This window comes from Coffea eugenioides, chromosome 7 (genome assembly GCF_003713205.1).
Source record: "Coffea eugenioides isolate CCC68of chromosome 7, Ceug_1.0, whole genome shotgun sequence".
Lineage (NCBI taxonomy): Eukaryota > Viridiplantae > Streptophyta > Magnoliopsida > Gentianales > Rubiaceae > Coffea > Coffea eugenioides.
Window position 1 is genome coordinate 960,636 of NC_040041.1, and position 60,346 is coordinate 1,020,981.

Here is a 60,346-nt window from a genome sequence, read left to right on the forward strand (position 1 = left end):
GAGTTGTAGTATTTTTTCAAAATATTATTCTAAATAATCTCGGATCCAAACACACGGATTGGTTATTCCATTAATAGGACTTCACTTAACGGAAATGAAAAACTGATGCTTTAGTGCGTTACATTTGTAATTCTCCTACCATCGTGGAGTAATTTAATTTATCTTTGGTTTGCAAGTCCAATTTTGCTTTATCTAAATCTTGATTATCGCACGTAACTCCATGGTGAAGTTGAGGGATCCCCACCAACTTTCTTCTACCTGTCCATTCTTTGGACAAAATACTAGTACTGGTTTCTTCTAATTATAACCATCGAGATGTGAAGTGTCAATCCGCTAAGCATTTCACCGTTCTCCAATGCATTTTGCATCCTCAATTTTGCAGTTTAAGATACGTATGCTGTCTTCTCCCAGCTGAAGATTTCAAGCAGCTTCGGGCTGGAAATTGCGTTTGAGCATTTTTTTACTTTTTTTTCCAACACGATAGATTGTATATTACAATTATTCCTACTCTACACTAGAGGAAAATGGGATCTAAACAGGTCAAGGAGAACCCGGTGAACCATCACTGGACACGATAGATTTTATATTACAACTACTCATACTCTACATTAGAGGAAGGGCTATCTATGCTACAACTATTCCTACTCTACATTAGGGGAAGGGAAACCTAAACAGGTCCAGACGGGTGCCTATGTACCGTTGGCGAAATATTTCCACAAAAGTCTAGATATTAGAATATAAGTCAAGAGATTTAATTTCTTGATTTACACTCAAGTAGAGTTTTAAAACTCTATCGACGGCCAATTACTCTGGAAGTGGGAGTAGTTGGTTGTTTGAGCATTTCCTACTTGTTCATCTGAAGTTTGAAGCCCCCGAAAGAAAGTTTCAGTAACATATATCATGTTGCTATTCAAACATAATACTAGATACGCAATAGCCGCATTTTTTCATCAAAAATGTGCCGTGTATACCTCTTATTTCTTTTCTCCCTTCAACGTACGTACGCATCAAGTTTGAAGACAAATTTTCCAAAAAAATTTCCGAATTGTAATATACTTCTCATGAAGTCTCGTGCTGAGATGATAAATTTCCACAAAGAGCTAAAGTCATAGACAAGTAATTTGGAATTGAATTCCCCTGCTCAATTTGCAGGTTGATGTGGACACCCGGACAGGTTTTCAACGATCATGTCTGACAAGCAATATTGACGAATAATACTGGTGTCGAAAGGAGGAAGTATGCAGGATTATCTATATAACTTTCCACAACCCAATTATATATTTCACATAATTCATCAAATGTGTTTTGTAAATCCAAAGCCTTTTTTCCCCCCTTGACAATATCAAAACAAGAACCCGATTGGTTTGCTATTTTGAGAGTTTTTATAAAAAATGTACTGCAACGATTTGATGTATGTAAGTTTAAAAAAAAAGTGATTGAAAAATGCGTTCATAAAAAACGTAAAAAATTTTCTAAAAAAAAATTATAATCCAAACAAGTTATCAACACCGGAAAAGGAACGGATGATGTACCTTACCTATTGACATAATTAGATAAATCTTGAGTAAGGTGTAAAGTTTTGAAGGCATTTTACGTTTATAATTGAGCTAGTGTTGACAACTTAATTAACATTCCATTCCGAAACAATCTTTGAGTTTCGTTTATGACTGGAGGACAAGAGACGAGAGAAGCAGTCTCAGTCTCGCATGTTTCTTTCAGACCAGTTAATCTTTTGTCGACACTCTCACTTAGTGGGCCGTCTGAAGTAACAATCACGCATGTAGTGTAGCACATTCACACGTCAAAGGATGTTAAGAGCTGGAGATGATGCCATTAAATGCCAACATATAATAACAATCAGATTTTATCGCTTTCTCTTAAGTAAGTCTCAGGACTCACAACGGCGCGCGCCCATGCTCGATGGTTTTCGGTCATTACCTTAATGCTTTAAATATTGATGGATGGGACTCCTCCAGCCAATCTTGAAAGTGTTGGCATATTAAATCAAGTCCAAAAAAATAGAAATCTTTATATTATTATTATTTAGTAGTATTTTAGTCAAGTTAAAATTTTAGTAATTCTATTATAATCAAATTATACTAGTTTTATTGTTTGAAAAATAGTATTTTATTGTGATTATATGACTTATTTACCAAGTCATCTAGTTTATAAATAAGAAATATTATTATTGTACATGGTTGGGAAGATTGAAACTTTGAGAACTCTGTTATTATGTGTGATTAATAATATATTATTGATTTATTCCTCTTCTTCTATATATATATATATATATATACATTTATTTATGTGTGTAAATTGTCTCCATATATGCATGAATTTTATGAAATATATCTCCTATAAGTTTTTGATTAATTTTTGAGTTCTACACCTAGCCCTAGATCCAAAAAATTAATCTTGGAGTGCTTGTGAACATTGAAGAATTGGCTAGATTACGAGATTAATCCTAGACGTTTCTGCTGTCAAAGTTAATCTGTAGAAATTGATGTGAAGAAATCTGTTGATTGAATTAGATCAAAAAGTTGGTCATGTAGTATCCAATTGGTGAGGATCGAACCATAAAATTGGTTCAAAAATTGTCAGATTGCGGCCGGTGTTATAATAGTGATCAGAGAAGAATCCTGTTAGTTAAGGTGTGATTATCAAAATCACAAAGTGATTTGTCAATAAATTGACATCAAATTGCACAACAAAAACATTCTACCCAAGTGTGTGGATTATTGCATCAAGAGAAGTGGTTAATGATAAAGAAATGGTACAAAATGAAATTGATATAATTTGCAAAAGGGATTATTGTTTGTGATAGCGGTGAATCAAATCTAAGAGAGAACTTGATTTAAAGAAAGTAATGTTGGCATATTAAATCAAATAAAAAAAAAGAAATTTCTATATTAGTATTTAATAGTGTTGTAGTCAAGTTAAGGTTTTAGTAATTCTATTAGAATTAAGTTATAGTAGTTTTATTATTTGAAAATTAATATTTTTTTAGAAAATTTCTTGTGAGTGTTTACCAAATCATCTAGTTTATAAATGGGGAATTTTATTATTGTATACAGCTGAAAAAAGTGAAATTTTGAGAGTCTTGTTATTATGTGTGTGTAATTAATGATATATTGTTGATTTATTCCCTTTCTCCCACATATATTTTTATATATGTTAATTGCCTCCCCATATGCATATGCATGAATTTTATAAAATATATATTCTTTGAGTTTTTTGGTTAATTTCTGAGTTCTACAGAAAGTGATAATTTCGCAGACTCTATTCAAATAATACTCCACCTCAATGCCTCTTTATGTACTGTAGTCCACCCATTCTTATATTCAATGCCACGTTTAAGAGCTTCGAGTCAAACTATTTTGTTCAGAAGATGGCTCATTATTGTCAGTGTGAAATTGTTGAATCATTAATTTCGCAGTCACTTCTCCGATGCAACGTCATTGGGTACCAAACAGCTGGACCTGCTACTTTGGAAAATGAGTTGCGGTCTCCTCAGGCAGAGGACATTGGCACCAGCATCAGCATCACCAATTGATTGACCTCAAGTTTACTGCAAAAGCCGCCAGCCATATTGCTAGTTAGTGGAGAAAAAATTTGTAGCGCGAAATAAGCATACTCAGAAGAATATTATTGCGATATCTGACAAACTTTGTTCTCATATGTTTTCTCCCCCCCCCCCCCCCACACCCCATATATATATATATATATCATTATGGAGTACTGAATAAATGCAATGACCATTGTCACCGGATTACTCATTCGTGCCATAGATGATCTGATTTTTTTTTTTTTTTTGGGGGGAGGGTAAGCAATAGGTGCAACGAAATTAGGACACCCTATAAGCATATGTTTCTTTGTGCTGGCGCTGGGGAAGCATGTTGCTGTTTCCCCAGTGAAAGCTAGCAGAGCCGAAAAAGATCCAATTGGGCTAGCATGTTGTAGCTAAAAGCCAAATTGCCACCTAAATCCTGCTTTAAAACCGCTTCGCGTTAAGATTTTCAGGCCCAGCGTTCATCTGGGACTAATTAAACTTGTCATCAACCTGAAGCCTGAGATGCACTGATTAAGCAAATGATGAATTGTTCCCCCCCAACCCATGTTCACATGCCTCCCCACAGAGCAAGTGTGAGCCACCAAACCAGCCTCCCTAGTCGTCCCCTTTTGGTTTCCCAATATAACACTTGCACCTTGCTTTTATTTCTAATTTCTATAATAATAATAATAGATCTGATACTCAAATAGACGACAGACATATTATATTAGTGCCTGTTTGATAACATAAAAAAGTGCTGAAACTGAATTCATTCAGACATTCAGATGTTGTGGGTGTTTGATAAATAAAAATTCACCTGCTGAACTTATTAAGTGGTGCTGAATTTGTATGTATTTTTTTCAGCACAAGAATCGTAGCTGAATGCTTAATTTGATAAGAATCAAGAGATTTACTTCAACTACTTTATCTTATCTACCAAATATATCCCTGTTTGTTAATTACATTCAAAATCCTTATCTAATTAAACAACCTAATATTTCCTTATTCAAAATCCTTATCTAATTAAACAAAACAACCTGATATTCTCTATTCAAAATTTTTTTTTAACAATAGTATTTTTTTGCAGTAATTTTCATCCACAAACATTTATATTTTGATATATTTTTTTTTTGTACAGATAAATATTATTTATGTGATGCAGCTTATCCACACACACGTGGCTTTATGACACTATATCGAAATATTAGATATTGGTTGTCTGATTTTCGAAATGCTTCTCGTCCAAGATCAAAAGAAGAACGCTTTAACCAAGCACATGCAAGATTGAGAAATGTAATTGAACGTGCTTTTAGAGTATTAAAAGCTCGTTTTCCCATTCTCAAAACGATGAAACCATACCCTTTTCCCACACAAAGAAACATTGTCATTGTATGCATTGCTCTTCACAATCATTGTCATTTTCATACCTAACAATTTTAAGTTAATTAAATCATAGGTTTTATTTCCTTTTTGGATTAAAAGATAGAAGGGCAAAATTGTACAATCTAGCTTATTAAGCATTAAATTATGAATATTTATCAAACAATATAAATAGATTCAGCATTAAGATTCAGACATTCATATATCTCTTTTCAGTGCTTAAAATTCAGCAAATTAATTATTTCAGTATTCAGAATTCAGAATTCAGAATTCAGTGTTATCAAACGGAGCCTTAGTAGAGTACTGTGACGACAGCGTATCAAGCACCACCAAGCACCGAGTCTCTGCATACATTTATATAATCAGGCGAAGCGGAGATCATAAATTCCCAATTTCGTGGAGGCAAGCTTGTAAACATATGCTCGCTACAAAACCCAAATTGGAATTGAGATCTCTTAAGCCCGGCAAGGTGGAATTAGTTCTTGGGTTATGGGCAATCAGAATATCCCATGTTCCCAGAGTTCAAAAGAGGGACTTGGTCGTTAGTTTTGGGCCTGTTCTAAGACTATTCTATTCTTCGCCTAAGTCCTTGTTAAGCTAAAAGGTCCCATTTTTCGTCAGAGCATTTTTGGGTCATAGATCGCACAAAGACCTTTCTACATGTACAATTTTTCCTGTCCTGTGATTAATCCAGTTAGGGTCTTACTCATGGTTCAAAGTCGCGGTCGCGGTCGCGGCTTGGATCGTTTCACATCGGTCTCGGCATATCGGTCGCGGTCTCGACGAGACGTGAAATTTTGAAATATTTAATATTCTAAAAATTGTCAAAAATATGATAAATAAAAATAATTAAAAATTAGTAAAAATAATAAAAATTCAAGTTGACTCGGGATGATTCAGAGTGACTCGGCCGTTTCAACCCTTCACGGTGACGTCTCGGCCTGTCACGTATCTCGGAGACGTTTCGTCGCGGTCTAGTCTCGAGCTAAGCCGAGACGTCTCGGTCTCGGCCGAGTCTTCGAACCATGGTCTTACTCACGCCCAAAAGAAAGAAGAAATATGTCTCCAAAACCCCGCTTAAATTAGTGACTGGATTTTCAAGTATTATTCTCCTTCTTCTTTGCAAGACTTAAACAGTCTCCCGTTAAAATTATTAGAAGAGAGAGAGAGAAGATATTTTTTCCCCCCTTTATCTCTATGACAAAAACAGAATACTTAATAAAAAAGAAGAACCATCATCATAATGTCACAAACAAACAAAGTGCTACAATGCTAGTGTTGGCTTCTTAGATGAACCAAACGTCATGGAGCCTAGTTCAACAGTTCCGCCAACTTTTGAAGACATGCATAATTCAAAGAGACCTCTTAACGGGAAAGTCTCTCCACGCTCTTTTCATCAAGTCCCTTATACCACCTTCGACCTACCTATCCAATCACTTCATCACCCTCTACTCCAAATGCGGCCTACTCTCCGACGCCCGCAAGGCTTTCGACACCACCGCCAACCCAAATGTTTTCTCCTTCAACGCCATTATAGCTGCTTATGCCAAAGAGTCTCTGGCCCACTTCGCTCACCAACTGTTCGACCAGATTCCCCAGCCTGATCTGGTTTCCTATAATACTCTCATCTCTGCCTATGCTGACCGCGGGGATACCCTGCCTGCCCTTCAACTCTTTAGGCGTATTAGGCTTATGGGTTTGGATATGGATGGCTTCACATTCTCTGCGGCAGTCAATGCTGCTTCTGATAACAACAGTTTGATTCAGCAGCTGCACTGCTTGGCTGTTTTGGGTGGGTTTGATTCATATGCTTCTGTAAACAATACTTTAATTACGTGGTACGGTAAAAATGGCTTCATAGATGAGGCCAAGAAGGTATTTTATGGGATGGAAGAAATTAAAGATGAGGTGTCTTGGAATTCAATGATTGTGGCTTACGGGCAGCACAAAGAGGGATCAAAGGCGCTCTCTTTGTATCAAGAAATGGTTCGCAGGGATTTTAGCGTTGACATGTTTACTTTGGCAAGCGTATTGACTGCCTTTACAAGCATGGAGGATTTGTTTGGTGGGCTTCAGTTTCACGCTCAATTGATCAGAATGGGGTTCCACCAGAACCCTCATGTGGCAAGTAGTTTGGTAGATTTGTATGCAAAATGCAGAGGTAGTATCTTGGACTGCAGAAAAGTATTTGAGGAAATTCCTGACCCCGACTTGGTCCTGTGGAATACAATGATTTCTGCGTGTTCCCAGAATGAGGAGTTCTATGAAGAGGCAGTCGCTTGCTTCAAAGAGATGCAAATGTCTGGTCACCGTCCTGATGATTGCAGCTTTGTTTGTGTGCTTAGTGCTTGTTCTAACTTGGCATCACCTTCACAAGGGAGGCAAATTCACGCTTTGGTAGTTAAAGCTGATATACCATCAAACCTAGTTGCGGTAGATAATGCCCTGATAGCTATGTATTCCAAATCTGGAAATCTTCAAGATGCAAGGAAGGTATTCAATCAGATGCCGGAGCATAACAGTGTCACTTTCAATTCAATTATTGCTGGATACGCTCAGCATGGTTTAGGAAAGGAATCGTTGTTACTTTTCGAACAGATGCTTGAAAGTGATACGGCTGCTTCTAGCATAACTTTCATATCTGTTCTTTGTGCATGCGCGCATACAGGAGAAGTTGAAGAAGGGCAGAAATATTTCAAAATGATGACTCAGAAATTTAGGATAGAACCAGAGCCAGAACATTATTCATGCATGATTGACCTTTTGGGTCGAGCAGGCCAGCTCAAGGAAGCAGAGAAACTGATTGAGACCATGCCACATGATCCTGGCAGCATTGGTTGGGGATCATTGCTCAGAGCCTGTAGAACACATGGTGACATGGAGCTAGCAGAAAAAGCAGCTAAAAAGTGTCTTCAGCTGGACTCTTCAAATGCAGTTCCATATGTCATGCTTGCGCACATGTATGCCAGTGCTGGCAGATGGGAAGAAGTTGCCAAAGCTAGAAAACTAATGCGAGATAAGCAACTAAAGAAGAAACCAGGGTGTAGTTGGATTGAGTTGGACAAGAGGATCCATGTGTTTCTAGCAGACGATAGTTCGCATCCAATGATAAATGAGATATATGATTTTTGGGAAGAGATGTCAAAGAAGATGAGGCAAGCAGGTTATTGGCCGACTGTGAGGTGGAAAGGTGAAGAAACAGCTAGGCAGGGGTATCACAGTGAGAAGCTAGCAGTTGGATTTGCTTTATTAACAACTAAAGAAGGTGATCCAATACTTGTTGTGAAAAACTTGAGGATATGCGAGGACTGTCACAATGCAATTAAAGTTATCTCTACCATAACTGGGAGAGAGATTACTGTTAGGGATTGTTACAGGTTTCACTTCTTCAAGGATGGGCAATGTTCATGTGCCGACTTTTGGTGATTACTTTTCTGTCAAGGATGGAAGAGCTAGTGTTGTGAGGAGTTCAAGGAGATTAAATCTGCTACTATTCTACTAAGCAAACATTTACTTGGTGGATTCCATGTATACAGTACACTGCAAATCTTGCTAAAATGACCCTATGACATGTTTTCCAATGTCACCTCTCCATTGAGTTCACATTGGTGCTGGATACTTCCGTAAGTTTAGAAGGCTCAATTCTGGCAGTCCATCCCCGATGGTGAAGTTGCTAAAACTTTGTAAATTCAGAAAGACTCTTTTCATCTATTGTAACTTGTTATTGGCATGCTAACATTGGAAGTGAAGCGAATTTGATTGTATTCTGCTGATGTACCATGGAATAATCTTGTATATGTTTTCTCCCTCTGCTGCCTCGTCGCTTTGGAATGTTTTTAGCATACTTAAATTCATAGACAGTAATTAAAATCCAATGGTAGCAAGAACAAGGACTTGCAATATTAGACACAGCAACTGATAATTAGCCAAATTCCAAAAACTCGTGCCTATTGCCTTTTGAACTGTTCAAAAAATTGTTCTCTAATGCAAGGAAACTGTATAAGCACTAAATAAATAACTCCTATCCTACCAATTATCTAATCAATAATTATTGATTCAGTGGCTTAATAAAGTGAAAATTTAAAGACAGTCCTAGTATTGAAGCAAGTCAGCGAAAAGACTTGAGATGGAAAACTTGGCACCTTGGGATGTATGTGCTCTCGGTTGCAACCTGTTCAAACTTTTTTACTGCAGCTTCATTCTCCATTAAACTAGTCTGGACAAAAAAACGACCCCACCAAGAAGAGCTGCGCATTTTTGCCTGGACATGAAATTTGGAGTAGTTATTTTTCAGGCAAAACAAGCCCTCTGCATTCAGCAAATATAAGCAGCAAATATCCCACAACAGAGCATCTCAACCAGTAATGTCTCATTTTGCGTACTCTAAGTTCTTCATGCTAAAAGTATAAAAGAAGCTTTGATAATTGAACCAGATGTAAATGATTGGCCTTTGCTCTTTGATTGTGGAAGTTTTTGTATATTTTGTTGTCTGTTTTTGGCGGACTAAAAGCAGAGAACTAAAATCGAGAGGCAAACAGGCTGGTACAGATTCAAAAAAATACATGCAACCATAGGTAACAAATTTGTAGCCTATGATCAGCTACTGTAATAATGGTCAATGCTTTAGACACTAAAACAATCCAAAAAAGAAAATAGGAAAAAAAAAGGCTTAGGCCCCAAATTAAATGACTATTGACAGAAAGCATCAAAACTACAGCATCTGAGACAGGATTCCTCCTGGAAAAAGGCTAGAGAAAGAGCACATTGACCTTCCACATAAGCTACAACTTTTCTCTGACATACTATTTCAGCAAAAGAAACCCCCATATTTATCCTGTTGGTATGCCAATTAGCTGACTCTTCCTACATCATTTTTCGATTGCTAGCTATAAAAACATCTAAAAAGCAGTAAGACTACTTGAAGCCAAACTAGTTAATAGCTTACCGGGCGCCCAAACTTGGATAGCTCAGCAACATTAGCTCTAGAATGACCTGGAAAACCTAAATAGGAAAAGATATAGACCAAATAACAGGGAATTCAATCTCCATCTTGTTAATAAACTAGATATAAAATGAGGAGTTTACAAACTAATCACTGTTTTTGGGTCGGACTAGTTAAATGAATACTGAATAGCTTAGGTTGAGAACCAGTACCAGTAATGGTTGGTGGGTTCCAAAATCAGCATGCATTCAAAGGAAAACAGACCAAATTGTTCAAGTAAAAGAATACATGCAAAGTACATGGAACTGCACATGTAAGTGGATCACTCAAGTAAAAGAATACATGCAAAGTAGATGGACCAGTATATCAGCACAAGTGGATGGGAGCATGGCTCTGAGGATGTGCCAATGTGTGTACAAGTGAGAGAGAGATAGAGAGAGAGTTTGTGTGCATGTGCATGCACAATTATGTTTGTGTTTGTGTGTGTGTGTGTGTGTGTGTGAGAGAGAGAGAGAGAGAACTCTATTTTAGGAGACAAATATTTGGCTGCTCTATGGTTTGCTAATTTATTGCAAAAGAAGGTAAATGACTTCTAGTTCTACATGATGTGTTGCTGGGCAAGGATGAAAGCGTCTTGCAGGTTTGAAATTCTTTCACTTAGATACACAACTAAATATTACCAGACAGCAGTATGCATATTGTTTTGAGCTTACCTGTAAATATGACGAGACCATCAGATGACACCCTCGCCAAATCAGAAAGAGTCTTGTTCAGGTATTTTGGGGACAAATAATCCACAGCATCTGACACAATAACAAGAGAAAATGAGTTTTCCCTGTATGGAAGAGAAAACTTGATATCTGCCACGCGTACTATGCCCCTGTGCACAAGGCTTTTGCAGCTCCCACTGGGATCCTCCAAATCGTAGGGCTCCACACCCCAGGCTTCAGTATCATCGTCTTTCAACAAATTGGAGACCACCGAACAAGTATCAAGTCCTACATGCAAAACTTTTTGCATGCTTGCACCATATGCCTTCTTTAGGATAGGTATTGCTCTCAAAAGTTCCAATGTACATGTGTTGCCTATAGATGCTGAAAACTCAAACTATCAGCCCTTGGCATACCAAGTCCTCGTAAAAATTAGATCACAGTGATGTTCAACTAACATATTCAATGCTTTCTAGACAATTCTATAGCTACATATTAATCACGATTTAACATAAAAAACTTTTGAAAAAATAAAACAAAAAGATGAAAAGGGAATCAATTGCAACTTTTGGGCAACGTTTATACATCTAAAACTTAAATATCTGAAGTTGTACCATCAATTCCAGCAACCGCTTCCCTGCTAGTCCCTGATAAACCTACAAACAAAAATCTCTTTCAGGGTGAGAAGGGAGAAACATTCGATCTCAGATCCTATTAGAAATCAAAAAAAAGATTTAAAACATGAAACTTCTAAAAAATACGATGCGAAATTTTATTAACCTATTGTTTCTCATTTTGAAGTCATACATGAAATGATTAGTAGCCAACAGACAACCTATATCTCAGCAAACAAAGAGTTACCTGAGCCCCGAAACAAATAGCCAACAACGAGGATGACACCCTGAAAGTTTAAGAATGACGAGAAAGTTTCAGCATATGAACACTCAAGTTGCAACATGGAACTTGGAATTTAGAGCAATAAAAGGAAGGAAATGCATCACACAGCTAGCTGCATATTTCATTCACAAACAACAAAAAAGAGTTGTAGTCTAACGTACCAGGGCACCAAGGACCACGGATAACAAAGAAGAAGGGCGTGATTTAGGACGAAAACTTGCCCCAGAAATTCCAGTGGCCGTAGAGCGCCTTGCGGGATTTGAAGGCCTTCTTGACATGACTGTTCTAGTAGTGATCCACACTGGACCAAAACAAAGACGAAAATTTAACCATCATGACAGCCAAAGCACGATAAAATATGACCCTACTAATTCTACGCACAAATTGCAGACAGTGTTAAAGTAAGGAAACAAATTAAGCCCATACAAACCCGTTGTCTATGTCAAGGGCATCATACTATAATCATGATCTTCAATTGCTTTGCTTACAATAATAATCACGAGAAATGCAGCGACGGCCTAAGTTAAGACCGTGATCTATTTTTACGTGCCATTCTTCAAAGAAATACCAGAGTCCAACAGTTGTGCCAGCATATTCAGATCCAAATATAACCTTATTTCTCATGCCCCCCGTTCTCCTTCCTGTCCATATCCTTCCCCTTCTGAGATTATTTTCTTTTCTTTTTCTTAAACAACCATTTATGCTGAAAAATCAAGGCTAGTATTTGCAAAAGGACACATAAAGGTCGAGAAAGATTTAAACCTTGCAGGCAGATGATCATATCGATCAAAATACAATCGCAGCAATAAATAATTACATAATGTGCATGCATGAACTCCAGAGGATGAGAAAATAATTCGACATCAAAACGAAAAATGATAATAATTAAGAGAAGTTTAAGGGATAAGGAGGAGCGTAACCTGAAGGAATCAATTTGAGAAGAAGAAAAGAGGTTACGGTGGAGGTGCGGCGGGGCGATGGGGTGGGGTTGCCTGCATTGTGGATCTAAAGATTTTAGTTATTTGGCGCGCCATCGGATCAACCGCGTTTAAATAGCGCTGCTGCTCCTACTACTTGATTAGATTTTGGATACTACGGGTGGCCTGCCAGCCTATAACAATAATAATAGGGAAAATCGTTTACATCACCTCTCACATTTTGTAAAATAATTTTTCATTTTTTATTTTTAAAAGTGTAATTTTATGTCATTTATAAATTTCATATTAATCAAATTTAGTCTATTCTTAAATTTTTGACTAGTTTTTGTGCGAAATTTACCATGTGCCTTGCACGTGATTATTTTTGAAGGGCAAAATTATCAAATCAAATTTTACATAATTTGATCCACAATCCCTCATATTTCACAAAATAAATTATTTTATCTCTCACATTTTACAAAATGAATTTTTCCATCAATCGTATTTTATAAAATAAATTTTTTCATCTCTCAATGATCATATATACGAATGATTTTTTTTTAAACCCATATATATATATATCTATTTCATTTCACTTGAACAATACAAATAGTATATAATATATCTCTATTTGATTTTGCTTGACAAATAGAGATATCTTAGATGCTATTTGTACTGCTCAAGTAAAATCAAATAGATATATACATGAGTTTAAAAAAAAATTGTTAGTTTTTCACTCAAATTCATTTCTTTTTACTCGAAAATTGAAAACAAAAAAATTTAATTCTAAACATTATCGAGTGTTTATATCGAATTAAATTTAGACAAAAAATAAATAAAGGAAAAGTATGACAAAAATAAATAAGTGATTGGCACTTTTAAATTTTAAAACAATCACAAGGCAAATAATTCAACTATTAGTCTTAAAGATGATGAGTAGAAATTTCAAATTTAAATTATAATTTGTTAGCATGACTATAGAATTTGAATTATGACCCATTAGTTTGATGGCTTTATTATAAACTCAATAAATGAACTATTACCAAAAGAGAAAAGGTCACATTGAATAAGTTTACATTGTGAGAGCATATAGATATATACATGGATTTAAAACAAATAATTTTGTTTTTAATCTATGTATATATCTATTGAATAGCATATATATGACTACAATTAGCCTGTTTAGGTGAAATCAAATAGAGATATATTATATACTATTTCTACAACTCAAGTGATATCAAATAGATATATACATGGGTTTTTTTTAAAAAAAACTATTCATATGCATGGTCAATGAGGGATGAAAATTTTCATTTTGTAAAATGTGAAAGATAAAACAAATTTCATTTTGTAAAATGTGAGGGAAGAAACAATTTATTTTGTGAAATTTAAGAGACTATGGATCGGATTATGTAAATTTTGATTTGATAATTTTGCCCTTAAAAAATGATTACATGCAAGACACATGATAGATTCCTATCAAAAACCAGTTGAAAATCTAGGTAGAGATCAAATTTGACTAATGTAAATTTGTAAGGAATGTAAAATTATACTTTTAAAAGTAAATGATGAAAATGCTATTTTACAAAATATGAAAGACGTTTTGAACTATTTTTCCATAATAATAATAATTGAACTTACGCCGTTCCAGCTCAAGTTGTTTAAAGGAATAAACCATGTGATTCGCCCTCCTACATTTTTTAAGCCCAATGTGAAAATATCTAACCAGGTCATTCTCTATTTGGTAAATAGAGAAAGACAAATATTTGCTTTTCAAGACATACAACTCATGGCATATTTTTCACTTGAGATTTGATTTGAGAATTGAGAGAAAGAAAAAGAAAATTATAATTCAAGACTTTAAAAGAAACTTAAAAAAAAAAAGAAGGTTAAACCTAAGAATGCCAAATTAGTCAAACAAGTCAACTCATATTTATTCCTACAATTGTTTGATAATTCAATTTAAAACTTAAATTTAACGAATTCAAATTTTAACATATTCAGACATGTTTGACGACAAAACATAAAAACATCTTAATTAATTGATTAAGTGACTCTGAATTATTTAGGCAAAACTTACTCCAAAAAATAAATAATAAACCGTTCACAACTTAATAAAAAATATGCTCAAATGTTGGGATTTTAATTCAATAAATTAATGACTTTAAATTTCAGATTTCAGTTTTATTAATATTTACCATATAACAAAGTAGAGTATATACTACTTCGTCCTGGTATCTGTTAATGAATTGGCACATCATCATCTGTGAAGAGAGGAACAACACAAGTATAATAATCTTCACAATGAGAGTTTCTATGGCTGCCGCGATAGCTACTATCCAAAATTGATGTTGGATCCTGATTTGATGGCCAAAACAAAGTAGAAAGAAATCCAGCAGGCTAAGCGTCATTGATTTGGTGCCCCTCCTCCAAGTCATTCTTCTTTAGCATGCATATATATATATATATATATATATATATATATATATATCTTCCAGAACTGGATCACATGAATTAAGATTTAAGCTTGCAGCTTCCCAGCTTTCTTTGATCTGGCCGAACTCATCATAGTAGCATTAATCCAATGGCAACACAGCTACGGCTGCAGGAAGACAAAATGAAGCTATCCTGCCTGGCCAACTGGCTATTGCTCAGCTGCTATAGGATCTTCTGAGCGAGGGGGCCTCCATTTGCGATCAAAGATGCTCCTTTCCACGACTTTCTCGTTCTGGATCTTTAACCTCTCATCAATCAGCTCCAGCAACTCTTGCAAGCCAACTCCCATAATGGCAGATGTTTTCACATATGCAGTGGGTCCCAAATCAAATTGAGGATCTTTTCTGCTATTCCTCCAGCTCCTGTAGGTGAAACTTCGTAAATTATCCGGAGTGTCTTGTCCCACAGAACAGCCTTCGTAGTCCACCAGTGATTCTTGTTCTTCTCCTGATAACAGCCAACCATCAGAATAATCACCTTGTTGATCATCCAGGCCCTCCTCACAATTCCCTGACAATTCAGCCTTTGCATCTACATCATCAGCTTCAGAAACATCCAGTCCGGACAACTGGTCAGAAACATTTTCACCGTCCTTTGCATCTGATAAATCGCCAACTTCTTCATCCTCACCATATTCATCGCGCCGGAATTCCTCATCTTGAAGATCAATCTGAAAATGTTTTGCCAACAAAAAAAAAAAAAGCATCTCCTTCTCAGATACTCAAATTTTTTGCCTGTAGTCCACAACTTAAGGAAGGAACTGGCCATAATACCTTATTCCAAACTTCAATCATATTCGCAAGCTTCTCCTCAGATACTCCTATTTGCCGAAGAACTTGAAGTACAGTCTTCCGTTGCTCATCGAGAAATGGCGAACTCGAGTCTAGGACATGCTGCAAAAGAAATTGCCAGTTATCTTGTGTAGCAATTAAAACAATCAAAGCACTCCATCCATTTGTCGAAGGCAGGAATGAGACATCTCGAAATAATGCCCCAACTTCACAAGATTTTTATGCACTCCTTTGCTCCCTCTGGGAAGGAGAATTGATTCCCCAGGTATCAGGTGCTTTTACAGAGCATAGATCAAAGTTCAAGATCGAAGTCAACAGACAACAATCAAATAGTACTACATCATACCACAAGGAGGTCGGCCTCAACAACCTCTTCCAAGGTTGCATGAAATGCTTCCACCAACTGCAAGGTGCAAAATATGAGAAGTAAGAACCATGCAAATAAAGCCCAATGGAAAAACACAGCTTCCTGGTTACCTGCACGGGCAAATCTGATATGAAACCAACTGTATCACTAAGAAGCACCTTCCTCCTGAAAATAAGGGAGAAATAACGATCATCTCCATGACATAAAGCTTAGCAGATAATAAAAATCTTCCTACTTTATATCATCATAAAAGTTGACAAAAATTATTAGCGTTTCAATAACAAAATTCAGAAGTTGTTGCTTACTACAGAAAACTAAAAATTAAAATCTGAAGTGGTTTATATTACCCAGAAGGAAGAACTACACTTCTTAATTTAGGGTCAACTGTTGCAAATAATCTGCATAATTACAAAATTCCGATGAGCCACGCAAACCTTAACCAAAAGAACACAAGAAATGGATACCAGATCCATGAGACCTCCATATCATGTGAATGACGTTATCAAGATATACAAAGAAGACAATTGACTGCATAAACAATTTGCTATACCGGTCATCACAGTAAAGATAACTCTCTGAAAGCTCACCAACTAGGGTAGATTTTCCCTACAGAGAAAAGCCAAACAGCATTAGGCTAATTAAACAATAGGGAACTGTAAAAGGAATTAGAGGTGTTCTAACCACCTACAGCATTTGTGTACCCAACTACAGCAACAGTAGCAATGACATCATCATCTGATCCTCCATGCCTCTTACGAGCAGCACGTTGCACAGCTCGTGTCCGTCGCACCTCCTTAATTTCAGACAACAATTGACTCCGCCGCTCCAGTATTCTGAAATTGAAGAGTCACAAGACATATATACTTCTATTGAAGGCATGTAACAAGTGGTGGTCGTGGTGGTGAAGAGGGAGGGGGGGAGAGAGAGAGAGAGAGAGAGAGAGAACTTGATAAACACAGAAGTGTAAACTGTAATAGAAATCCAAAACACAGAAGGTAAAATGGTTCACACACAAAGCATCCTGTCAAGAGAAGTTTCATTTGAACTGATCCTGTTAACAAAATGTTTTCACTAGTGAAAAAAGGTCCCCGCTCAACATTCAACTCTTCGCTTCTTTTTACACCACATTCCAGGACAAAGTCAAAAAAGGACACAGAACTCTCAACTAACTTGCCATGATAAAGTTAGAAGTCAAACTAGAACTTTCTGGATACCATGCTTTTAAGTCAGTTACCCCATACCACCCTTCGTTTAATAGGAGTGTACTTCAATACAAATAAAGTAGAGAACCAACCATCATATCCATTTCTATCTCAATCCCCTTGACTTACATATTTCTTTTGCATATACAGACATTTAGAAGATACCTGTATAATGGCAATCTAAGAATCAGTTGAGTGCAAGGTTTAAAGTCAATGATCAAACCTCCGTCTTTGGAGTTGAAGTTCAGTTTCTCCTGCACCACTAATGAAACCACGCCCCCCACTTCCTCTCCTGCAAGTCACAAGGAAGTGCATAAGATTGGAACAAAAACCACAAAGGCTACAAAATAAGCAAAAGGCTCTATCTGACATCAATTGGTTTTAAACAATAGACGTCTATCATAAGAATGAATATTCCCATACTAGGTAATTTTTCTCTCTTGTTCCTTTTGAGGACTTTTACTAAAGATGTATCACATGGCTGAGCAGTAACTGAGGAACTTCAAACAATGTACTTACCCTCTGGCACTGACTACTTCTGCTTCACCAGCTCCGCCAAATGTATAGCGCCCACCAGGACCACGAACACGGACAAGCCTTGATCTCTTGTACATAAGAGCTGCTAACTCAGCCTGTGGGTCAATGATGGATCAAAGATGAAATATTTGAAACTTGTACGAATAATGGTAACAACAATAGTAACAATGGTAGAAGGCAGAATATTCGCTCAATACTTGTAGCTTTGCTTCCTTTGTCTGTGCATGAGCATTAAAGATCTCTATGATCAGACCCACGCGATCTAAAACAGGTTTGCCCCAAATACGCTGTCATTTGAATAAAAAGACAAACAAATGGGTAAAAATGATCAAATGATATTCATACAATATATAGAGTAGATAAGTAGGTGGATTTGTCTAAACAGACCGCAGACCGCAGAAGGCAATTAAAATTAAAACTTACCTCCAAATTCCTCTGTTGAATGCCCGAAAGACTTGCATTCACAAATATAGCATCCACCTCGTCCTATTAAGACAGAAATATGTTAACAACTTCTGCGTACTAAAAGAATTCAGCTGAGTAATCAAGACAAAGAAATAGCAAGCCAACCTAGTATCCCAAAAGCATACCTTCGAGTCCAAGGCATATAGATGGCATTTAACTGTGTCCACTGTTCCTTTCCTAAAATAAGTATCTGCAATAAAGCACAATCTGATAAAGCTACTTCCAACTTTTGGTTCAGCTCAACATCTTACTGTGTACTGTTGTTTTAAAAAGGATAAAAAAGATATAAAATTTAGCTAATAATCAAACACTAGTTTATCAGAAAGTTCATCACTTTACTGCTGTATTCCACAAAGGGATACTAGTAAATAAATCCGGAAAACTGACCAGCACGAGGTGATCGGTCAATCGGATTCTGCACCACAACATGAGGGGGCAACTCTTTCTCCGAAAACTCGGTGTCGTAGTAACCATCTCTCTGTTCTTCCAGCGAATTCGCGAGGTTCAAAGCCTCTTCAAGCTTCCATTGCAAAACGGGTTCAGGCCGAAACCGCGGCTGAACCACGAAGAGCTTGGGAGGGCGGCTAACAAGCTCATTGTTTTCAATAGACTCTCCATCTTGATGGCGTCGCTGAAGAATCTGAGAACTTGAAAATGGAAAAGAAAGGGTTGAGAGAAAAGAATGCAACTTTGGGCTTTCGAAAAAGGAATTTGAAGGGCTGAGTAGACTGGGATGGGTGTCATAGCCTGGGATATGGTTGGTTAATGTAGTATAAACGAGGGATTTGGGGCTGAGCAATGATTGTATATGGCGAATACGAGAGATGGTTCTAAACATATTTTTGGCAGATGGCTTTGCCTGCCTCTGGTTACTGCATAGGGAGTAAGCAGCTTAGGAAGGAGAAGGTTCGGTCTTTTTTGTCTTCTTTATTTTCCTCTCTTTTTTTCTTGTATTTCCTCTTCGCGATTTTGTTGACCGCCGAAACAAAGGAGCGCTCTGGCTCAACTCAACTCAAATTTTGGTTAGGCTTGAGCAGCTGTTCAAATAGTGTAGTTGAATTGAATTTGAGTTTTCATGTTTTTGTAAGTTGTTCTTTTATACGTGAACCATAAACGATAAGGGAAATTTGCCAAATTGGTCCATAATATTTTTATAAAAAACTTTTTTAATCTCCAATATTTAAAATCAGCCAGAATCGTGCCTAACATATAAATTATGATCCATTTTTATCCTAATGCTCGTATTTGCTCATTTTTTCGACTGAAAATAGCACGTCTCTTTCACGTGGATATATTTTTAAGAGCAAAATTGAAAAACATACTTCCTTACTTACCTTTCCCCTCCTCCCCAACCCCAATCATCACCACTACCATTATCAACACCGCCCACTTTCCCTTCCTTACCTTCTCCGTCCCTTCCTCCCCTTCCATCTGTGTCACCATCGCCACTCCCTACTGCCCCTCCTCCATCTGTAAACTTATCACCCCTTCCTCCCCCACAACCATCACCTTCCCCTTCTTTTCGCACAACACCTCCTTCTCCAGCTCTTTGACTCTCTCCTCCTCGGCCAATTGCAGTCCCAGCATCACCTACCTCAGTTTTTCCACCACCTCCCGCTATAAAGGCCTAAGGTGAGTTTTTTGAGTGTTTGTCTAAAATTTTACTGTAGATTATTGTAGAAGTTGTAAGAAAAATTTTTAGGTTGAAAAACTTTTTTCTTTTCTTTTCTTTCTTCTTCTTCTCCCTTCCCCCTCCCCCGGCACCTTTGCCCTCTTCCCTTCCCTTTCCCTCTCATCTCCCCTCCCCCTCCCCCTCCGACACCAGAGTTGTTGCAACCATGGATTTTTTTTTTTTTAGCTTTGTCTCTTCCTCTCTCCTCCCCTCTCCCGCCATCCTCCCCCTCCCCTAGCTACGATCTGGTCGCGTGACCATATCGTAGCTAGCAGGAAGGGGATGGTGGCAGGGGAGACAGAAGGGAGGGGGAGGGAGAAAGAAAAAAAAGGAAAAAATAGGCATACACCAACAGATCAGTCAAATGGGGAGGGGAAAAGAGGTGAGGGAGAGGGAGAGAAAAAAAAAAAAAAGACCGGCAATAACAACTGGAATAGTGACCGGCGCCGGAAGTGGTGGTGGAGGTGGTGGCCAGCGACGGAAGACGTTGTGAGGTGGGTGGGGGGGAAAAAGAAGAAAAGTTGAAGGGAAAGTTTTTTGTGTATTATTTTGAAGTGTGTATGTTAAAAACTTTGATCAGTTTTTTGGGATTCCTGTAGCAAAAGTTGTTAAAAAACTAGAATTATACAAACTTGCTAAAAACTTGAGATTCCAAACAAGCCCAAAGTCACCGCTCACAACCCTCCCTCTCCTGTATTACCTCCTCTACCATTACCTGCTTCTTCCCAAGCTCTATCCTTGTTAAATCCCCTTCTACTTTCGGTGGTGTCTCCTCCTTCCATCACCACATCTCTTATTCTACCTTCTCCCCCTGCCTCTCAAAATAATGCATCCCAAACTGATGCTCCAACTAGCTCAGCCTTATCAGCAATTGCCCCTAAGAAACCCACTACAAGATTAACTATACCTGCTCTAAATATTATTGCAATCACAATATCTAGAAATGGTGGGGGCATGAAAGGCGGAGTTGTCATGACAATTGGATTCGTGGGCTTTCTGGCAATTGGTCTTGTGGTGCTTAGTGTCTGGTTGGCACAAAAGCAAAAGAAAAAGGGAGCCCTATTCAACATTAGGTACACAATGCCTTCTTCATATGCTTCATCCCAAAATTCAGGGGGAAAATTAGGGTTTTTTGTGACTGTAATGTTAGGGGGAAAAATGAAAAGGGATACTTTTGCTTTCAACCGAGAATGAAGTGTGTTTTTCAGTTTTGCCCTTAAAAATATGCCCACGTGAGAGAGGCGTGCTATTTTTAGTCGGAAAAATGAGCAAATACGAGCATTAGGACCAAAATGGATCATAATTTATATGTTAGAGACAATTCTGGGTGATTTTAAATGTTGGAGACTAAAAAAGTTTTTTGTAAAAATATTAGGGACCAATTTGACAAATTTTCCAACAGTTAATTGACACTTCAATAATCAAGTTTGTGTTGATTTTAAAAAGAAAAAAGGTTGTTGATTTTTTAGAAAAAAAAAAGAGGTTGAGTCGATCTTAAATTGGACATTTTTCCTAAAATAGTAAAAAATAAAAGATCACATGATTTTTTTTTGGAAAGGTATTTAAAGGTATTATATATATATGTATAAAGGAATTTATACATGACTGTTGGAAAGGTAATGATGTTTTTGCTTATCTATTACAATTCTATTTCTTTTACTTATAAATTTGTTTTTCTTTATAAGTTTGTTGATTTGACCAATTTATTTATAATTTCATGCACTTCAACTGTTTCAATTAAACCAATTACCATACAGTTATAATACTACTATCTTTTTTTTAAAATTTATTTGAATAAATATTTTATCACATAGGTTAAAACTCCCGCGTTTAGCGCAAGCTTCTCCCTAATATATATACATATATAGGACTTTTTTTATTTAATAACGATAAATCTTTTATGCATTAATAATACCATATACTAATAGATATAAATAAAAATCTAGATGAATATCACATATACAAAATTTCGTCGTTTCACATATATAAAATTTGACGTTTAAATTCAATTGATATGACTAGGCCTGCAGGCGACTCGAGCTGCTCGCGAGCAGCTCGAGTCAAAGCTCGGCTCGAGCTCGTGTTGACCGAGCTCGAGCCGAGCTCGAGCCGTTCGTTAAGACAAACGAGGCGAGCTCGAGCCTTCGTTTCTTTGGCTCGATAGCTCGACGAGCCGCTCGTTAGGCTCGAGTCAGTGTGAAATTACAAATATACCCCTGAATCAATTAAAATTTACAATTTCCTCTATTAGGTTAGGTTACCCAATTTTCTTTCTTCACTTCCTTGGATCAATCTTCTTCCTCTGGCTCCGCCGACCGACTGTCCCACTGCCAAACTCCTAATTCGTACTTCCGCTACCGCCATCTCTGCTAGCTCCACCTCCACCACTTCCGCTAGCTCCTCAGCAACCTCCAAGTTTTCTCTGCTGACTGTCCTCAGTCCTAACTCTGTCGCAAGTGCAGCTCCAATGAGCGGGGGCACTCGGGTCCCTTACCTGAGAATCGAAAACACCAGATTCATCCCAGTATGCACGGAGCCAGAAAGGCAACCCTCTTGAAACCATGGGAAGTCCCAAACTCCCAATTCCCCGTTACTGCCATATCTGCTTCTACTAGCTCCATCTCCAGTTTCTCCACCGCTTCCACCAGCTCCACATAGGCAACCCAACCAGCTTTCGGAACCCAACCACTTCAACGAGGCTGACTGACGAACCCAACCAGCTTCTCAGTGAATTCCTATCTCCGGATTTTTTCTAAGCTTTTCCAGCGAGCAAGTGCGCAACCCACCGAGCTTTTCCTAGATTTTTGCAGGTATGTACTTAGCTTCTTTTTCTTTCTACTTAATGCGCCGTTTAATTCAACAATTTGTATAATGAAAATTCTATTAATCTGGAATGGTGATCAAGAAACATAATTAAAAGGGACAATTAATATTCTATCCCACTCACTGGACAATGATATGCACTATAATGGTACCTCAGCAGGTTTTTGACTGATTTGCCTTTCTTTCGGAGTATTTGGTGTCATAATTACACCTTAATTGCTCTCATCATCTTTGATGATTTGGAGGAGCTAACTGAGAAAATGAATGATGGTCTACTTTTAGTTGGTTATTTCCGTAATCAATTTGCCAAGTCATCAGTTTCAATTTTGGTTGAATGCACATTGCTGTAATAAATCTGAATTTTACATTTTATTGAAATGCATGACACACTTCCGAGTTCAATAATTTCTATTGTTATTGAACTTTTTCAGTTTTTTGAGACCTGAAAACTTTGGAACTTACAAACTTGAAATGGTTGGTGGAGTTTTGCTTAGACGTCAAAGGAGAAACTAATTGCATTTGGTAAGGTGAAGAAAGTACCATATTTTACCTCTGCAGGATTTGACTATAGAAAAATTCTTTAGGGGTTGAAATGAGGTTTCAGTTAGTATTTTAACAAGAAATACACACACACACACACACACACATATATATATGTTACTGGATTATAGATTTGTTGAATTAAGTATCTATATATAATAATAGAGCTACTAAGTGTAGATTTCCTTTTATCTCTTATAAATTGGTTCACTATCTTGTTTGAAGCTTTTGAGTTGAATAATTAAAAAGAATGCAACACTTACACAGTGAAACATTGATAAAAAGGTCCTTGTGGTTCACACATAATATTTAAATTCGGCCTTACTATTTCTTAATTTCTTTTATTTTATTTTTTTGTTTTTCCAGAAATTGAAGGATAGACAAGAGATTGTGTTGCCTATTTCTTGACTTCGGAGATGTTTGAGGTAATTTACCTTTAATTTTCTATTTAGAGTTTTGTCCAATTCTAACTCATGGTATTAAGATCACAGAGGTTAGTGCAGAATTGCAGATGGTTATAGAACGCTGGTGGAGTGCAATCATATATGCGATGGTTATGTGTTGTGTTGAGTTTGTTCCAGTAGGAAATTAAGGCAGTAGGGGACATCTTGCGCCTAATGCAAGGAGCAATATATTGTTTTCTATTGCTGTTTTTTGTCTTTTTTTTAACAGCTTGTGCAATTGCATGGGAAATTGGTGCCCTTTCGATTACATGGAAGAAACTTTGCTATTCTATTGATCTGTTTTACCATTCTTGCGCAATGCAGCAGGCTAACAATGACTACGATCATGTAGATGAACAAACATCTTATGATGTAGGCACCCTTGTGCTCCTGTTAACTTATGGTTTCTTTAAGGATTCGAAGATTTGATATTCTTTTCATATAGATGAATAATGTCAATAATGATAGTTGCGTGATTTGCTTGTACTAATAAGTTGATTTCTTTCACATGTTTATGAAATTTAATGATGCAAATGGTTTATATCATCTTGGAAATTGTTATACTTTTTGCATCTCACATTTGATCTTCTTTTGTCATGTATTTCATTTGCGTCATCTATAACTCATTGGGTATGAGTTTTCTGTTATTAGTATATCTCCATTTAGTTATCACGCATGAGTTCTCTGTGTATTGCTGGTTATCACGCATTTCATTTCTTTGATTGATGGTTTCATTCTTATTTGGCATTTGCATTTTTGCCAAATCGTTTTTCTTATGATTCTTTTAACCTTTAGGAATTTTCTGGAGTTGGAGTTGGTGGACTAATTCTCGCTTCATGTCATGCCTTGGTTCTTGTGGACAACAAGCTGCTTTTAATTTGTATTAGTGGATATTTGTGGAAATTTGGATAATTTGTATTAGTGGGCATCTGGATATTTTTGGATGATTTGTATTAGTGGATATTTGGACATTTATGATTGTATTAGTGCATAATTTGTAGGCCTCAAGATCAAGAATATGTGAAAAATTGTTATTATCATGCTAAATTTTGTCAAAAATATGCGGACAAAATTGCTGTTTTCTTGCTTAAATTTCCAGAAATTTTCGAGCTATTTTCGAGTTCGAACTCGAGCTCCTAACGAGCTAGAAATCGAGCTGATTTCGAGCTATTCGTGAGCCAGAAAATCGAGCGGAACTCGAGCTATTCGCGAGCCAGAATTCGAGCTAGGCTCGCGAGCTATAAACGAGTCGATCTCGAGTTTTCTTTTTCCTACATCGAGCCGAGCTCGAGCTTTATTTTTCGAGCTCGACGAGCTCGAGCTCGCGTATAAATAAGTGTAGCTCGACTCGATAAATTCAAAACTCGATTCGACTCGGCTCGTTTGCACCCCTAGATATGACATACATCAACCTTACACTGATGGTATATAGGAAAGATTAAGCCTACGTTGTGTGTACAAAATATGCTAAAAGTCACTTGTGTTTCATAATTTCAGCAATCCAAGTGGGAAGATGAACGTCAGATGTTACGGGGAGTAGGCTTCTTGACTACCACCATAAGTGGGAATTGCGCCAAGAAACTAATCAAACTCAACCGCCAGCTTATAAAACTCACTCGTTCCGAGCAATATGCTGGCGCCCTCCTACTATTCAGCCAAATTAATTCGTCCCCACATCTCAGACCTGACCATTACACCCTCTCCGCCGCCCTCACAGCCTGCTCCAACCTCCGGGACAGGAGCACTGGCAACCAGCTCCATGCTAATGCCATTCGGGCTGGGCTCATTTTCTTTCCTCACGTTTCAAATACTCTTCTTTTGGTTTATGCAAAATCACAAGACTTGAGTTCAGTGAAAAGGGTTTTTAATGAAATTGAAAGCCCAGATGATTATTCATGGACAACATTGTTATCTGCGTGTGCAAAGCTCGGGGACGTTGAATATGCTTGTCAGATGTTTGATAAAATGCCACAACGAAATGTTGCTGTTTGGAATGCGATGATCACAGGGTGTGCAGAAAATGGGTCTGATGAGATTGCATTCAGATTGTTCCAGAAGATGCATTCTTTGGGTGTTGGACGTGATAATTATAGTTTGGCTAGTGTTTTGAGTCTTTGTTCTTTGGAGTTGTTGGACTTTGGATTGCAAGTGCATTCTTTGGTTATCAAGTCTGGACTTCTAGCTAAAACTTCGGTGATTAATGCTTTGCTTACAATGTATTTTGCATGCGGAAGGATTGGTGATGCTCATGGAGTTTTTGAAGAAGAAAAAGGTATTGTGCATGATCAGATAACTTATAATGCAATGATAGCTGGTCTAGTCAGCATGGAAAGAAAGGAGGATGCATTTCTAATGTTTAAGAATATGCAAAGTGCTGGTCTATGGCCTACAGAGTTGAGTTTTGTTAGTATAATGAGTTCCTCTTATTGTTTAAGGGATGCTATTCAAGTGCATGCACAAGCGATAAAGATGAGTTTTGAAGATTGTACTTCTGTGAGTAATGCAGCAATAACAATGTATAGTAACTGTGGGAACTTAAATGCAGCTCGTGTGGTTTTTGAGAGACTAATAGAGAAAGATAATGTGTCGTGGAACACCATGATAACAAGCTATGCTAATGAGAATTTGGGCAGAGAGGCTATCTTAGTCTATTCTCATATGCAGAGAGAAGGGGCGAAACCAGATGAGTTCACAATTGGAAGCTTACTAGTAAGCTCAGAGTCAGTAGTGAATGTTGAGATGATTCATGCTGCTGTTGTGAAAAACGCTCTACTTTTGAAAGTCGAAGTTTCCAATGCGTTGCTGTCAGCATTTTCCAGGCATGGTTACATTAACCAGGCCTACAGATTATTCTATACAATGAACACCAAAAATTTGATATCCTGGAATACTTTAATATCCGGGTATCAATTGAATGGATTTCCTGTCCAGGGTTTGGAGCAATTTTCAGTGCTTGTGTTGTCAGGATTTATTCCTAACATTTTTACTCTCAGCATTGTTCTGAACATCTGTGCCAGCATTTCAGCTCTGCGGCATGGAAAACAGGTGCACGCCTACACACTCAAAGTTCATTATTCTTTGGAGACATCTTTGAATAATGCTTTCATTACTCTTTATGCAAAGTGTGGTGATTTGTGTTCTTCTTTGAGGATCTTCCATAAAATGACTTCAAAAGACACAGTTTCATGGAATTCCATGATATCTGCATATGCACAAAATGGAGAAGGTAGGGAAGGTGTCCGTTGCTTTGAGCTGATGCAAGATTCTGACACTAAACCTGATGAGGCTACCTTTACTGCAGTTCTTTCAGCTTGTAGCCATTCAGGTTTAGTCAATGATGGCTGCCGAATTTTTAACTCCATGGTCAGTACTTATGGTATTGAACCAGATGTAGACCACTTCTCTTGCCTCATTGACATTCTAGGTCGAGCAGGTTACCTTGATGAGACCGAAAGATTAATAAGCAGCAAGCATGTTGACATAAATTCAGGTGTCTGGTGGACATTATTTAGTTCCTGTGCAGCTCATGGTAACTTGAGATTAGGAAGAGTAGTTGCTGGCTTCTTGCTTCAAACTGAAAAGCATGATCCTGCAGTTTATGTGCTTCTATCAAAAATCTATGCAGATGCAGGAAAATGGACAGAGTCTGCTGATGTGCGGGAATTGATTAAGAAATTGGGAGTGATGAAGCAACCTGGAAGAAGTTGGATCAGATCATAGGACTAAAAGATTGGTCACGTTGGCATGATTGCCATGATATATTTGAAAGCAAGTATGAGACGTGCAGTAAATGTGAAGCACTTAAAACTTTGGACATCATGGCCTCGTAGCTCGAAGAAGTCCGTGCCAAATCCATGTGCTTGAAACGCAGACGCTAGCTTGAAAACTCGAGAGGCAACCTTTGACTAGTTTTCGAGTTACCTCATTCTCCTATGTCTTGACTAATCATAATTAACCTGAGGAAAGCTCTGTTTTCGCTGTTTGTGTAGTGCATTCCTATAAAAGGCTACAAAGGAAATCAATGGCCAAGGCAGAACAAATTGGAATCATAACTTCTATTTTTTACTATTTTAACTCTTCCTATATTACAAGTCTCTTAGACAGGAGTTTGCATTGACATTCCTTGTTGAAGTTAAGAAAACTACCATAAAAGAAGTACCATATCCTTATCAGCTAATTACTACGAACCCATTAAACTAGTTTACATGTGTACCTTATTTTTAATACGCGGCCTCGCATATTTTTTAGATAAGGAAATATAATGTGCTGCCTAAATTGTACTTGAGAACCAGAACAATTTATTGTAGTGGCAAATTACCATTTTCGCTGAAGAGCACCCAAAAGCCATGAAAGTAAGAAGGTTCAATGTTGATGTTGGCGACGGTACGAGAAGTTTAGAAGTAAGATGGTTTTTCTATTAAAATATGAGCCAATGTAATATGGGAGATTCATGCTTTACAGTTTTATCAGATGCCTAAACTTCAAATTTTTAGTTTTGTTCACAGTTTTAGTCTACTCTACAGCTTCTGTCTCCTGGCAGATCAAAAATTCACATAACGTCCCTTGCTTTTTAGTAAGAGGAGACGGGTGAAAGTCGCTAAATTGTGTTCAGGCCTGATAAACTCGGTATTTTCATGCTTGAGGAGGGTCTCTATAATATGCAGGAACACTTGCAGGGAAAAACATTTGCCTCGCTCCTTCAGCCTTGATGATAGGAAAAATGATACTTGATGCACCCTGGAGACAGGAAGTTTGCCAAGTCATGAAAATGACCAATGCTCAAAGACATTCCAAAATGTGTGGGGAAATTGACGTTTATAATTAAAAGGGTACTATTTAATGATTAAAAGTGCATGAGGAAGTCAGTTAACAACTCAGAGAAGGAAAGATAAAATGTCACAAGTGCAATTTGTTGCTGTTGCCGAAAGGATTCCGTGGTAAAAGTCGCCCATATCAGTGAGAAATGAGAAAACGAGTTTATGAATAACAAGTGATTACTAAGCATGGTTTATGGTCAAGGAAACTCAAACTGTCTCGTAGAATCACTCTCTGTTGTATGCAAAAACCTTGTTTGCATATTGGCAGACTTTTAACATGTTGGCTAAAAAGAAATTGGGGAAGCTGGATTTTGGTGCTAGAAGAAGGAAATCAATGCCTTGGGATGCACTAATCATTTGTTGGAAAAGGATTTTCTTTACATACCGAAATCAATCTAGCTCCAATCCACAATTTCTTGGGAGAAGGAAAAGGGGTCAATAAACGTCCCACGCCATATGTGGCAACAGCAAAGAAATGGAGAACTAAGCTCAGTGGTCGTGGATTTAAACCGGAGAGCAGAGCTATAGGTCCATTCGAACAAACGCCACCAAGGCTCAAATAATCAAAACATGCTTCGCGCATTTCCTTTCTTGCTTGATCAGAAGAAGCACAGAACACCTTGTATAGGGCCGCAGCCAGCGTATTTATCGTAGACGCCACTGGCTGCATATTAAGGACCATGAATGGTGTCAATATTATGAGGAATTTTCTTCATAGACAGCATGCAGAAGCTAGATGGTAGACATGTATATGGCAAGTAAGAATTGCATTCTTTCTTCTCTTTTATGAGAATTGCATTTTAAACGTGGAAATCAAAGAAAAAAAAATGAAACTATTCCTTGTGTCGGACTAAATATCTACCAAATCTTCATTTTCTGAATAAACGCTTCAACATCTTCTAATTCAAACTGCAGGTTAGCTTACCTTGCGCAATGTGTAAAAGGACTGGAGATATTTACACAAGGACTCTGCGTCATTCATGTTTTGCAAGGGTTTAAGCAGATCTCGTAACACTACAATGTCAGAAAGGGCTACGGTCATTCCTCCACCGGTTAAAGGATGACGCATGTTGAAAGCATCACCCAGCAGTAGTGCTCCAGGAGTAGGATGTGGAGCAGCTGGCATGCTTCTGTTTGGCATTGTTCTAATGTCTCCTTTGTCAATAGCAGATATGAAAGCATCATGCAGCTCTGCAGGAATCTAGGTCAAGCAACATATAAATCAATTGAAGTTGGTCCAAAAACACGACAACTCTCCCATGTCCAGAACAAAACCAGGGAAAAGAAAAGAAAAGAAAATGGACATTGAGATGCAGAAAGCTAAAGCATATGCCAAAAAATTAATTTTTTTTAAAAAAAAAAAGCGCTAAAGCATACACAAACATGCAACACAGGGGATATTCTATATTTAAAAACTTGAAGGATGAACTTAACACTATTTAAGTACCTGTGGAGCCACCACGGTCTTTAAATAGTTTGCCATTTCACCATCAGCAATGGAAGGAAGCTTTTGCCCTGGTATATCAACTAAGCAACGTATCTCTGTGCTAGTAATTGGATAAAACAAGATGGGTGAAGGATCTGCCAGAATGACATGCCCGTGATTTGGAAACGGAAGTTGACAGTTCTCTAAGATCAAACCAACAAAGCAAGAGGGAATCTCCACCTACATGAAACATAATGGTTATACTGACAAACTTTCAAAGATTTAAGCATTCCACTTGGGAGTGAAGAGCAAATAGCAGAGATATTAATGTAACTTTTTTTTTTTTTCAAACAGTATTCTAACAAAATAAAAATAAATAAATAAATAAAGATAAAGAGACAAGCTTCAGTTTAATTTGATTTGATCCAGATCTGAATGCAGCAGACAAGAAATTGTACACAAAGCCATTGCTTTTGAGGTTGTACCTTAGAGCTGCAGAGAGATCGTCGCAAATTTGAAAAGCACCCATCACACACTATTGTAAGAGGAGCATAAGCTTTCAGCTGCTTGCCGCTTTTGGTTTTGTACTCGACACCTTTTACAGTGCCATCGTCTTCAAGCAGGGATGTCACAGTGCCTTGTTCCAGTCGTACACTAGTGAAAATTGAACCAAGAAGATATTCAAGAAAAATAGATATTTAGAAAATCAGAAATGTAAATGATGGTTATACATGTGGTGCATGGTCCAAAAGATAAAACTTTTTATGGATCCTTAATCTGGAAGTCTTAGTAAATTGGACATCCTTAGGCACGAACAAGTCTAAAAGGAACCATAGATTAGATTTTTTTATTTTATTTTCTTCTCTTTGCTCTTTTCATTTTATTCTGTAGCAGAAGTTATCAGAAAACTTATAGATACCAATTGATCTTTCCAGCTTACTAAATTTTTTATTCGAGCAATTAATATGTCAACATGTTCAAAGAGATGCGCGTTGGAAGTAGTGATCAGAATTTGATAAGGGTCAGTTAAAATAGCACGCAAGTAGTGAAATTCAATGCATGAAAATGAATTGTAAGCATCCAGGAAAGTAATTTGGTTCCTCATTTGTTCTGGCATAAGATAAGAAGCAAGATAGACATTTGTGCTCTACAGAAGTGGGAAATAAAATTTACTTGGCAAGGCTAGCTGCTTTTTCTCTCATCCTCTGAATAAATCGCCCATGGTGAAAGCTTCTGCCTGCGACATCTGAATGGAAATTTTCCAAGGGATAAGAAACTCTAGTGCTTCTACCGTCCTTGAAAAGAGCATAACCAAGCACTCGCTGAGCATCAATGTGAACTACACAATCTGTAGTAAATGGGAAACCACGTCAGGCTACTAAAAATCAGCTTCTGCCACCCGAAAAAAAAAAAAAGAGCCACAAAGCTGATGTTTCACCAAACAAGAAGACTGGCAAAACGTTAAGAACATACCTTCCAGTCCCAGCTCAATTAACTTGAGATATCCACCTGGTTGTAGCAGCTCACCCACAATTCTGTCAGGCTCACTCAAGTCTCTTTCGATTACACGGACTCTCCTTCCTTCCTGCAACAGCAATAAAAGATTACATCGTATATTATAGAACTCCACTGTGGTGAAGTGAAGGGAGAAACTAAAACCAAGCCGAACTTCAAAAAAGTATTTTTTTCGTATATTGTTTTTACATAAGTGACAATGCTGAAAAACTCCAAAACTACTTCATGCCAGATAACATCGCTGACAATAGCCAGATATTATTTTTACTGTAGGAAAGGTGAGCTCCAAGTCATCAGAGCTCTCAGTTCAGAAAACCATCCCTTTATTTATTTGTAAGGAAATAAATTAAATGCTCAATACATCATAATCAAAGAAAACCTGTTAACAATCCAAGAGTAAGTAGAGAACTGATAGTCACCCATCTTAGTACATATAATTATTAAAAAAAAAAACTTTCCTTTAGACTCTTCCTCTTTTCTCTCTAATGCTAAGATTCTTGGTGCAAACCCTTCCTTCAAACAAATTCACCTATACAAAATACTCCCAGGAAGACTCTTTCTTGGTTTATCTTTTTTGGGCTTACAGAAACATTAAATTTAAAAAAAAAAAAATCTTTTACAGAATTTAAAACGGAATAGTACTTTGAGAAAACGCTCATATGAATTTTTTTTGTTTTTTTGTTTTTTTTGGGGGGGGGGTGTTTGGGGAGTGTATGTGGGTGGAGGTGAGCAGGGCAGGCGTTGGCGTTCGACCTTCCCAAGGGTGTACGATAAGGCTGCACCAACGACGCCCGCACCGACTATGATAACATCGGTAGCAGAGTCCCAGCCGGTCCGGCATTCATCAACCGCCATCTGGTTGCTCCGAATGTCTAAGCAGGGCCGGTCTGCGTGCGGTTTCTGCTTATATTGTTTATTACTCCTAAGTTGCAAAATGCAGAGAATGAGAAAACCAAAAACAGAGGCAAAGAATGTTCCGGCAATGTACTTATCCATGAATATTGTCATCATGATCAGCATACCAATCCGAATTTGTTGGCCAAAGAACAAACGGGGTTTCGAACCTTCTGGTTCTCTGTTTTGGGTTGTCGCACTAGTAGTATTGCTGTTGTCAGTACAATAAACAACTGGGAATGTTGTTGTTGTTATTTTAGTTTTGGGGTTCGTTATCTGAATATATAGAGGCCTGTTGGGTCGGGATACTGTTGGTGATGGTAAATTCCAAGAAACTGAAGTAGGAAAGGTGTGGCGTGTTGGAAGAGGACGATGGACGAAGGAGGAGGTAGAATGGGCCGGCTTGGCAGCAGTTGATGAATAAATACTACTCCTAAAACAACTATTAAACCGCATCATTCCGTTGATTTTGTAAGTAGATATTTGAGTGGTTCCTAAGAGGACAACAAAATTTGGACCACTGATATGAGTAACAACGCTGTTGGGGTCAGCTGAGGTTTGGCAAGTAGTACCAGCATCTGCATCTGGGGATCTGGAGCTGAATTGAGTACACAGTGGAGAGAGGACAAGGGAGGGGTGTATGTTAAGTGGAAAGGTCCGGTGACCGGCAGGTTGGCCGCTGGGTGTCTTGACGTGCTGGCCTTTTTGTTTAGAGCAAATTTTCCGGTTGGCCATTAAACTTTTGCAATAGTCGAGTTTTAGTCACTCAACTATTAAAAGTCTGGTTTTAGCCATTAAAATGTATAAAGTTAAGATGTGAGGCCATTCTGTTAGATTTAGCCGTTAAGTTTGCCGATCTGTCCATCCGTGCGATTTCCAAGGTAAAAGACTGGGTCAATTTAGGAAGTTCAACATAGCATTGAATGCTTCTCTCAAAAATCGTCGCTTTTCTTCCTCCCCTCGTCAAATCTTTGTCAGACCCTTTTCATCCTCAAAACTTCCCTCCACCGTTTCATTACCCTCTCCGTCAGTTTCCGCCGCCTCCGTCGCTGAATTGATAATTGAAATCTTCCTATAATCTCCACTCGCATTATCATATTTATACTTCAGCGGCTCCTCCCCGGACAAAAGCTCCAGAATCACCACTCCAAAAGCGTACATGTCAGACTTCTGCGTCGCCAAGCCGATCGACTTAAACTCCGGCGACATGTATTCTCTCACTCCTTCAAATTGCCTCCCCCTACTCCTCGACCTCCGCAGCTCCGGCAACTCCTCTTCCGTTATCTCACCTCATTCATATCTCTCCGTCTCAGAGCATAGCTCGGCGGCTCCGAAATGGCAAATTTGTGCATTCAAGGAAGGCCCAGTGATAATAATTTTGCTGCTCTTCACGTACTTATGGACCAAACTTATGTTGAATCCGGCTGCGGTGTGGATATAATTCAAGCCGTTAGCTAAATCCGTGGTGATTTGCATTCGCGACATCCAGGTGGAAAGAACGGTGAAATCAGGGTTTCTTGGATTTCGGAGACAAGTAGAAAGATTCGAGCCGCTGATAAATTCATAAACTAAGTAAATGTGATGTTTGAAATGGAAGCTCCGAGGAGCTTGATTAAGCATTTATGATGGCTTTTACAAATAACCGATAATTTGGATCTCAGCTCAGATTCGTGGATTGTCTAATGGATTTTCCATTGAAAAATAATGACGTCCTTTCCGTTGAGCTCGCAGCGCCAGGACTGGGAGGAGGAGGAGGAAATGGATTAGCGTTTGGTGAAAAAATTGTTGGTGGCAGAACGGATTTCGGAGAAATCATAAATATAGGCGTGTTCTGGGAGGGAGAGATGGAGGCTTGGAGGCTTGGAGAGGGATGTACGGCTTGAAGCGGAGGTTGTACCAACCGACGAATTTAGTTGAAAATCAGAACCGGAGCCGGTATTCGGGGCAGAACCTGAATAAAAGGTGCTGCTGGTGGAGGGACTGGAGGAAGGAACTTTAGCAAATGGAGAATTTGGGGACGAGTGGCGGGGAGATTGGGTTGCTTGAGAGGAAGTTCTGGGTTTGGTCCTGATGCCTACGGTGGATGAAAAGGGTCTGACGAAGATTTGATGAGGGGAGGAAGAAGAGTGACGATTTTTGAGAGAAGCATTCAATGTTACGTTGAACTTCCTAAATTGACCCTGTCTTTTGCCTTGGAAATCGCACGGATAGACAGATCGGCAAACTTAACGGCTAAATTTAACAGAATGGCCTCACATCTTAACTTTATACATTTTAGTGACCAAAACCAGATTTTTAATAGTTGAGTGACCAAAACTCGACGATTGCAAAAGTTTAATGGCCAATCGGATAATTTGCTCTTTTGTTTATAATGCTACACGGCCTGCTCATCCACTGGTGATCGGAAATTTGACTAAAAATTTTGATTTTTTGCAGTTTTTTACTTCCGAAACCAACATCTTTTTACTGTCTTTGATAATTGGATTTATGCCAAAGAATCAATAATTTGATAATATTCGAAATATGAATTATCATTATAGTAAAGCAAAAAATTTTAATTTTCTCTAAAAAAATTGTTACACCAAACTAGATCCCATTTGTTCTTTCTCTACAAAATTCAATGAAATCAACTCCAACAAGCATGATATGCCAAAAAATCAACTCCATACTGTAGCAATATATACGAAAATTTTTTACTATAAAATTATTTTGAAAATTTTGATATGTTGTATGGATGAGATATTTTTTTGGTTATTGTGTATTACTGTAGCATGTATTTGAAAATTTTATTTTTAAAAAAAGATCAATCCAAGCAGAAAGAAAAGAAAGAAAAATAGCATAAGTATTCAGAATCATCCATCATCATTATTATTCATAATTCCTATTATAAGTTAACTAATCAGTAATCACTAGTATGTAAAACATTAAAGTATTACTGTTCTAGTTAGTAGTAGGCCCTAGTCACTAAGAATTAGTAGATCTTAATATTATATAATACGTAATATGTATATCTATATCATGTATAAGTAATAATATATATATCCTGTGTGTGTATATTATAAGAATTTCGAAAGTTCGGCCGATAATCAAGAATTAGGAAATTTATTTTCAATATTCATTTCTAAATTATTTTACCAAACATTGTACATTGAATATTCTTCTATTTTACCAATTTTCATTTTACTAAAATTCAATCGAAATTTCGATTTAGATTGGACTGGCCGATTTTTTTTTTTTTTCTGAAGTTTAAGCACTCCTACAGCTTGGGGAAGTAGATAGGTCTATAGTTCGACAAATACATTTGACATTTGTCGTACTGGTTGATTTTTTTTCTGAAGTTTAGCCACCCTTAGTGATCAAAACAAAAAAAAAAGCACCCTTACAACATGGGGGAATCAATAGGCATGTAGTTCGACAAATACGTTTGACATTTATCATAATACTACTACATTCGTGTGTCTCCATGTGTGTTTTTTTGAGATTATTATTATTATTATTTTTTGCATAATTTCAACTCCAATCACACCATGGATTAGAATATGGACCATAGTGGTTTATAAGAATTTTTATTAATACAGCTCTAACAGTGAAAGTCAAACATACATACAAACGTCTATTATCATTAAGGTGCCAACTTGTGTTGGGTTGTAGAGGTAGAGTTAGGTTTGGTAATAAAGTGGAAAAAATTATAAGTAGCCTCCAAAAAAAAAACAAAAACCTTGTGTTGGGAAAAAAAAACACGTGTTGGTTGTACGTTTTTGTGCGACTTTGTCTGGTAAAGAGAAAAGGCCAGGGATTTTTTTCCTCCGTTTCGTTTCCAGGTACATTTCACTGCGGACTGAGCTTTGGAATATTCTTTGGCGCTCGAGTTGCGATTATTTCCATGACACCATCTTGATTTTCTGTTTCGTCTCCAACAGCCCACCTCTTTTATATTTTTGGGAAAATGACATGTTTCATCCCTCACATTTCACAAAAATATTCTTTTCGTCCCTCACTTTTAAAATGAAGCAATTTCATCCCTGACATTTAAAAATTAAAGCTATTACATCCCTGAACCTAATTTTCAATCTGAATCAAACCATCCAATAATCCAATAATAAATTTCGGAGATAAAATTGATAGGTTACTCGGTCAATTTCATCATATTCACATGACATTTATCAAACCAAAAAAATAAATATTATAACATAAAGGCCATTATTTGTTTTGGAATAGTCGGGTTTTTCTTTTGGGTAAATCTTTTCATGCACCGTTAGTATATTCGCTTGCGAGTCTAAATGTGTATCATAAATACAAAATTTGGTGTTTAAATTTAAATTGAAACGATATGGTAGGTACATAAAACTATCAGTGTATACAATGACAATGTAGGAATTCAAGTTGAGTTATATTCAAGTTGAATTAACCAAATGATCTACCAATTATACCTCCAAAATTTGTAATCAAGTTGATAGGTGGTTTGATTCAGATTGAAAATTGGGTTCAAGGATGTAATAGCTTTAATTTTTAAATGTCAGGGATGAAATTGCTTCATTTTAAAAGTGAGGGACGAAAAGAATATTTTTGTGAAATGTAAGGGATGAAACAGGTCATTTTCCCTATATTTTTTGGAAATATTTGGTACCATTATATATTCAGAGTAAAAATGCATATAACTAATATTGACTGCATTGTGGGCCTACAACCTTATTGGTTAATTTCAATTTAAAACATCCCTTTTTATTTATACTGAAATGAATATAAAACATGTCTATGGTGTTAATTGCACGTTGATATACCAATAAGATCACCTAGAGTTAATCCTTTGGTCATTTCGTGTATGGGAGGATTGGTGAAGATAAGGAGCCTTTTAGATTAAAGTCATGCACGTGCATGAATTGGAAAGAGCAACTTATCAGAATAGTCGCTAAACTTTTGGAATAGTTGAATTTTGACTACTAAACTATTAAAAGGCGAGTTTTAACTATTGAAGTATCTAAAATTTAGATTTCAAATTATTCCGTCAAATTTAATCGTTAACTATGTTATATATGAGTACTCGCACGATTCACAAGACAAAAAAAGGGTAGGAATTTCACATAGTCATCGAACGATTAAATTTGATAGAATAGGTCGAAATATAGACTTTAGATAGTTCAGCGTGCAAAACTAAACTTTTAACAGTTCGATGGTCAAAACTCGATGATTCCAAAATTTTAGTAGCAACCCGAATAATTTGCGCAATTAGAAATACAGGATACATTCTGAAGGTACAAAGGCTGCATCAATACTTACACATAAGTTTTTTTTTCCCCCTATTTCTTTTGGGGTGATACAGTCCCCACAGCTCTCCCAAAAGAATAACGAGCCCGAATTTTTTGGGTTCTAATTTAAAGAACTTAGCTGCATTAGCCGACTGTTTCTACGGACCTATTTGACAAAGATCGTGCATTGGCTTTGAAAATGACAATCCACGTACAAAATCTAAGTAATCCGGACTGAGATCTGGTTGCCAAATTATACAGTGCAGGCAGCCACGTTTCTATACTCGAGAGTTAATAGAATGGTATAGAACACAAAATAAAAATCGGAGGCATATGGATTGGTGGTAGCCACAAAATCACCCCGTGATTTCAAGATGTTTCCTCTTGGCAAATAAAAAAGTAAAGAGACAGAAAACTAGTAGTTTTTGTTGTCTTTTCTTTCTTGATATTATCATGATCGCTGTCGAAGTGCTTGTAAGTGCCCCATCGACAAACATGCTGAAGTCGTTTTTGTTTAGGTTTCCTCGAACCGGTCAATTACCACATTCTATATGTATTTCAAGTGTCGCTTCTTCGGCATACGAACACAATAATTTCCAGGTATACGTTAGGCAATTAGGCAGCAGAAACTCGTGCAGTCGTAACGCTATGGTGCCGTAGAAAAGAGCGACTCCCTGTGGTACAAGAAAAAGATATGCTTCTGATGATTTATCTGAAAAATTAAGCATAAACAACATAAAACTAAACGAAATCGATTGCCTCGTTTGGATTGTGATTTTTCACGGGAAAATTTTTATGTTTTCCGTAAACATATTTTTTTTTTTAACGCAAGCTTTTCCCCATACTTCACTCAAGTATAATTTTGCGAAATCTTGTCGAAGAGCAATATATCTCGCTATTGATCTAATCCAAATTGCAATACTACTACCCTTGAGCGCCTGTCATTTCCACCTTGTGAAGGTTTTATTTATCTTAATGCCTTTTCTTTTGGTGATGATGTAAATTATGTATGTTTGATATCCAAATGCATAAGAAATCCTTTTTTTTTAGGACCACTTGATCTAACTTCATCCACATTTAGACAAGATAAACTCAAAATCAGGGGACAAAGTTGGACCACTTAAGATGAAGTTGCTGCTCAATTTCCCGAATACAATTTGCGAAGAGACGGCTGATTATTAAATGCAGAAGATACGGCTGATTATGAAGCACTAAGAAACACATCGCCACATTTTAATCTTACGAAGCAGATGCGTGAATTTATCAGCAGAGATTGGCAATGTAACCCGCAACAAGCTTAAGAGGGAGAGTAACAAGAGTGCAGATTGGCTAGCTAGACCAGGGGTCCCAATACAAGCAGATTTCATCTACTTGGATGATCCTCCAATGGCACTGTAGGAGCTTCTGGGGGGCGGATATTATAAGGGCAGCTACCGCCAGAACTATTCCATGTTAAGGGCTCTGTGGCCAGCTTTGTAACCCCCAACTGTACAAGTTTGACATAGCATTTTATCAAAAGAAATCTTGATAATCAGTCATCAGTGCCCACAACAATCACTTTACTAAAAGTTGAGACCATAGGTAATCTCAACTTTTGGTTAAACATTATTAGCCTTCAGAGTGTTTTCGAGTTCAAGCTTTTTATTCCAATAAATATCCTCATATCTTTGTTTTTTCCTTAAGGAAATTATTCTTAAAGAAAATCGTGGAAAAATAAAAAGGGAGATATGGATCATCTGGAAACTAAATTACAAGGGTTTTTATGGTATGATATAAAGTGATTGCACCAAAAAGAAGACTCGTACTTAGGTGGGTCTAAAGATAGAAAACCATTTCGAAACCTAAAAGTGGACATGGATATTTAATAATTTTAACTGGTATACTACTATGTTGTCTGGTTAAAAGAAAGATTTTTTTTTTAAAAAAAAAATCATATATCTACGTATAAATCTAATATATACACACATATATATATATATATATATATATATATTCTTTTTGGGCTTTTGGGACACGGCAAAGTTGATCTACATCAAGCGTGGCCGAGTGCATTATGAAAACGGGACCGGTTGGTGGGGATCACATCAAGTCTGCTTCACGGCCTGCACGAACACATCAAAGCAAGCAACATGACCACAAGTCTTTTGGCACTATGTTTGGATTGTGATTTTTCTACCAAAATTTTTTTTACATTTTTTATAAACACATTTCTCAATCACTTTTTTATTTTACATACATAAAATCGCTATAATATATTTTTTATAAAAAAAATTCTAAAAATAGCAATCATCAAATGTTACTGTCCACAGATCCCTGTAGTACCCGCCAGCAATCTCCCATCGAAGGCCAAAAGACAAGAGGACCATCAGTCGTCGCTGGGACAGTGGGGCTAAGTCGGAAAAGACGAAAGATACATATTTACTAAACCGACGACCAGGCTTCTGTCAAAATATATTAATCACGAATCGTGGCTGGCCGTGGGGGCAGTCACATCTTAGGAGGAGCTTTTGTTCTTTCCAGTGATGTTTACATCATCTCTAGTCAATTTTTGTTTGGACGGGGTACATTAGCTTTAGAAGGATCCTCTTTCCGTCTCGAAAACAAAAGGTCGGGGGGTCGGTTGCCAAGATCAAAGACACACGCCTATCATGGTCATTAACATGGCCTCTTTAATGAGCTATAATAGTATCTCTTAATATCACTAGTGGTGTTCAGGAAGAATTTTAAATATTCCAAACATAACTTCTTTGCTAACGTTAGATTTACGCCACATTTGATATTCTCAGACAGAGAATTCCTTCCTGTCTTGTTTGGGCGACCAATCAAGCTACAGGCTACGCAAGTCCGCTTCAGACTATCAGACTCTCGGATAACATCGACTGGTGAGAAGGAAAGACTAATGAAGTTACCAACGTGGACTAGACACCACCTCAACATAATAAATATATATATATTTAAGAGAGAGAGTTAGACAACACACAGGGAAGACATCCCTTAGTTGCCTTTTGGGTAGGAACAACTACATGTTTTTTAGACATCAATAAGGCAGCATTCGCTTTTCCACAAACGTATTCTTGAAAAATTAAACAAACAAGTTATTGGGCTTTGTTACGATACTCACTACGGGACTGGAAGCCGTTGCACGAGGAGGAGTGAATGGATCATGCAGCTTTTGGCGGCCAACTTTTTCCGCAGGGTTTAGACGGATACAATCTACGCCATGCGCCATCACCAAAAGAATTCTATACTTGTAAGACTAATCAATTCCGAAAGTTCAGACACTGCAATTGGCCCAGGATCGCCCCAGCACGCAAAATGCTGTGTGACGATCCATGGAGACATGGACAAGAACGGGACGACATGCTGGATATCAAAATTTAACATTCCAATCATATATAATATAAAACAAAACTTTTGGGGACTGAGAACCTCCCGAGCTGAAATATTCCAGCGAGCGCGCAACAAATCAATCGACAGCCTCTTTCCTTTTGCGCTTATGACTGGCATCGCACCCTGGTCCCCTCCTCCTTATCCCACCTTTTGAAGGTCGTCTTGATGCCTGAAACCAAGGCTTCGTTAAATTCATAAGAAATCTGCCCTTGCAAGCTATTCGACCCACCACCATTGCAAGCCATTCAACAACATTTTGATGTAATGCAGTTGTATAAAGTAATTTTTGTATTATTTTGCAAAATATGCTAGCATGTGCGAATGCGAGAGCTTGGTCCTCTTAGAGTTTTAGAAATTGTAGATTTTCCATCTTGCAATCTAAACTTGTTTTTGGCCCCATTGCATTATCAGACATGGTCGCCGATTCAATCTATCATCTCTTTCATACATTTACTGATTTGGATACCTACTTTTATACAATAAATTTGAGATCATTAATGGAACTTAACCATTGTCCCATGCCTTCTGGGGTGTGAAACTGACATTCGATACAATAGTTAACTTTTAAAAAGGTGATGTAAATTCTACAATTTATCTATTTGTTACATGAATTCTAAATGCTGAATATCTATTTAGTCACACAAATGATATATGTAAGTTACCGACCAAAAATTTGTACCCAATTTGATGATAAACATGAACTAAGATGATAAACTGAGTTTACCTTCTGTTCTTTACGAGGAAATTGGGAACAAAAATGAGTTTAGATGGCAAATTTACAGGGGTGAATTTCACTTGTCATAAATATTAGAGGGGGCATTAACTTTTACAAGGATCTAACTGAACATTTTAATACTTATAAAGGAAAATTCTACAATTTTGAAATATTAAAAAGCATCCCACCCCGAGTGCACCCATGTTTGCTAGTACAATCATTGAGCAAATGAAGACCAGAAAAAATATTGTAAACGTACCTCAGCAGAAAAGGTTTTCAAAGGGTCTCTACTTTTTCTAAACTTGCCCTTAAATCCTTTGCGGCGAGCAGTGTTATTATTGCCCATTGCAGCTCTCGCAAGCTTTACAATTTTGCGGGCTTCCTGCGTTGTTGGGTCCAAGAGGTATTCGGGCACATCACGTAGATGGGGAGCCGGATCCTTCTTACTTAAAAGCTTGTCATGTTTCAAAAGATCTTTCCCCAGAAACAAATATACATGTCAAATTGCTGAAGAGAAGTCATGTGCAAAGTCAATGTAATTATCCACGAATAATAATTCATCTTACCTAAGTCCCTGGGATTATCTTGGAAATGAGCCTTCAACCTGATCAAAACTATATAAATTAGCTCAAAAGCAAGATAGAAGACCATGCAAGAATAAGCAGAAAGCATAACATGCATGCAAATCCAAATAAATTAAGCATGTCAAAACAATATCAAAGCTAAAATGAAAACAATAGACATGATCACAAATGACTAGCATAAATTTTTGGCCACACGGGCTACTCATGCTAGTGACTGACTACCTCAAAGACATAAAAGTCAAAATCAATGTCTCCCTGACAATCAAATATAGTGTTCAGATGTAGAGGAACGTTTAATTCGCATCCACTTAAACAACTCCCAAGTCCAATGTCACAGTCAGAGATGTCATCTCCTTCCAATGGAACATGTCTAGTGCTCATATGCAAAGTATGAAGAATTATCATCTGCATCTTAATGCATAACATGACAACAAAGGGATCAAATTCAACAAACTCTAAAACAGATATGTGAACTGCATCGCAACTTCCAAGGTGCAATTAACTGAAAGCTTGCAGGCAAAATAAGGCCAACCCAATCATAAGCTAAAGTGAGAAAACTACTTACTTTTCTGAATTGAGAATTTCATTTCTAAGGTCCTGTGCCCGAGATTCTCTCACAGCAACTTTTGTCACACTCCTTGCCACATCCTGAAAAAATAGCCATTTACATCTTCCACGGTACTGATTTTACAACACCAAAGATGACCGTTCTAAACATAAATCACAATTTAATTGCTGTTAATAATCACCATCCTAACATAACAAAAGTAAATATTTTAATTTCTCAGAAATGTCCAGCAACCAAGGTGACTGAGTTGATGACCAACTTACCCTTGAAGAAACATACATACATGAATAATTAGAGAAAGCCATTGAAGAGTTTCTACCTAGTTCCTTTACGAAATGAGCATTCACACAATGGAAAGGACTCTACTTAGAATATAGATTAATCACTTCTATCATACTTTGACAAATGCAGTACTTAAGTTTGGCATATATAGAAGCACAGAAGCAAAGTAAGCATAAAGAGATGCTTAATGCATAATAAGTTCAAAAAGTTACAACTTACTATGCAGTAAAGGAAGGCAATATTTACCTCAGCTCTATATCTCAAGCCCTCCACAGCATTCTTAGTGAGCAACGGAAATGGAGCTATAAAATTGGAGTCCATATTATCACTTTCACCGATGATGGATTTAATATCTTCAAACATGTCATTTTCCTCAGGGGACACCTATTCAAGATCAAGTAAGAGGGAGATAAGAAACATATAAGAAAATGATCACAATAATTTTAAATTCATTACCATAATCACTTTAATCATATTAGGGGAGACATTATTCATGTTCTAACATATATTAGGAATTCTGATATAAAAATAACAGCAAAAAATAGGGGCAAAACCTATAGCACAATCCAATATTTGATATAAAAAATAAAAGGCATATTTCAGTATGCAATAAACACAAAGAAAAAACTGAAAACCAAAACCATGATTGCGAAGGATGACAGAACTTCTACAACATGGATATATATGAGCCAATGATTTACCGAAGATTCTAGTCAATATTCAAGCAATCCTACTGTTCATCAGTTCTGCTTGCAAAAAAATGAAGATCAACCAAATTCAATCTGGAAGTCAGGGTATAAATTCAGTTACAAAAGTAATTCCAATTTAGTCTTTAGAAAATTACCAGAGAGACAGATGCACCAGTGTTATACGCTCTTCCAGTACGTCCAATTCGATGTACATATCCCGCAGCACTTTGAGGCATCTCAAAATTTAGGACCTGCAAGAAAGAAAAGAATCAATACAAGTCGATTATCAAACTGACAACCTCATCAGCCACAGACAAGTAGATGATACGCAAAGCAATTCCTGTATGGAAGAAAGCTCAAGGGTAGGATAAACAACATACATGGAAAAGCTCAAAATTTTCAATCAATAGTAACATACTAATTACTAATCGTGCAACCATCCACTTTGATTGTAATAAGAAGATTAAGTAGATATATGCTGTCTGAGTATCTCCAAATATATAATAACCTATGCATAATGATACCTGCGCTTATTGCAAAAATCATACATCAAAGTAAAGATATTGTAACAAAGAATAAGATACTGCAATATGACGTCTAGAATGTGGTGCAAAAATTTTAAAAAAAAATTCAAGTGTCAAGAAAAATGTATTTTAGAAAAGCAGCCTACCGTGTGCACATTTTTGAAATCTATCCCTCTCACAACACCAAACTCTGCATCTAGTTTTTGCTTGGCATGCTTTCTGGCTTTCTTCTGCACAGCATTACTTCCACTGTCAAACTTCTTTTTCTCTTGCGGCTGACTGTCATCAGTCGCAATCAAATAATCAAAAAGTCCAGCATTGAACTCCTGACAGAACATGAAACAAGTAATTAGACCGGTGGTAATAAGACTAGTCATATCATCATAAAGATAGCTGCTTGTTGACTACAATCCAGCAAGTAGAACTGTTACCTCAAGGATATGTAGACGAGAATTTTGGGGCAGCTCAGCATTTAAAACAGCAGACTTTATACCAAACTGTACAGAGGGACACTTAATTGGTGAAGTTGTAAATAAAGGCTTACCATACTTGCCTCACCAATCAGATTGAAATTCATCAAGAAACAATACAATTGATCAACACTTTGCTGAACTTGCAAGTTTTCTAAACCCCAGATCTGATAACCATAATTCCTAGACCACTGATACCCATTTCCATCTGTCTACAGCTTTAGATTTTCACCCAAAAAAAAATCATAATAAAATAAAAATAAAAAATAGGAAAAAATTGAAAGGTCCTTATATGCAAATTAGGGGGATGAAAAATTGAAACGCAGAACATCTTCTTACTATTCCCTGTGTTACTTCTAAATTGGTTAAAGCCAGAAGTCCCCAGTCGACATCAGAAACAGCAGATATTAGATGATAACCCACAAATAACTGGCACTAGCAAGTCAAGACAATAGCAAAGCAATAATTGAAAGCAAATTAGAAGAGTCAGAGTACCTGTTCAAAGAAGAGCTTCAGTCTATAACTTGTATCAATTGCATTGGTGAATATCAAAACTTTTTTCTGAACAAGCTCGAGCTTCAACAGGGCAAGGATGTGGACAAGCTTATCTCGGGCACTGCATGATATCTGATAGCAAGACATAATTTTACGTAGTTAATGTGAAATAACAACAACTATTCCAATGTAATACAGTACTGTTATGCATATCTACAGAGTCACTTATATGTGCATAAATTCATTAGACAAAGCTCCAACCCTATTCAGACATGATTAGGCTAGAGAAGCAAATCATCTGTTACTTTAGCAATTATGTCAGTAAAAGGTTGTAAACCACTATAACCTTGGGATATGCTGCAGACCAGAAACTTAGAGGGTAACTAGATTGTACCAAATTTCGCAAAATTATAACCATTGCTGTATGATTTTTAAATTTTAAACAAGGCATGTTGCGTATGACGTATGTATTCCATTGGAGAGCTGTAATGAAGCTTGACAGAGTATACAAAATATAAGAATTGAAGCAATAGCAGATTTTCTGGCTTCTTGGCCAGTATGGTAATTCTAGTTTTCATTTGCAGGGGCAAAACTGCCACCAAGAATATGTTGACAAGATTCACAACTGCAGGCAGAAAATTTCTTACATAAAACTGCTGAACATTCTTGGGGATGATGTCATCCTTAAGGTCTCCTACTTCAGGCAAAGTTAAGATGTAGGGATTATGTAAAATAAGCCTTTTCAGCTTTTCAACATCAGCACTGCAAAATGTCACATGATAGAAAACAGTGTAAGGTATTTGCCAAATAAGCAATGAGAGGCAAGTGGCATAATCCGATCCATACGAGGAAAAATAAAATGACTGAATGCAGTAAATTTCTCACAAAGCTTCATGCATGACATGCTTCAGTATTACAAGCAGAGATTGAAGTCAAAGAAAACAAAATATCACTTTCTAAAAGAGCATGAGCCAAAAATGCCATCGGTGGTATGCCCCACCACAAGCAAAAGAATGAATTTCAGAACTGACAGAAAAGAGTATTGGACCCGATGCAATATAAACAAAAATATTAGGATAATGATTTAATTTCAACACAGATAGGCATAACCTGCTAAAGCATTATAGAACAGGATCAAACCTAGAGGTTGCTGACATGAGAAGACACTGGCAACGTCTAGGGACATGCGCCGTAAGAGCTTTAAGATCATCTTCATATCCATATGACAAAAGAAGATCTGCCTGATATCAAATACAACTATCATGAGTTTCTCTCACCACTAAGCCATCCACAAACTTGAGACCATCAAAATTACAAATTTTTTCCTCGAAAGTATTTGAGGTTCTTATAACCATACTAATTAAACTGGTGCTAACACCTATTTAGAAACTCGATAAATGAACCTCTTCAATAATCATGTTGTAGCAAATGCACCAACCCTTTTTCTTATCCATATCATCACTAAGGTATATTGCACAGTTTGAATTCACACCTCATCGAGGACAATAATGGACAAGGAATCCTGAACAGCTTTCTGCTGAAGAACACCATCTGACAGGCATGTATGTACACAAGCAGGCGTAGACACTATAATATCAGGTGGCCCAGCCAATGCTGTTCTCTGCAGCCACCAACATCCCATGTTTAACAATTGAATTATACAACTCCAAGCTCATTAATTATAAAATGGCACCAAAACAAGAGAAGGTAAATTCTGACCAAGTCAGAATTAGACATGCTGCTAGTCAATTGCACAACTTTCAGCTGCACTCTACATAACTCAATTAGCGACATCACCTCCGCATAAACCTAGAAAATGAGGAGCAAAAAACAAAAATACTATTAACTAAGCCATTAATTCCTCAATAAGATTGATTTTTCTTCACAACACTAGCTCAAATTAATCAAGATTACATACTTGTTGGCATAACTCACGAGTAGGAGCTAAAATGAAAGCGGTAGGAGCTTGGTTATGTTTAGAAGGCGAGTCAGAAAATAGCTTCTGAAGTAAAGGTAGGAGATAGGCGAAGGTCTTTCCTGAACCAGTCTTTGCCCGAGCAACCACGTCTTTACCTTCCTGCAACAATTTAGATAGACAACCAACAAAAGAAAAAAAAAAGGTTAAACGAATTCGTAACTTTTAGACAAATCAAGAAACTGACCAAAATTGATTCAACAAGTCAGTTACAAGGATGAGAGGAATGGCGACGCGCTGGATAGGTGTAGGTTTGTCGATGTTTTTCTTGATAAGTGCTCGAATTAGGCGAGGGTCTAATCCAAGGTCTTCGAAACTCCGTTCTTCCTCCTCCTCCTTCTCCTCGTCTTCTTTTTCTTGTTTAGCTGCTGCTGCTTCATCCTCTACAACTACCGGCTGCTCCTTTAGTTCTTGATTCTTATCCTTATTTTGCGATGATTTCTGTTTTTTCTTCGCCATTGGATTCGAGGGAAAGAAACGATGGCTGAGGGTTTAAGACTGCACCGGTAGGGCTTTTGCTTTCCGCTGACAAGGAAGCAGTCCAAATGACGATAAACGGGTAATTCGGGTCGAATTACGTAGCTTTTGCAATGAACTGAGTGGGCGTGGTACCTCGTGATATTAAATCAAACGCCTTTAGGCGTGCAGCATCCCACAGTTAGAGGCGTGGTATCTTACCGCGGATCAAATAATCACGACTTATACAGTCTTTCTTAGTATCTCTTCCCCAAAAAAGAAAAAAAAATTTGCTTTTTGTCTGTGCATTTTTTTTTTTGGAACAATTAATTGATATATTTGTAGAAACGCTGGCTTATTAATTTTGAATACGTCGGTCTCTTCTTCTTCTTCTTTTTTTTGGCTTGAATGAATTTTCAATACATTAGTTAATGATGATATTCTGAATGCTCAAAAAAACTTTTTATTTTTTGAGTGTTGAGTTAAACGGTCTAATGAGAGGGATTGTAGACGTGTATATAATTATTTTTTAATATGATATTTTGAATATGATTATTTCTTTTCTAGTATGAATTTTTCCCCTTTCGCTCCCCTTCTCCCCTTTTTTTGTCCTGTGATTTCTTTATGAGCCCTTTTTTTTTTTTTTTTGAGAATTGGGTTAGATTGAATGGTAGGATGAGATGGATTGTAGCCCTAAATATAATCATTTCTAAATATGGTATTCTGAATGTGATTATTTCTTTTCTAGTATGATTTTTGCCCTTTCGCTTCCATTTTTTTTTTATCCTATGATTTCTTTATCATGACTACATAAAGTTGGATAGATGATTCCAAGTTCAATCAACATGCTAAATAGTAAACTCTCTATTTTAAAAAAAATCTCTATAAAAGTGAAACTTTTTTGTCTATATAAAAGCTAAACCTCTTTCACTAATAGAAAACGTGGTTGAGCTAGAAAATGATTTTATTATAATTTGATTGAAACTAATTTAGTAAGTTTTGATCACAATCTCCTCTAAGAGCTTTGGAAAACATAGAGGAACTTATTTTTGATTTCAGGTTGTCCAAACAAGGTTGATAGAAGAGAGAGGAAAACTATGCATTGTATTAAATTTGTATACTATATGTTCGTATGCATAATTTAAAAAAACGTTTATATTTGTACATTTTCAAAATATTTTGAAAGATGTATATATACTTTTTAATTGACCATATAAAACACATAATAAACTTTTGACGTATTATACTTCACGAATTATACTATAATTTTTGAAAAAATTTTAAAATTTTAGTAAGGAGACTGACTTCATCCTCTTGGTTATATACAACATGATAGTGACATATAACATAATTATGTACATAACAAAACATAATTCTATAGATTTATACATATAAAAATAATAAGCTGATAAGATTTTAATAAATTTAATGTCTCATACACAAGAATATAGGTCAAAATTAGCATAAATATAATATGATCTTTTAAAAAATATAGTAATTTTAACTGTTGTATTTTCAGTTTCATAACTTTCAAAGACATTCGTACCATTCACGTACGATTTTATAAGCAATATTCTGCCAAACAAGTATTTTTATGCCTAATTTTTTAATTGTATTATTTTTTAAAAAAATTATATAATATATATGCATATAATATCTCATATTGTACTCGTCCCGAATTTTGGGAAGCATACCTAAATCCAAATCAATTTGGTCCGAGTTGACGGAAATGGAATCGGCCGCTGAAAGTCTGAAGACTCATGAGAGTTTTCTTAGGGATTTTGGGCAAAGAGGGCCCAGAAAATGATGAGTCCATAACATGCATGGTATTCTTGGGGGATACATTAATGAGAGGAATTAAAGCACACTTTGACTTAACTTTTACTTTCGGTGCGAAGTTGAATATCTTGTGATCCATTTGATCTGATGATACATACAAGGTGCCATGCATCACTTTCTTTTCTCTGTGCTGCCCTTTCAATTTGTCGAGCCCATCGGGAATTTTCTACGGGGAAATTAATATGACGAGGAGGACGAGCACGGGTGTCAAGTGATTCACAGGAATATCGGGTTAATTTCAGTCATCAATCTCCTCCGTTTCTTTTGGTATTTTCATCTACCAAAAGGAAACAAAATTAGAGCCGATTAAATTAACATGAAGAAATTTGTAAATTTTTAGCAGTCGATAAGATTGGTTTACGGAAAAATCGTGGCAACGATTTTGACTAAAAAAAAAGTTCAGGCTCTAGTGGCTTCTATTTCATGTTGATAAGCCTAATCAGCAGTCACCACAAAAGTTTTGGCACTTTTACTTCAGTCGTTCAAGCTGAAATTCCAACGTCGTATAAGCAAATTAGAGAAAACAATCCACAACAAAGGAAGAAGCGTAGAAACAGGAGGAAGACCGCACCCAACTTCGGAGGAAGCAACTTTTCTCTCTCACGAATGTCTGTCTTGTGTAGCCAAAACCCAGCCATTAAGGCTTGGTGGAGTCGAATGCAAGAGTTCAAAAATTCACATTTAAAGTGGTTTGGTTTCAAAAATCCAAACAGGTGCATAGTGCATTCGTTTGTTCCGGTGGTGGTTCAGTCCTTTCCTGAATAAATTAAATTATACAACAATTATTGCCTTCGAGAAAAAAAAAATAAAAAAGAATGTCTGTCTTGTGCACAAAAGTAATACTAAAAAGCATGTGAGCACGTTTGAAACGAAACCTAGGCCTAGGATGTTGGCGCTGCTTCATATGGCCAACAGATCGATCAAAATCACAAAGTCAACCCACCATCACTATTAATCAGGTCAGGAGAATTGCGAAAAAATATCTAATTGAATCAATCTTGACATTGTGCCCAACTTCAAAATTGTGAAGTAGTAGTATCAAATCATCAATAATATGCTTCATTATTTTGGCTTAACAGAAATAGTAGTATGAAAAACTGGCTGACTAACTGTGGTTCAAACATATATTAATAATTGGATAAGCTCCCTTCACGCGGGAGTCTAAATTCTTAGTTAGGTTCATAATCATAATAATAATTTCGAAGAAAAAGAGTTCCTTTCGCCCATGATTCAACAGCTTGGAATAAACTTTAACTACCCGCCTGCCTGCCCCGTTGACATCTTGCTCTACAGAGAGACTCATTGTGTCTTTTCCCTCTGATCATTCAACATAATCACGAATTCTCTCTAATTATACAAAACACGACCCTTGTTTAGTGTTTACACCACGAACAACCCCGCACGACACCACCCAAAAAAGAAAAAAAGGAAGAAAAAAATCAGCAAATCCCACATCGTATTAAATGCTAATACCATAATTTATTCTAGTCGCGCCAGCAACTAATCCACAGTATTTAAAGCTAATTAGTCTGTATAATACAGGAGTATACAAACTAAAGAAAAAAATTAGATTGTGATCAGCTGGAATGTTTCCCATTCCACAATTAATAATTTTTTAGTAGTCAAACTCTGCAAACATGAGATGTCTCCACAAATAACCGTACGCAAGTCAACTTTTAGCGTACGCACAAGCAAAAAATCAACAAGTACTCTAACATTAATGCTGTAGGGCACTAAAAAAATACAGTGCCACTATAGTAAAAGAAACAATTTGAGAAAAAAAATGTACGTAATATATTTGCCTTAACTCGTAATTGAATTCGTTAATTCTTTACATTGTCAAATGTTTCAGAAGGATGAAACCAAAATTTAGCACAAAAGGTGGGAAAAAAAAAAAGAAGGAAAACGGTCACAACCGAAGACGTAAAAGGGGGCGCAAACAAAACAAAAACAAAAAAAAGAGCAACTAAATCCCCCCCCCCCCCCCCAAAAATGAAGTTGGAAAATACCCCCAAATTTTAGCAAAAAGCCAACAACATGGAACTTCAATCCAGATGCCCATCACAATCATCGCCACTAAAATTTACTACTACTGCTAATCTACTACCAATACTAACACCACCTCCCTAAACATACCTGTAAGTTCCATCCAATCCTATCCAGCCATTGATTCTTAGTGGCAGCTCCATTAATAATATATTTTTTTAAAAAAAGAAGAATTCAAGAGAGAACAAAAAAAGAAAAAAAAAAAAAAGAGGCTGAATCAGTAATCCGGCATGAGTTGACTAATTTTGCCTTCTTCAGCAGCCATTTTCTGCTCCGAAATTTTCAACCATACGCAAACAGCTGTAAAGCTCAGCACCAGACTCAACAACCCACTCCCCAATCCGATCCCCACAATGGCCAGAACCGATAGCCCTTTGCTCCTCATCGGCGGCAATGGGTACCCGTACAGATCCTTATTCCCCTCGTAGGAGCTCGCATTAAACCTCGGCAGGTTCCCGCTTCTATTTCCTAAGGACGAAGGTATCGGACCCGACAACTTGTTATTCGAAACATCGAAAACCGAGAGGCGGGCCAGCAATCCCAGCTGCTGAGGGATGAGCGCGGAAAGTTGGTTATCGTGGAGATCGATCACATTAAGGTAGGCGCAGAGAGCGAGCTGTTGCGGGATTGGCCCGGAAAGGCGGTTAGAGGAGAGGTTCAGGACAGCGAGATTGACGAGGTATTGGAGGTCAGGGGGGATGGAGCCGGAGATGGCGTTGGAGGAGAGGTCGAGTGCTTGAAGATTAGTACAGCTGGAGATATTGGGGGAGATGGAGCCCTTTAGGGAGAGGTTGGAGAGGGAGAGTTTGTAAATGCGGCCGTTGTTGCAGGTGGCACCTTGGAGGAAGGAGGTGAAGCCTTGGCAAGGGTTAGCGAAGGTAGCTTTGCTCCAGTTTTGGAGGTTCTTTAATGGGTCTTGAAGGGATTCACTGAGGTGGGTTAAGCATAACTCGTCGTTTGGATCTGGCTCTGATGGCGGGAGTAGGGCGCACGTTAGCAGGATAATCAGCAGCAGGATTCTTGTGTTGCTCCAAACACCCATTCTTTTTGTGGGGGGGTGGAGGGTGTTGCGTTGGGGGCTAGAGGCTGGTGGCACTAAAATGCGTTTGGAGAAATATAAGACACTATTATACTTAGCAGTTACTAAAGTATTCTTTTTTCTTGGGGGGACGTTTTTGTAGCACTATCTGAGTGCAGGTTGGCAACAGGTGGGAGGGGAAGATGGGTACAATTATGTATGGAAGTAATTAGACTAATTGCTCTAGTCTATATTGGATTAGTAGAAGTTCACAGAGCTGATGTTCAGAAACTGAGAAAAGGGGAAGGGAGGGGACTCACCAAAAAGAAGCAACGAAGAAAGAATTTTAAAGAATGAGAGAGGGATGCTTTTATTTGGGATTTTTCGTAATTTCCTTATGAGAGTGACAAGCCGCACGCTAGCCCAGCACCACGAGCACGGACCAGGAGGAAGGGGATTGGTGTTGTCATTTGTCATCAGGGTGGGTAAAATTATCCTTTAACTCAAAAATTCATTGTATCCAATACTCGAAAATTAGAATACATGATCTGTATTATTTGATTGGATCAAAAGAGTGTCGGGCGCCGTTTAAGATGCAGGATAAATTATGACCGCATAATTAAAAATTCACGGGAACTCGACTCGCCCTCGTGTATATATATATATATATATTATTTTTATACACATATTATAAAATAATATTTTTAGAGTTAAATGAGCAATTTCATTGAACAAATTATATTACGAATTGAGAGCCTATAGTTTATTTACAAGATTCATTTGTCGAGGTCATGATATTATATTTTATAGAAAAGAGTTTAATTAATGTGGAACATATATTTAAAAAAGAGCAAATTGCGCGAAATGTCACTAAACTATTTCAAAGTGCCGGTTCTGGTCACTAAACTTTTTTATTAGCGCGAAATGTCACTGAACTCGTAAATCTGTACCATTTTAGTCACTCCGTGTATTTGTGCCGTTAGGAGAGACGGAAAGTCACTTTTTTGGGGGCATTTTTGTCTACACATTTGTTAAAAAATTTAGACCCTCATTCTTCTTCGTCCTCATCTTCTTCCTCAAAGTCACAGCAAAAATTAGACCCACCTGAATTTCTCTGCCCATGAATTTCTCTGCCCAATTTCTGGGTCTTTGATGTCTAAAAATCAAAAACCCAGACTCCCTGGGCAGCCCTCTGAATCTCAGACTCCCGTGACTTAGTTAGTACAAAGCTGCCACACAATTCTCACGTGTTGATTCGGACGAGTCAGACTCACTTCCATCCCGCAAAATTGCCACCAGGCTGGCCACCGCGCCGCCATCCAACAACGCCGACCGCTCTCCAGTGACACCGCCAAATTGCATGAAAAACATTCCCTTTTCTCTTTTTTTCTTTTTCCTTCTTTTCTTTCTTTATTTCTTTCTTTCCTTCTTCCTGCTGTCCGCCGCCGCCCCCATCGCGTCGCTACCCGCCGCTCGATCTCCACCAGCCGCGCGCCACTCCAGTCGTGCGACCAGCGCGCCACGCCGCCTCCCTCCAGCTCCAACCCTCCGCGCGCCCATCCTGTCCGCCAGCGGACAGCGCGCAGCAGCCGCCCACCTGGTCGCGCGCCGCCGCGGCTATCAGCACTCACACGCCGCACGCCAACCGTGCGTCTCTTCCGCGGCCAGCGCGCGACGTCTCCCTCTCTACGCAGCCAGCGCGCGCAAGCTCCAGCACCAGCAGCCATCAGCAGCTTTCTGCGCAACTCCACCGTGCGCAGATCCAGCTCCTCAGCAGACCGCGCACGAGCTCAACCACGGGAGCGACCCTCGCCGCCGCGCCTCCAACCGAGCAGAAAACAAAAATGGAGGGTTATTCTCTACCCCTCTCAGCAGCTCCGTTTCAGAAACTGAAGGTTCCTGTTGAGAGGCCGTTTTTGCTTGAACAATGGTGGTTTCCATGGAAGAATAATCAGGTGGGGAGGGGATTTCGACACGGGATTGTCGACACCGGTTGATAATTGAAGATTTAAGAGCTAAATTAGGAATTACAGCGAAAAAATCAGGGGTTGAGCCATCGGATAAATTTGGGATAACCCCTAAATCCTTGCAAACTTGAACAGCAACCCGCTCTAAAGTTTGGCCAGAAGAAATCACCACAGGATCAGACATCAAAGACCCAGAAATTGGGCAAAATAATTCAGCAAGTGGGTCTAATTTTTGCTGTGATTTTGAGGAAGAAGATGAGGACGAAGAAGAATGAGGGTCTAAATTTTTTAACAAGTGTAGACAAAATTGCCCTCAAAAAAGTGACTTTCCGTCTCTCCTAACGGCACAAATACACGGAGTGACTAAAATGGTACAGATTTACGAGTTCAGTGACATTTCGCGCTAATAAAAAAGTTTAGTGACCAGAACCGGCACTTTGAAATAGTTTAGTGACATTTCGCGCAATTCGCTCTTTAAAAAAATGTGTTACTTATTTCAAATTTTTATTGATTTTGAAGTCTTTTAAATTTTTTCCTTTATCTTGTATTTTCTTCACATGCTTGTTTCTTAGTGGGAGACTTTTTTTTTTTAGAACAAAGTCTTTATTAAATTTTAGATAAATATTAAAATATAAAATTAAATTAGTATAAATTATTTTTTAAAAAAATTAAATGATAAGTGGGACAAAGCGAATACCTGTTGAGCTAACCCTAACTTAGCAGGTACTCGCTAATATGCGAGGCAGATAAGGATAAAAAAATAACTGATGGGCAAGATAAGGATCTTGCGGGTCAGATCAGTCAAATGATGGACGAGGCGGATACCCGACCTTCGCCCACCCTGTCAAACGATTAGGCTAATGTTTTCGAGATCTTTCATAATTAATTAGAGCTAATTCATGCTCATGCTGTGGGCTTTTGCCACATCATAAGGCTCTTTTTTGTTTTTCTTGGGGTGTTTGGTAGGGGAAGTGCTGGGGAGTAGTGAATATGGGATAACGAGAATGAGAATTAATTTCTATTAATACTTAGCTTCTCTTCTTTAGTCTTTAACACCCAGAAATAAAATAAAAATAAAAAAGAAAAGAACTGGGGGAGGCAGGATCCCACTAGAGACTTTATAGGCTTGGTGAAAATGAAACTGGAAGTAAATACAAAATACTGGGCACGAGCGAGACGGGGTGTTCTCTGTTGCGGACTGGAGGTGGGTCAGCTGCTGCAAAATTTGAGGACTGATGGGGTTTCGATGGGGACAACACTAATCCCGTCCTCAATGGCAATTTTTGGGCACTTGATGCGCTCTTCTTTTCATTTTCATGGGCGGCTAGCAACGTCGAATTCTAGTTCAATTACACTTTTTATGCGGCAAGCTTATCTCTTCGGACCAATCAGCTACTACTCCTATTTGCTTTAATGAAACAATTAAAGTCGATTAAAACTTTTATAATCACGGTTAAGAGATGATTATTGATGACTTGCCCCTCTTGGCTCTTTTGATTTATCCAAAAATTTAATTTTAAAAAAAAGAAAGAAAAGAAATGGCCTTGCCGGAGACGATTTTCCAATTTTTCTGGCCCCTCAACTGTAGAGTACTTTCCCACTCTTCTCTCTTTGTTTTACTTTAATGTTATGCATGTTCTCTGAAATGATACCTCTTAAGTATTGCTTAATTTAAAAGTTATCACCGGGTTTGGACGGCAAGATGGACCACCTTACTCATGCTCTACCCAGCCTAAAGCTGCATTGACAGTGGGCGCGAAACCAAGTCGAAAAACTCCCAAGTACTTTCTCAGCTGCTGTTTATGTAGTTTTGGTTTCACCGGATTGAGTAACTTTTAGTACTTAATTCCTCAAACGGGGTGAGGGTTTAGCTTAAAAAATGTATCAAGGTAGCATATATAGGACTATAGGAGTATGGAAAACGAACTTCCCATTGTAATACTTGGTTGTCCATCGAACACAAAAGGGTGAGGAAGTAGTGATTATTTTGTGAGTTTGGAGATTGCGAAAGAGTCACGCTTGCAATATTCAAATTTTATTGCTAATGCTGAAGTTTTTGCATAATCATTCATCCATATGGAACTCACTTTAGGATACTAGCTACTTAAACACAATCTAGTTTTCTTCTTAAACACAATAATCTAGATTATCATGGTGTTTAACTCAAAAACACATTATCCATTTATAACTGTATAATGTCAGTCCATATCCCAATAAGCTGCTCAAGACAGAATCAACATCTTTTTCCTACAAGCTAGCACAAATGAACATGCTGTTGGGAGCAAAGTCCAAAGCTCTAAATCCAAAAGCGCTTCATGGATCACTGAAAGTGAAGGAAGAAGCCATATTTTTGCCTAGCAGGCCCGTGAAGTTTGTGCTGCGTCCTAAGTCGGGAACAGGAGTTGCAGTCTCGTTGCTCCTGAGAATTTTGTACCATAGCCTTAACTGGTCCCTCCGACAACATGATCTCTTTCCTCCGCAGATATATCATCTTACTCCTAAATATCTATGGGGAAAAGTCGGAAACAAACTTTGTGGGTATTAACGCTGCACAATCCATCACTCTTCCTCCCCACAACTCACACACACACACACACACATGTATATGTGTGTGTGTGTGCGTGCGCAGGCAACTCATTCGTGTGTGTGTGTGTGTGACACTGACAGGGACTCGAAAATGATGTGTAATTCGTCGGTCTTCTGAAATCGGAACAAATGCTAGTCTTAGCTTGAATACTTGCACAATAATTACCATTAACTACTCCCTCCATTTTTTTATAACTGACGTTTAAGAAATTTGCTCTAGTGTACTTTTATCTGTCGTTTTATTATCCCCATACAATATTAATTATTTTTTCACAATTTTACCCTTTTATCTCTCTTTTCCAATACAGGGTTCTTAATTACTACTCCTAGTTTGGTGGGAGTTAGTTTGCATTGCTTTTGGCCGAGTAAAATAGCACCATTTAGTACTCTAGTGCGAGAAAACATGGGTGAATTGGATAATTAATGAGGGTACAAAAGGAAAGTAGTGTACAGATTTAAGCAAGGGAGAACTGCACAAATAGTCCCTCATATATTGCAAATGTGAAAATTTAGTCCCTCAGATCGAAAATGATCAATTTTAGTCCTTATCAAATAAAAAAGGATCAATTTGAGTCCCTTTTCACTTTTCCGACTGATTTTTGCCCGGAATATCTTACGTGCATACCACGTGGCCAACTTTTCAAGGGTAAAAATGCCAAACCACTTATATGTTGACCAAAACCAAAATGTAAAGGGCCAAAACCACTTTTCCGGTTCTGATTGAACTAGTTGAAATCAGAAGGAATTTCCACTACAGGAGTAGAAAACTATCACTTTATTACAACTCCAGATAGAGATCATCATATTGCATTAAGAACATACAAAGATTTCCCCATCAGAACACGATATACTATGCTGCACCAAGTTTGGAATATTCAAGAATGTATAATAGTGCTATGTCATTTACTAGTCACTGCTTCTTCACTGGCAGAGGCCCAACATTGTCTCCAGTAGCCTTATTGTGCTTCACATGGCTTCCATCGCATAAAGGGAAAGTCCCAGACCGCCAACACCTGCTCCAACAAGTCAACCAATCCGTCACCGCTCAAAAGAATGTTTACTTTTACTGTGTCATCAAAAACCCCTGGCTATGGCCTGAATTCGCACTTAACATAATTAAATATTAGGCATTCACGATAAAATTGACTTCTATCAGTGTTTTAGGCTTAATGCCTAGAGGGTAGTGTCTGAATACAAAGGCCTGTTAAGTTCATATTTTACTTTGAGCAAAGAATGAATCTACAAGGCTTCCAGACAGATTAATTCCCAAAACAAGGGAAAAAGAAAACACGTTTCCCTTCCATGATCCAACAAGGTAATCAGAAAAGTTGGAAGTGATCAAGTACGCAAGAGATGGTAAATGAAATTCAGTTCGGCGATAACAACAGAGTCCACCACTTTGTCTTCGGTCTTCCTGATACCTGGGTTTATGGCTTCAGCCCTCACCACCACCGTTCTCCTCGGCTTCTCTGAAGCAGAAAATGGAGGCCTGCCGTATGAGAATCGAGCAGGAGCTACGCTTGCACTAGCCATGGAAACCATAGCTACGCAGAGCTTTTCTTCTTCTTCCTTATCTCAATTTTAGTCCTTACCAAAATGCCAAACCACTTATCTGGGGTCCTTGGATGGTTGCCTTTGCTTGTTTCCTAAAGAATTTCCTCTTCCTTCTTCTCTTGCTTCTTTTAGTGCGGGGATTTGGGTAATGAAGGACTACGGAATAGAGGATTCTTGGACTCAGTCAAGTCTTTGAGCATCAAGAATTTTGGGAAGTATTCGCCCTTTACATTTTGGTTTTGGTCAACATATAAGTGGTTTGGCATTTTTACCCTTAAAAAGTTGGTCACGTGGTGTGCGCGTGAGATATTCCGGGCAAAAATCAGTCAGAAAAGTGAAAAGGGACTCAAATTGATCCTTTTTTATTTGATAAGGACTAAAATTGATCATTTTCGATCTGAGGGACTAAATTTTCACATTTGCAATATGTGAGGGATTATTTGTGCAGTTCTCCCTTTAAGCAATGAAAAACTTTTCTTAATTGGTGTGCAAAACCTTAAACGTCAGTTATAAAAAAAGGGAGGGAGTAGTGAGTGGTTTTGGGTGCATTTGAAAAATCAACCAACGAACCAACCAATGCAGGTTTATCAGTGTGTTTTTCCAAGGCATGTAATTATGGGTTTTTGGTTTAAGAGCCTCTAAAATCTCACCGCTTGGAAAATGAAGTGGTAAAAGATAAAGTACCAACAAAAACAAAAAAGGTGGACGGTTGGTACTAAAGGTTAGGGATTTGGCGACGCAATGAAACGCACTAATTATGCATCTGGTTGTAGAACTGGTGGTAGAGATAGACATTGGCTGCACCATTGACTCGACTAATAGAAATAGTGGGGAGGGGAGTCGTAGCATTAATAATAATACTACCACTAATTTAATTTTAACACTCGTACAGTACACTACTCAGCCTCTAGCAGTGGGCTACTCGTTTCGAATGCACCTTGGACCGATTGTCCAATCATCATCTTGTACAAAAGGACGATAATTTGAATACTTGGTGCGTCTTCACTGGCTCCCTGCCCCCATGGAACATTTACTGGTGCTTGAACAGGTCAGGTTAGCACTTAACCACACAACTCTGCCAGGTAAAATTTCGCTATCAAAGTTAGGGATATAATAATGATGGAGTAGTAAATGTTCCAGAACCGAACCACGACCGCCTCTGGCCGGCGGGGCGGGGGTAGATCAGGGTACTGGTGGAGAAACTTTTTTCAGTTTTTGTATCTGCTTTCTTTCATTTATTAAGATATATATATATATATATATATATATATATATATATATGTGGTGCATGTTTAGTTTTGGTTCATGGATTGAATTGTTTGCGTTGGCCTTCTTTTAGACACAGAAACCCAATCGCTAGTCATCTTCAGCTTTTTTTGTCTAATAAAGTTTTTGCCATCTCCGATAATTTACACCTAAGAATTCCATCCCATAAATGTTGTGCTTTTTCTTCTTCTTCAACAATTCTTCTTCTTCCTTTTTTTTGGTTTTTTAACCCTTGAATAGGGAAACAATAACTCAATTGGTGACTCTATTTCATTTAATCACTCGTTATCTT

The 60,346-nt window shown here is 37.6% G+C and overlaps 8 protein-coding genes, 1 long non-coding RNA gene and 1 pseudogene across 10 annotated transcripts; 3 read left to right on the forward strand and 7 right to left on the reverse strand.

Moving 5' to 3' along the window:
* Positions 1-6,220: 6,220 nt before the first annotated feature.
* On the forward strand, positions 6,221-8,685 carry LOC113778594 (pentatricopeptide repeat-containing protein At3g49710). Its single transcript, XM_027324047.1, has one exon. The coding sequence runs from the start codon at positions 6,221-6,223 to the stop codon at positions 8,354-8,356; it is 2,136 nt and encodes a 711-aa protein (XP_027179848.1). The 3' UTR covers positions 8,357-8,685.
* Positions 8,686-8,834: 149 nt separating this feature from the next.
* Positions 8,835-12,476, reverse strand: LOC113778585 (probable pectin methylesterase CGR2). The gene is made up of 7 exons (XM_027324035.1): positions 12,400-12,476; positions 11,641-11,780; positions 11,444-11,483; positions 11,197-11,238; positions 10,586-10,966; positions 9,876-9,931; positions 8,835-9,191 (listed from the first exon to the last, which is right to left on the reverse strand). Exons 2-7 carry the CDS (start codon positions 11,755-11,757, stop codon positions 9,039-9,041), a joined length of 789 nt encoding a protein of 262 aa, XP_027179836.1. The 5' UTR covers positions 11,758-11,780; positions 12,400-12,476; the 3' UTR covers positions 8,835-9,038.
* Positions 12,477-14,536: 2,060 nt separating this feature from the next.
* LOC113777460 (GTP-binding protein At3g49725, chloroplastic) lies at positions 14,537-19,153 on the reverse strand. The gene is made up of 13 exons (XM_027322550.1): positions 18,642-19,153; positions 18,380-18,444; positions 18,213-18,275; positions 17,987-18,076; positions 17,772-17,884; positions 17,476-17,544; positions 16,739-16,883; positions 16,601-16,656; positions 16,398-16,448; positions 16,161-16,215; positions 16,030-16,086; positions 15,666-15,785; positions 14,537-15,562 (listed from the first exon to the last, which is right to left on the reverse strand). The coding sequence occupies exons 1-13, from the start codon at positions 19,090-19,092 to the stop codon at positions 15,041-15,043; spliced, it is 1,857 nt and encodes a 618-aa protein (XP_027178351.1). The 5' UTR covers positions 19,093-19,153; the 3' UTR covers positions 14,537-15,040.
* Positions 19,154-19,440: 287 nt separating this feature from the next.
* On the reverse strand, positions 19,441-20,900 carry LOC113777914 (glycine-rich cell wall structural protein 1.0-like). Its single transcript, XM_027323146.1, has 4 exons — positions 20,834-20,900; positions 20,642-20,737; positions 19,589-19,871; positions 19,441-19,456 (listed from the first exon to the last, which is right to left on the reverse strand). Exons 1-4 carry the CDS (start codon positions 20,898-20,900, stop codon positions 19,441-19,443), a joined length of 462 nt encoding a protein of 153 aa, XP_027178947.1.
* A 1,325-nt stretch (positions 20,901-22,225) lies between these two features.
* Positions 22,226-24,769, forward strand: LOC113778739. Its single transcript, XR_003469314.1, has 3 exons — positions 22,226-22,736; positions 23,656-23,714; positions 24,528-24,769. It is a non-coding gene; the product is annotated as an uncharacterized LOC113778739 (long non-coding RNA).
* A 487-nt stretch (positions 24,770-25,256) lies between these two features.
* On the forward strand, positions 25,257-28,047 carry LOC113777915 (pentatricopeptide repeat-containing protein At3g49740). The gene has a single exon (XM_027323147.1). The coding sequence runs from the start codon at positions 25,257-25,259 to the stop codon at positions 27,450-27,452; it is 2,196 nt and encodes a 731-aa protein (XP_027178948.1). The 3' UTR covers positions 27,453-28,047.
* Positions 28,048-28,125: 78 nt separating this feature from the next.
* On the reverse strand, positions 28,126-32,771 carry LOC113778042 (squalene monooxygenase-like). 2 transcript variants are annotated; one of them, XM_027323292.1, is made up of 9 exons: positions 32,513-32,771; positions 32,244-32,412; positions 31,449-31,560; positions 31,149-31,323; positions 30,461-30,629; positions 29,997-30,215; positions 29,475-29,750; positions 28,935-29,213; positions 28,126-28,469 (listed from the first exon to the last, which is right to left on the reverse strand). In XM_027323292.1, exons 2-9 carry the CDS (start codon positions 32,343-32,345, stop codon positions 28,365-28,367), a joined length of 1,437 nt encoding a protein of 478 aa, XP_027179093.1. In that variant the 5' UTR covers positions 32,346-32,412; positions 32,513-32,771; the 3' UTR covers positions 28,126-28,364. The 2 variants fall into 2 exon arrangements, with proteins under 2 accessions (XP_027179093.1, XP_027179092.1); XM_027323291.1 differs by having other exon boundaries at positions 32,244-32,771.
* Positions 32,772-33,347: 576 nt separating this feature from the next.
* LOC113777916 lies at positions 33,348-39,996 on the reverse strand (annotated as a pseudogene).
* Positions 39,997-40,858: 862 nt separating this feature from the next.
* LOC113777421 (DEAD-box ATP-dependent RNA helicase 16) lies at positions 40,859-47,853 on the reverse strand. The gene is made up of 15 exons (XM_027322497.1): positions 47,536-47,853; positions 47,266-47,424; positions 47,067-47,156; positions 46,840-46,968; positions 46,488-46,588; positions 45,995-46,109; positions 45,348-45,479; positions 44,814-44,879; positions 44,529-44,708; positions 44,014-44,109; positions 43,416-43,553; positions 42,885-42,967; positions 42,302-42,339; positions 41,995-42,209; positions 40,859-41,189 (listed from the first exon to the last, which is right to left on the reverse strand). Exons 1-15 carry the CDS (start codon positions 47,779-47,781, stop codon positions 41,097-41,099), a joined length of 1,881 nt encoding a protein of 626 aa, XP_027178298.1. The 5' UTR covers positions 47,782-47,853; the 3' UTR covers positions 40,859-41,096.
* Positions 47,854-51,412: 3,559 nt separating this feature from the next.
* LOC113777594 (receptor-like protein 44) lies at positions 51,413-52,912 on the reverse strand. Its single transcript, XM_027322740.1, has one exon. It carries the CDS (start codon positions 52,703-52,705, stop codon positions 51,881-51,883), a length of 825 nt encoding a protein of 274 aa, XP_027178541.1. The 5' UTR covers positions 52,706-52,912; the 3' UTR covers positions 51,413-51,880.
* Positions 52,913-60,346: the final 7,434 nt, after the last annotated feature.

What these genes read in the sequence shown, in the direction of transcription:
- LOC113778594 (XM_027324047.1), top strand. Translation starts at nt 6,221, where the DNA reads ATGAACCAAACGTCATGGAGCCTAGTTCAACAGTTCCGCCAACTTTTG.
- LOC113778585 (XM_027324035.1), bottom strand. Translation starts at nt 11,757, where the DNA reads ATGTCAAGAAGGCCTTCAAATCCCGCAAGGCGCTCTACGGCCACTGGA. An exon ending in CTATTTGTTTCGGGGCTCAG is followed by an intron (nt 11,239 to 11,443) that starts GTAACTCTTTGT and finishes TTTTGTTTGTAG; the next exon opens with GTTTATCAGGGACTAGCAGG. An exon ending in AGCGGTTGCTGGAATTGATG is followed by an intron (nt 10,967 to 11,196) that starts GTACAACTTCAG and finishes TTGAGTTTTCAG; the next exon opens with CATCTATAGGCAACACATGT.
- LOC113777460 (XM_027322550.1), bottom strand. Translation starts at nt 19,092, where the DNA reads ATGTTTAGAACCATCTCTCGTATTCGCCATATACAATCATTGCTCAGC. An exon ending in AGTGTAGTTCTTCCTTCTGG is followed by an intron (nt 16,216 to 16,397) that starts GTAATATAAACC and finishes CCTTATTTTCAG; the next exon opens with GAGGAAGGTGCTTCTTAGTG. An exon ending in TATCAGATTTGCCCGTGCAG is followed by an intron (nt 16,087 to 16,160) that starts GTAACCAGGAAG and finishes TGCACCTTGCAG; the next exon opens with TTGGTGGAAGCATTTCATGC.
- LOC113777914 (XM_027323146.1), bottom strand. Translation starts at nt 20,900, where the DNA reads ATGACAACTCCGCCTTTCATGCCCCCACCATTTCTAGATATTGTGATT. An exon ending in TGCAATAATATTTAGAGCAG is followed by an intron (nt 20,738 to 20,833) that starts GTATAGTTAATC and finishes TTTGAGAGGCAG; the next exon opens with GGGGAGAAGGTAGAATAAGA. An exon ending in TAGAGCTTGGGAAGAAGCAG is followed by an intron (nt 19,872 to 20,641) that starts GTAATGGTAGAG and finishes AGGCCTTTATAG; the next exon opens with CGGGAGGTGGTGGAAAAACT.
- LOC113777915 (XM_027323147.1), top strand. Translation starts at nt 25,257, where the DNA reads ATGTTACGGGGAGTAGGCTTCTTGACTACCACCATAAGTGGGAATTGC.
- LOC113778042 (XM_027323291.1), bottom strand. Translation starts at nt 32,510, where the DNA reads ATGCTGATCATGATGACAATATTCATGGATAAGTACATTGCCGGAACA. An exon ending in TATCGTACACCCTTGGGAAG is followed by an intron (nt 31,561 to 32,243) that starts GTCGAACGCCAA and finishes TTGCTGTTGCAG; the next exon opens with GAAGGAAGGAGAGTCCGTGT. An exon ending in TTGGAGCTAGATTGATTTCG is followed by an intron (nt 28,470 to 28,934) that starts GTATGTAAAGAA and finishes TCCTGTCTCCAG; the next exon opens with GGTGCATCAAGTATCATTTT.
- LOC113777421 (XM_027322497.1), bottom strand. Translation starts at nt 47,781, where the DNA reads ATGGCGAAGAAAAAACAGAAATCATCGCAAAATAAGGATAAGAATCAA. An exon ending in AGAATGTTCAGCAGTTTTAT is followed by an intron (nt 45,480 to 45,994) that starts GTAAGAAATTTT and finishes TCTTGCTATCAG; the next exon opens with ATATCATGCAGTGCCCGAGA. An exon ending in CTCGTCTACATATCCTTGAG is followed by an intron (nt 44,709 to 44,813) that starts GTAACAGTTCTA and finishes ATGTTCTGTCAG; the next exon opens with GAGTTCAATGCTGGACTTTT.
- LOC113777594 (XM_027322740.1), bottom strand. Translation starts at nt 52,705, where the DNA reads ATGGGTGTTTGGAGCAACACAAGAATCCTGCTGCTGATTATCCTGCTA.